The sequence below is a fragment of the Triticum urartu genome, chromosome 3 (assembly GCF_003073215.2).
Source record: "Triticum urartu cultivar G1812 chromosome 3, Tu2.1, whole genome shotgun sequence".
In the NCBI taxonomy this organism is placed as follows: domain Eukaryota; kingdom Viridiplantae; phylum Streptophyta; class Magnoliopsida; order Poales; family Poaceae; genus Triticum; species Triticum urartu.
Window position 1 is genome coordinate 46,759,714 of NC_053024.1, and position 72,089 is coordinate 46,831,802.

Here is a 72,089-nt window from a genome sequence, read left to right on the forward strand (position 1 = left end):
TGAGGTACATGTATGCATCCACTTCATCGGATGATCCAACGCAAAAAGTATGATATTTCTATTCTCTAGCGCTCGTCATATAAAAAAGGTATCTAGCTCATCCCTCTAGCGCTCGTAAAAGAAATCCTTCTTGTCCGAGAAGGCAACAACCATTTCATTTCTTTAACCCGGATTGCATTATTGAATTGATTTACTACGTCGTGTACTACGTATTGGTTCGCGAATGCGTTGCTTGAAGGAAGGAAGCAACTTTAGAGGAGGGATGCCGTCAAAGGGGTATGCTGGATTTTTTATATGCTAAAGATACCGGTTCAATATGTCATTTCCGAAATCGAGGACCACACCGCTGGGAGGAAAACTCAAGCACCAAAGACAAAGGTATCACTCGTAAAAGTGATTTTCATCGTAGTACTCGCTCTTGCATTAGGTGAAATCCAGCGTTAGGTAGGATAGGCAGGTATTCTAGGGATATGCTCATCTGCTGCCCGCGTAAGGTTCATATCTGTCCAAGGACAATGGTATAAGGTTCGCATCTTCCCAAAGTCGAAGAACTTCTTTGAACTACAGCCAAGGCAAATCTCTAGTATTGGTATCGGGGGCCAGTGTCTAGGGATAGGAGCCGTCAAAAGGAAAGGCGAGAAGCCCTGGCTTTGATGACATCCCGACCTATCTATATGTGAGAAGCTCACCGCTAGAATCTTCGTAGTCAACTAATAGATAGAAAATCACAGTAACCTTTTTCCAACAGTTTCACCATGATAAGAACAACCTTGTCATACATGATAATTATGGGCTTTCTTCCTCCTTCTTTATAGTCTGCAGTTCAATCTGCCAAGTCCGATTCATCATAGCAGCGTGCCTTTGGCTCGCAGTATTGGAAAAAGATAAGAAGCATGGTAGTCGATCGAAGAATAGGTTCCTATCTTGGCACTCTCGCTCAGAGAATCTTTCCTTCTTTTTCCCTTGGTCGATACAAGGCCAATAGAGGATGATGGCGAACTACGCCCATCGAGCGCTTCAAAACCGATTGACACTGGTGATTCAGTAAGTTGACTACTTTGTTCGCACTTTCTATTTGCGTAATAAAAGTATGCTCCTTTCCCTCCTCCAACTGCCAGAGTTCACTAGCGTGAAAGAAAAATAGATGGATTGAGCGACGGGACATTAACCTGGATTTAGCCCTCCTCTCTACTATCTACTGGCTAGACCTCAGTTTAGAGCAAAGCGTGAACTCTACTTCTAACCATCAATAAGATTGACTCGAACAAGACTGGGTTCCTTATGAAAGTGAAAGGCAGGAGCTCTTGTATAAAGAAAACATCCTTTTCTTTGGGTATCTCGAATGCCGGTTCGAGGGTGTGCTTTTAGGTCTTGATCGAGAGTGCTTCCTTTCGTGCCTTGGTTAACTGGAACTAGAAATGTCGGGACTATGGGGAAGGGTCCCTCGGGCGAGATGGCTAAGCGTGTACGACGAATTCTATCTATCTGAAGATCTGAGAAAGGCGCTAATTACAGCTCTGTCCTTGGATGGACCATAGGCCTGATGCTAGGAGAGTGTAGTTCGAGCATTCTATTGTGTGCTCGATCCGTGATACGCAAAGCAATCTCCTGTTTACTATTGATCTAATGACAGTTGATTGAGACTTGCCATTGTCGTCTTTCGAAAGTGAACTCTTATCTGGTTGCACTTGGGTTCTCCTGTCGACTTGTTTTTCAATAGTAAATCACAGGCAGTATGCCCTATTTGAAAACATGCAATGAGGGTATGAGCAACACTCCCCAAACTTGGCATGACTCATCGCCATCTTGTATTCATGATCTTACCTCTATTGGTCACAAATGCATAGCATAGGATCGAGTGGATCGGCACCTAATAGGCCAGATTTTCCTATCTTTGATGTTAGAAGTGATTCCAATCTATTTTCTATAGTGATAGTTCACACATTAGCAATTAGCACTACCTCAAAGCAAACATAGGAACTAGGGAGTTCATCGAGAGAAAGTCCCTTTAGTTTCGTACTTCCCTGTTTCGGATTTGCATATGTCTTTAATTGCAATAGTTGTAGAGAAATCCCTTAATCACGGGACAATCCTCCAGGGCAAAGGTACTTCCAAAGCTCAGAAGGTTCATCTGTGCATGAAAGGAATGAAACAAATTCCATAGAAAAAATAGGAAAATCCCCACCGAGATCGGTACCTATCTAGATCCCCAGCTTCGACAACAAAACTCCTTCGCATTTTGCGACCATTCCAGCGAGGACTACGATTCGGATTATCTAATGTCATCCCCAAACAGAATTACACCTCTTAAGAGGAAGGGACGGCCCTCTATCCGGTGTGGGTTCCTACGAATTATTGTCTGGTTCCGGATCCAGGTCCCTCTGCCCTTGCTTTTTGTTATTCCATAGGGGTATGGATTGAAGTAATCACTAATCCAGGAAAGATGGATCTTTAGCTAGAAAAACGAAAAGCCAATACGCCATGTATCAAAACAATAGGGATAGGGGTAGTTGTATACCACCTACGAATAGGAAGATCCTGGGTTTTGTAAGAAAACTACGAATAGGAAGATCCTGGGTTTTGTAAGAAATCCAATTTCATCAATTCTAAGCACGGTAACGGCAGTGCTCAAATCCAACGGCCGGGGATCTATTCGATTTCTCAATTTGCTAATGCCGATAAGCTTAGGTTGTTATTTCATCGTCTTGCGCTAAAAAGGCACCCTCCTATTATGCTAACTAAAGGGACGGATAACGGCAAAGCGGAACAGCAATAGCGAATGCAGGTATAGTAACGGCGCAATCCCTAAAAAAGAATCAAAATAGAGAAATTTAGAGCGTTGCGAATTTCCTTCTTTTGATAATGCTACCCACACAGTCACGGCTCCTATCCGGTCACCGGGTTAAACAATTGATTCCTCTCAACGCATCCCCGCGGTAAAGAGCTAGTCGTATTCTTTTGATAATTCTCTAGTTGTATTCAAGCAAGAGTCCTCGGCATCCTACGAAAACAAGCGCTAGGAATATCAATAGCGTTAGCGTTAGCGTCCTGGCCTTTGCTTGGGGATTCCTCTATGGAATTCCAAACATGCCATTGCTTTGCCTTTGCTCGTCCCTTTGATTCAATCCTTCTTCTCCTCGAAAGCTACAACTAGAAATATATTCTTCTTTGCCGGTGCGAACCCTTCTTTTGAATAACAACCATTGGCAAGACCAGCGAAATCCGAATACTAATCCGAGGAAAGCCCATCCCTACTTCCCTTTGCTGTTGTTCCTCGAAATCCTCTACTAGTCATTGGTTTCAAAGCAAAGGTATCCGGTATAGGGGGTCGTGGGCAGGTTAGTGTTTCATTTCGATAGGTGATAGTGGTATACCCAAACCATATGGTATAGGTCTTGGAAAGGAAAGTAAATCAAGTCCATCTTACAGGATTTCTTCACTTGCTTGGGCTTAAGCGGTACCAGTACCCGGAGAATAGTTCAATTCTCTTTCTCCACATGACACCCTTGTGTTGTCAAACTAATGAATCCCTCTCCGCCCCTGCTCCGACAAAGCAATAAGCACTAGGGTATCCACCCACCCGCCAGTTCGAATAGCCGGTTTCCTCCCCTTCCGCTCAAGCTAAAGGTTCTGGGCTACGGCTTCCGGTTCCGTATTCCGATTCGTCTTCGGATAGCATTAGAAAATCCCTTTCATGCCTTGCCAATACAACTATTATTTTTCTTAGCCGAGGAGCCTTTGGAAGTACCGTTGTTGGATCGGATTGAGCCATTATAGGATCGGATAAAGATTCACTCTTTGCCAATGCCTGCTTCCTTGGTTTCCTACTTTCTGCATCGAAAGTGACTTTTTGCTCAGTATCGAGAACCACTTCTTCTCCTTTTCGAGGCGTAGATCGCCCGTCATCTGATTTGCTTCGTCAAAGCGGATAGCATTATGGAATTTATTATATTCGTAGAAAAAGCACCCCTATTTAATAAGTCCTCAGAAATGATCTCATCCAGTACTTCTCTCAGCCTATTTGCCAAGACTTTGGAGCATGCTTGTAAATGACATTGCACAAAGATATCAGCCTATACTGTGAGATTTCTTGGGGGTTCTACTGTCAGCAAGTGCACTATTATTTACTTCACCGCGTACTTAAAGAATTGTTGGTAGCAAAGAACAACACCTGATAGAAAGGATGCTAACCAAGCCTCTTCTGTTTAAGCAAGGCTAAGCCAGAATAAGGGGTACAGTAGGCTCGTGACCCTGATGATAGCACTAAGACCGCCTCGGGAATCTCCTCAATCATTGAAGAATGCCTCAGAATTGAATAAAAGCACTGATATCCATATAATCCTACAATTATGCTCTATTCTCTTGAAGAGAAGACACTTGAACTTCAAAAGTGAAAGAATCCCTCATACCCACTCCTCTTTCCCCACCAAACCAACAAGTAGTAGGTTGGTGGGCCTCGGTATCTCTATTTGCTAAGATGGATACCACACCACTCAATAGTTCCAATTCATAGTTTTTTATCCCATAGGAAAGAAAATGCTTCAAGCAATTTTGTCCTTTCCTCCGGAGTCATACGACGATCTTCACAACCTTCCATCGGAGGCTTGTTTCTTTTTTCTTCTTCAGTGGCCATTGCTTCTTTAATCATATCTTTGATATTCTTTAGGGGCAATTTAAACATGAGCTCTCCAATATCTTTGGATGCAAAGTAGGTTCCATGCCTTTCACTTACCTAGGGTTACCTCTCGGGACAACCAAGCCCTCAGTCCAAGATTTAATGCCGCTTGTTTGCACAATAGAATGACGGATGACAAGCACCCTGGCCTTGATGTCATATGGAGCCAGGCTATCACTACTCAATACCATGATCACATCCCTAGTTATCTTTGCTCTGTGCACTCTCAGACTGCCACCAAAGATACTTGAGCTGCTTGACAAATTGCGAAGGAAGTGCCTCTGGACAAAAAAGACTGAACATGGGGACAAATGCAACTCGCTTGCGGCATGGAGCATGGTGTGTCGACCAAAACAGTGTGGGGGTCTTGGCATAATAATCCTACGCATACAAAGCGACGCCCTCCTTCTCAAATACCTGCATAAATTCTACAACAGACACGATGTGCCTTGGGTGGAGCTCGTATGGTCCACATACTACACAAACAAAATCCCCCATGCCATGGAACCATGCGGATCATTCTGGTGGCGAGATGTTCTCAAGCTCACCCCGATTTACAGAGGTATTTCAAAAGCAATTGTGCATGATGGAGCCACAGTGCTCATGTGGAAAGACCTGTGGCTTGACGCCACTCTCGAAGAAATGTACCAGCGCGCCTTTTCCTTCGCAATAAATGAAGATATTTCGGTCAAAGATTTCCTGGGATCCACGTCACTGCAGGAAACGTTTCACCTCCCACTCTCAGTTCAAGCAATGCAAGAAGTTCGTGATCTACAGCAAAAGGTGAGGCATGTTGGCAAAATTACTGACCCGACCCCCCACGATAACTGGACATATTGTTGGGGTTCAGTGGAATTTAAGGCAATCAGATATTACAAGTTCTATTTTAGAGAGGTGCATGCACATCAATCATACAATTGGCTCTGGGCAGCCAGGTCAACGGTGAAAATTAAGGTGTTTGGGTGGCTTCTTATTTTAGACCGCTTAAACACACGTAACATGCTCAAGAGGAAACACTACAACATTGGAGACAATTACAACTGCCTTCTTTGTGACCAGCGAATTGAAGAGACTGTCGAACACATGATCTTCCAATGCCCTTTTAGCCAACATTGCTTGGTCCATTCTAGGGATAACTTGGCAGCAAACTGGTTCAAGGCTTCGGTGGATCAGCATGGCAGCTCATGATTGGAACAATCCCAGGTTCATGGAGGTCTTCCTTCGGGCGGCTTGGAGCATTTGGAAAGAGAGGAATAATAAACATTTCAGAAGCATCACACCAACTATTCGCTCTTGGCTCGAACGTTTCAAACATGATTTTAGCCTGCTCCAACATAGAACCAGAGAAGATGTGAGAGACTTTATTCTCTCCTTTGTAAATAGCTTAGAACCCCCTTGACTGCATCCCCATAAAAATGTAGTGGCCCCAACCTCCACAAGTGGAGGTCAGGCACCATGTAAATCCTCCTTGTACATTGTATCCTTCTTTTGAGTAATACAAACATAGTGGGAGCCCCTCCAAATGTCTAATTCCTCAAAAAAAAACATGTTCGCATCCCACGGGAAGCAAAAAGCCAGAAATAGAATTTCCTCAGGTTTAAGAACCGAAAGGAGTTTATCCAGATTTGGTACCAAACCCGGGAAAAACCCTAAACGAGCTCTTAAAAAGAGATATAAGCAGGGTCATAGGAATCCTGAGATTCCCCTCCCTCCGCTTTGGAGGAGAAGCTTCTTCTATGGCTATGGCCAAAAGGAGAAATAGTCCTATTCATTATATGGCTATGGCCAAAAGGAGAAAAGGATCCGGTGCGATGAGTCTCATCCGTGTAATATTTTGGAATTCCTCTTCCAACTCGTCCCGGAATGGGCGTTATGGCAAAGAACAAGAAGAAAAAGACAGAAGAAATTTGTCCAATAGTAACAAATGGTGCCTCCACAGGTTGACATCCGATCCAACCTAGTAGTAAGCAATCCGCCAAAAGCAACCAAAATATTCCTTGGTGAATCGGTCGAAAACTTGAACTACGCACATACATTTCTTTAAAAAAAGGTAAAGCCAAGAGAGATATAAAAACTGGTGCTATTGCGGCTACACCTCCCGCTTTGTCAGGTATACTGCGAAGAATGGCATGGATCGGTAGGAAATACCATTCCGGCACAATATGAGGCGGGGTGGGCATCGGATTAGCAGGTATATAATTGTCGGGATGCCCCAAAACATTAGGAGCAAAAAAATCCAAATGGAAAAAAAGATAGCAGAAGCTACCCGACCTACAAGATCCTTTAATCTCTCAGAATGTACACCCAATGGATTATTTGATCCATATTGATGCAATGCGGCCAGATGAAGAAGACTGGCGCCTACTAAAATAAGGGGGAGTAAATGATGGAGACTAAAAAACGATTTAAGGTGGCATTGTCCCCGGAGAAACCACCCCAAAGCCAAGTCACTATGGTATCTCCTACTACTGGTATGGCGCTAGCTAAGCTTGTAATTACTATTGCTCCCCAAAAGCTCATCTGACCCCAAGGTGGTATGTATCCTATAAAAGTTGTCACAATCATTAATAGGAATATGACAACTCCGAGACACCGAACAAATTCCCTAGGACTGCTATAACTCGCATGATATAGACCACGAAAAATATGAAGGTGAACCACAATGAGAAACATACTGCCCCATTAGCATGCATATAACGGAGCAACCAGCCCCCTTCAACATATCTCATAATGTATTCTATGCTGTTGAAAGCTAGATCCACATGAGGTGTGTCATGCATAGCTAAAAAAACGCCAGTCACTATCTGAATGACTAAACAAATACCTGCTAACGAACCGAACCCCCACCAATAACTAAGATTGCTCGGGGTTGGATAATCTATCAAATGATGGTTAAGTGTGGAGTATATAGGTTGTTTAAGAAGAGAGAATCGTTGGTTCCTTATAGTCATTTCTCTTTTCTATCGTTACAACTCCTCTTCCCCCTTATTTACCCCCTTGCCTTGATGGAAATTGGCTTCGCTGCGCCCTGAATAATCAAAAAGCTGCATGAGAAGATTCATCCCATTTTGGCAAGAGGGAGGCAGCGAATCACCTGGGCTACAGATTTGTCGGTTAGTTGATTCTCGAAATAAGGTCATTCGAAAAAAAAACTGCCGCTTTCTCTGCCGGTTTCTTAAGGCTTCAAACGAACGACTAGTCATTAAGAAACCCATGAAATCCAAGTCTATTTTTGACCTTTCATGAAGAAGTTTTGCCTGCGCGCAAACTACCTAGCCCTTTTCAAAAGAACATCGATTTCCATCTCAACAAAGAAAGAACTCAAAATAAATGAAAGCAATATTGTTGTCCTATTACTCTTTTTTCCTTGTGGAGATTTGGAAAGGAGAGAATTTGAATAAAGTAACTCTCGGAAACTCTTATTGGACGAGAGAGAGTCAATATGATATTGGCGTGGGTTCTACCAACTAAACGAATCCGTTTTGGATTGGATAAACAGCGTATAATGATAGACGCTTCTTCGACACACATGGAGACATACCTCCCGTAGCTGACCCTTGAATTCAAGGATACTGCCGGCTTTGTTACTAACTGATAGAAACCCCTTAATACAATGTTCGTTTTTCATAAATGTCATAAGGTAGGTAGACCCGGTCTTGCGCTCGTCCGGTTAAGTGGCACATTGTGCTAAGTGCTCAAACCATTGGCTGATCTCAGCTGTATCACCTCATACAAATTAGTTAATCGAGAAAACAAACAGCTACATAGGAGCTCTATGGTGGACCACCAGCAGGAAGATCGAATGGCTTAGCGCATCCTGCGCCTACTCGACCTGACTTCGTAGGATACTCTGATAGACTAGTCGAATGGCAATGGCCTAGTGGTTGTATCTCCTTGCCGATTCCTATTAAGAATACGAGAGTGACAAATGAGATGGAGATCTTGGCTATCATCAAAACATCCTCCCTCCGCTTATCTCTTTCCTTTCTATATGATAAGTCTACTCGCGCCTCAAGGGCCGGTCATTTACGCTCTCCACTGCATGAACAACATTCCCAACTAGATCTGTACGGCTTCCGTTGTCTCCTTTTTGATTCCCGACTCTAGCTCACAGGCATAGTTTAAAAAACCGAACCGGAAATCGAACCGGAAAGGTTGTCGGTTCAGGTTTTTACCGGTCGGACCGCCGGTTCACCGGTTCGGTTGTCGGTTTTTTAAGAAATAAAATAATATATGTTGATTAATATATGTGCTAATATAGTGTGAAACAATGGTCAAATAAAAATGTATCCATGTAGTGGACAACAAAGTAGCACAGCCAAGTTGGTTATTGGGCCATGGGCAGGCCCTGCGTACTGCTCACACGACCTTGGATCGAATCCCAATTTCCCAATTTCTATTAAAACTTTTTTCCTGGTTTTTCCCGGTCCAATGGCCCGGTTTTTTCACCGGTTTTCCAGAAAACTGGCCGGTTCGATCAGTTTTCTCCAGTCTGATTGCAGAACGGTCTTATTAGCTTAAAAAATCAATGAGGTTGCCGGTTCTGGTTTTTTCCGGTTCGACCGCCGGTCCGGTTCGGTTTTTTAAACTATGCTCACAGGTATCCACAAGAGCGACCAACCCTGAATGCTTAAACCTATCAATCCTCTCCTAAATTTCTTTCTTTTTGTCGTTGGGCAAGGAGCAGTCCATTCAGCACTTTCCGATGGGGACCAAAAGCCACTGGGCTACCAAGAAGTCGGATTCAGTTCAGTCCCGTTTCCAAGATCCGGTTTAGTGTTTGGGGATGGCTTGGTCCAAGCCCACATCCATAGTAGATGGACTTGAGCAGGCAAGTATGCCACCTACTGATATGATTGATTATGACAATTATGATATGGACTGGACGGTTGTGCAACCGATTGTACTGACTCGCTTACCCCCGAGAACACCTAAGACATGGGGGTTATTTACGCGAGTAAGCCTAGCAAGGACCAAGATCTCGATCTAGCCTAGTTGGGGCTTTAGAGTCACATGACACAGTACCAAGAACGGGAGAACCAGTAACAATTGATATGGATTTCCAACCAACGGATCTTCTTACCTTTGGACCGGAACCTTTAGTTGTTTCCTACTCGGTCTACAGCTTGGTTTGAAATGAGGGAGCCATACCGTGTGGTTGAACCATAGTACCGTTTTGTAGTGGATAGGGCACTATCTCTATTCATAGCAGAATTGTGTATTGCTCTCACTAGGAAAGGGGGACATAACCCCTACTATAGAGCATGAATGGAAGGGAATGAGCTCGGCTGCTTCTCCCCCACACTTCTTTATTTCTCCGTGCCCCTATTTAGTTAGTACTTTCGAGTTAAGAGCGAGAAAACGAACTATTTCATTTAATGAAAAAAGTGCAACGGCTGTAGGGTGAAAAGGCCATGAGGATGGCTACAGCTTTGAAGCTCCTTTATCTAGCATAGATAGAATGGAAGAGTTTTTTCTCACTGTTGTTTCTGATGTAGGAGTTGGGGATGGAATGATTGATTCAAGCTCTGGTGGTACTAATCATGTCTCTGGGAGTAAACCAACTGGAGCGGCAAGGGAACATGCAGTACTGGAGAGGGGATCTCATAGCAATACTGATTCAAGTAATTTTAGAGTTACCAGAGATGCAATTGGTTTATAAATATGTACTAGAAAATGGTAAACTAATACTGACTATTCTCTGTGGATATCTGGTTGGACACCAAGCATTTTGACCCCTATTTTAATGCAGAGTCAGAGTATAGATAGCTAAACAATGTTGTAATATATTTCTCTACCAAATTAGAGTGCACAGTCATTTTTCTATTGATGTTCCCAGAAATTCAGTTCACTAGGGAACACCTTACAGGTTGGTCATGGGTATGGGTATGCGCCATACCCCTCAGTATGGAGTACATTGGGTCAGGATTGGATAGCAAGAGTTGTCGGTAGCCGGCATTAGGTAAAAGGAAAAGCTCTATAAAAGCGAAGAAATGAAATCGAAGGCCGATGGTAAAGCTGGGGCGGATTTTGAGTTGACCAGTTCGCTGAGGGCAAGATTGGAAAGAGTGGTAGATGATATCAGGTACTCCGTATGAAGCGAGGCGTGCGAAAAGAAATAGCAACGGGAAGAAGATGATTTTAATGGTAAGGTATCTTTATCTCGAGACGAATCGCGCGAGATTCCAGATGATGCGGAGCAAAGCGGAACCAATTGTATGGGCACAAGAGGAAAATAACTAGTTCTCTGAATTTTGCTCATGCGAACAAGAAGAGAATTGCGGAGGAGAATAGAGCTCAGCAGAATAAGGTGAGGGAAAAAATTATGATGGACTCTCAAATTGTGGTGACTACACTCAGGTAGGCCACGTCGCCTCAATACTGCTGCCCGTTGGATGCATCAAATTGGTTTCGCAGATCTCGCCTCGCACTCGCTTAGAGGTCGTGTCCTTTCTCTTCTCTTGCTCTTGCGGCGGACACAGTGATTCTTCGTTCTCTGGTTGATGGCTTTCAAAAGTCAACTCCTGAAAGAGCCATTTGATCCCCATCAAAGTCTGCATTGAAATCCTTACACACTAATATACTTGATACTCGATCTATTTCACCGTACTTCTACTTCCTGACATTAAGAAAGTTTAAAACAAGATCCTTCAAGAAGAAAGGAAGCACATGCTTGAGACCATTACGATTCCTGTTAGTGATGGTGCACTTGCTGCTAATGTTAGCTGTATTCAGTCTCTGAGTGGTCTACTTGTTGCTGCATCATAACCGGCTGACTCCTCTATTGGTTGCTGCTGGTTTATACCTGCATTCCAATCCGGTTTGATTTAGAGAGAAATCTCAATCCAGTCTCAATATTTTGGATTGATCAGACCGCCTATTGTAGAAGAGATTGCTTGCTAAAAATAGTACCGCATTTGTGCTTAAGAAAAGGCTTTCTTGTCCGGGGTCTATATCCACTTTTAATACACCACGCACCCCACTACCAAAAACTTCTCTTTCAATTCTAAACAAAGAGAAAGCTCAGGTGGCTGCTCAACGAGGAGGTTCATGCTCGTTAACTTACACTTACTTTTAGCACTTCTCTACTAGTTCTCTCTCATTGTGGGCCAAGCAGTTCTATCTCATAGATAAGAATATCCTGCTCTTAGCACCGGTTTTCACTTCGTGTAGCAGCTTCTTCTTCTTTTCTCTACTCAAACACTTCATCCATGAGAACCAAGTTTTGATCAATGATATATTCAAAAAGTAAGAGCTACTCTATTAATCTACATACCTTGTCTCCGGCCACCATGTTTTCTCCGAAGGGTGAAGGCGGATTCTCTGAACTTAAAATAAGGGCGAAGGATACATACAATATGCCGGGTCTAAAGTGAAGTAGTACAAACACAGGAAATCAGAGAAAAACTTAGAGAGTCTCCATAATCTAGACTTCTCGGTTTCTTAATCGGTGTCTATTACTAAGATACTTGTGCAGCTTAAGGTGGTGGTGCTCCACCCCGCTCTAAGAAGTATGACTGTGATTTTCCAATACCCAAATGGGTAGTGTACTGCTCACTCCCCTTCTTCTTAATTCAGACTTGTTTGCGCACACAACCTTCCTATAACTTTCTGACCTGGATCCAACCAAAGAATGAAGATGTATGGCCTCCCTCGAACAAAATAAGGAAGTATGGGAGTTTACCGGTAGGCAATGACCACAGCTGACGTAAAGTGCTCAGCTCAAAGAAAGAAGGTGGTGGGGGCTTCGAAGAGTGAATAAGTTCGTTCGCAGTGATGTGTAATCTCTTCAAATCAAGAGAAGAGGTGTAAAAAAGAAATGCTTTTAGGCAGGCTTACTTGCTTAGTATGTATTTTTTATACAATCAAAGACCAAGGTCGTACGGATAGCAATTCTGGACCATAGGCATAGCAGCACATAGGTATTCTCTCTTCTTTCTCAATTCAGGGAGGACACTATCTTAATTCTTGTGAAAAGGCAGAAGCAAGTGAAAGGGCAGCAGTATTATATGAGTTCTAAAAATAAGGGCAAAAAAAAGTCATGTATGATAGTGGTCAAAAGCCTTCCATAGAAGGGAATAGCAACCTGACTAGAAATTCATAGCTGACTAGCGTACGAACGAGTTGGTCAGGCTATGAATGAAGGCTACTACTCTTTAGGAAGAAGGTACTAATAGCTCGCTCAGAGGTTCAGTCAAGCTCCTCACTCTTGGTCTGGCGGGGCATATTAGATATAGTAGTGGTGTTTTGAAAGCTTCTTATTTTTTCTAATACTATAGTAGGAGTAGGTCAGGTACAACTTCTTATACTAGGGATGCTTTTTTGAATCATTGAAAAAGCTTTCAATAGTCTTAGTAAGTTTCAGAAAGGAGAATACCAAGGTTGAATCGAAGATAAAAGTCAAGCAGGTCACACCGCCGATGAGTTGTGTAGGAAGGATTGCTTTTCAAGCTCTTGCGGAATTTGGACTTATTATTTGGACTTATGGCTCTGAGAAAAACCTTCTAGATTAGGCTTTTAGATCTACGAATTACGAGAGAGATCTCTGAAAGTATAAGCAAGATGCTCTTACACCAGAAAGATTGTATAAGCTAGTTCTCACTAGCCGGGCCCTTACTCCTACTACTCACCAGCCGAGCCCTTACTCCCATCTACTACTTCTTATTAAAGCTGCAAGTGCAGAGGGGAATTTCGCAAGCTAGGAGGAATAGAAAATCCTAACTAAGAAACAATCAATCGGTCCACTAAGTCTGTTAAGTAAGAGTTATACGAAATACTCTGATTCAATGTATGAGTGACTCAATCCCAAAGGTCAATCCAGCCAGCCGATTTTCAACAACAAGGGATTTCATCATGGAAAGATAAAGTCTAATGATAGACACTGGTAATTCTCTCACTGGGCCAGCCACTAGAATCAGTCAGTGAAAAAGCAAGCAAGGAGATGTCCTCACTGGACATTTATCCTATTTGTGAAATCCTTTCTATGTTTCTGAGACCCGGAAACCTGTCAAGTAAGTAGGGATTTCTTTCTCCCCATCCATGGTTTCTTTTACTTTTTTATAGGCGTCCGGCGCATGCATACAACCATTCCTTCTTCTCCTCGGAACGTCAGGTCGGTCGGAAAGAAAGCGCGGTGTAGCTGGCATCAGCATCTCTTGTTAGGTTCGCACGCACAAGGGTGGTGGGTAGGTCTCTTTACGTGTCCCGCGAGGCTTTGATCTTTCCATGTATTGGCGCATAGAGATTTGACTGAGCAGTTGTATTTCTTTTATGCACATTTACTTATGTTGATAGAGGGAGTGGGATGAAAAACGCATAGTAGGAGATTGCCTACCTACCACGTCTCGTATGAGACCCAAACCTCACATACGGGTGGACCGAGTCGGGTGAGTAGGCTGGATTGCTAAGTTCTACCTCAGTTTGATCCTCTACCGGCTCTAGTGGTCAAATAAAGGAACACAAGCGGGTAACCACTTAGGGAACTTGGACCCGGTATCTGTTGATTCCACTGGAGTGACTTACTCTCGGAGGGAGCACCCGTTCTTGAATCCGTTAGTAGTACACGTAGGCGCGCGAGCACTACGATATCAGAACTTACTTTCTTATTCCATTTTCGTGCTTAAACAACGATTCGCCCGTGGGATGATCAGTGGGGTTGATGCCCTGTAATCATACATAGTTGGACTTGTGCGTGCCTTGCTTGTACAATCAGAAGCTGCAGGAGGAACCTTCCATGGAGGACAGGCGGTGAGCTCTGGATCCTAGGACTGTGACACGATGCAACACTTCCCATTTTAGGCGGAGCTTGCTTTGGGACTGTGGATACACGACCTTTTTGAGGACAATGTCGCCTTGGAGAATACTCACTCTTTAACTCAGAGTCGTAGAAGCTAGTGTTGTCTTGCTTGCTCGAAACGTGCTTGAGGAGTGATGTGTCTCGTATTCAAGCGAAGTTGCTTCAGAGAGCGACCACCAAGGAGCATCTTGAAGTGGAGTACGACGACTTCTGCTCCAAGGGAGAAAGGTATGCGCTTGTGAGGCGGCTTTTGCTTGCAGAGTTGCTTTTGAAGATGATCCACCCCATTTTCTCAGAAGAGAAGTCCGAACATGTGTTTTTCATGACCCGGACAATAGAGAGCACTTTCCAATAAGCATTACAGACTGATCACATGGTACTCTCTCTACGCCCAATGGACCTTCCTCTACTGCGCGAGGAAGAAAAGCTGGATCGACGTGTTATAAGCCGTCACCGTAGCGGAGAGAAGCTAGATGGCTTATCGATTGCTAGCTGTCAACATAGGTAGTATTTTGGTACCAACATGCCAAGCTAGCGGAATTCTTCACAGGGAAACAATATCTTGAACTTGGAAATGATCATTTCAACGAAAACTGTCTATTTATGAGAAATGCTGTGTTATGTTTTTTCCGCCCGGTGAGTATATACGAATCGAGGTATTGATCTATTTTGCTACCAGGAGGGGGGTTCGGGTACACGCCAGCTCTTTCTCGTATAGCTAAAAAAACAAGTGATTTTGTCTTGTCAAAGTAAAATACTCGGGGCAATCTACTCATATCAAGCGGGTCTTAGCGGAGTCCAATTTATCAAAGTTTCATTGTGACCTTTATTCTGGTTAGGGGCAAGCAAGAAAGGGCGAATACGGGAGTTTTATTGTCTTTCTGGGCAACTTTCCCAAGTCGTTCCACAAGAGATAAAAATGATATAATGGTGATGAAGACAAAGCGCATAGAGCGCATATAGTTACCTTTTCATTTAATGAGTTTCGTATAGAGAAGCAAGTTCTCATATCGGATCTGGAGTTGCTTTCTTGTTGGTTAGTGGTCCAACCGTATCGATCCTTCTATTGAGAAGCACCATCCGGAAAATGAAATACCCGCAGCTCGAGCAGAACTACTCCGAAAGTCATCTTAAGTAACTTAGGTCACCTAAAGTCACACTAGTGCCTCCATCTCAAGGAATCTATAAAATATACCAGAAAGCCCCAAGAAGATATGGATGCGATAAACTCTCTGAGCCGAGAGGTGAAAGTTCCGATGGTGATGGTGGGCGGGCCAGTCGATCCGTACCGATGCTTACGTTCGGCTTTTCTCCTATCTTAGCAATCCAAACTTACTATTCAAGATGGGCTCCTGGCAGGCTGGAGCCACCTACTCAATGCGATCTTCCGAATGGAATGTATCAAGAGCGTTCTTCCTTTGGTCACTCAGGTTAAGGAAACTATTCCTACTATACTCGAGTCGAAAGCTGTTAGCGCTGCATGCGCAAGGTTCCCGTTCACTTCGTATTACTTCCGGGCTGGCCAAGCTATCGCCGGGTGGAACTTTCCTTCAGATGGCCCCATTAAACTATATTGTCAATAGATCGGCTTATAACTCTTACGACTTGTCGGCGGCGACTGACAGGATGCCCCTGCGAGTGCTATTCCATGTGCTGGAAAACCTCTTTGGCACATCTTTCGCGATCTAGTTAACAGCACTTTAGTGACTCATGTCTTCTCTTCCATGGCTTAAACCTGCTTATTATACTAGAAACAATGGAATACCTCAAGTTGGATATAGGTGAGGTGGGACTTAAGAATGCCTTGTCTGGAACATCTCTTCAAAGCAAGAATTAGCGTATAGAAAGGAAGCAGCATTTCCTTTCAGCTGCTTTTAAAAAGTCCCCGGGGATATAGCCCACTTCTCATTTCTCAACACCTGCTTCTCTTCTCTTTTCTATCGTAAGTAGTAGAGGGATAGGTACTTATTCCCGGGCAGCGGTATCATTGCTGCTCCCCGCCTAATGCGGATCATTGTGCAATGCTTATGTGAAATCTCAATCCAAAACGGATTCGTTTCATTGGAAAAACCAACGCCGATCTAAAACTAAGTCTCCCTTTCTCTTTAGTTTGGGAGCAGAGCTGAAAAAGATGGGGAATCACGATGGATCCTTTTTTTCTGGATTCAATGGACGGAATGCTTGTGGAATTTGACCCAGCATCGTCATACCCAAATTCTGTCAATGGGCCGGCTATGAGCGTAGAAAGTGTGAGTTCTAATTTAATGGAGTTGGAAGAAGAAATAAATTCCCCTCCTCCCCCTAATCCAAACCCTTATTCTCAGATTCCTTATTTCGTTGCTGCTAATGCAAATATAGATTACTTTTCTCAAATGCAGATGTATTATCAAATGCAGATGTATTTTTTATTTCATTTAACTTATTTTAGCGTCCAGCCGCTTTTGCCTTTTCCACGGGTACCGATGTATGTGCATTTTTTGATGTCTTTTTATATGCGATTTTGGAATTTTCCTTTCTAAGAAAACTATTTTGCGCCATTTGATCTTTAATTGAACTAGACTAGTATAGGCTCCGTATTGTATTTATAAACTATTTAAGGCTCCGTATTGTATTTATAAACTATTTAAGGCTCCGTATTGTATTGAAAAACTATTTAAGGCTCCGTATTGAATTGAAAAACTATTTAAGGCTCCGTATTGAAAACTCTAATTGGATTTTGTGTCGGCTGGCCGGCAGGACCGCCAGCCCGCAGATGTAGGGAGGTCTCCTCTTGAACTGCGAAATCAAAGTCGCGATCTGATAGGTATCTATACGGACCATGCATCTGGAAAGCACCGGTTCGATTCCGGCTCGTGACATGAAGAAGAAGTCCCAAACAGGGATCAGATGAGTTTGCACAGCGTTACTTTGTTGACGGAAAATCAAATTGTTCTTCCGGTTCAATGAAGACTATGCTTACTTTCCTTTCTCTTACCGGTCTGTGTTCTATCATGGACCTGTATTCCGTTCCTCGAATCGAGACTTTCTTTTGGTATGATTTTGATACGGGTTTTCTAACAAAACTCTATGCCATCAATCACTATCCCCGTTTCTGCCCGGACGATTCCATAAAATAAATAAAAAAGAAAAGTGAAGAGGAAAACGCATAACCAGAAGAAAAAGATATCGTGATGTAAAATGATCATGGGGACACATTGTTTTTAGGACCGACAATTTCCTGCACTGCTTAAACCAAGAAAAAGATACATAGTAGTTTTCATAGGTAGGCCTCTCTCTCCTACAGAATAGGTTTTTCCAAAAACTACCCATGGGATTTCTTTGTCTTTTCCTTATCTATTGTCCGGTGAAGAATCTCCTGCTGCAGAGATAAGATGAATGGCTTCGAGATACCATCACTCGTCATTGCCAAGGAAATGAATTGGAAATTGGCTACTTATAGTCTACACTTCCCCTGATTCTCCACGATGACCGAGAATAAGCTGAAGATAGATCCATTGCGATATTGGTTTGGAAGAGAAGCCGTGGAGACAGCTCATTGTTCCTATGTCCGGAATTGTTAAAGAATGAAGGTACCCCGTTGACTATGTCGGGTAACGCCGACTTAGGTTATCCCTAAAAGCACTATCAACCACATCATAATTGTTTGCTTCCGCTTTCCTCGCAGAGTTGGTCCTAGCTTTCACCGAAGGATCTCGATCGATGCTCGCCATCAAAAGATATGGGTCTAGCTGCTGCCCTAGCCAGAAAGAATGGGAGAGTGAGCCATTCATACTGAAAAGAGTGATTCGTTTTTGAAGTATATCAAATTCAGAGGAAAAAGCTGGAAGAAGACGACGGGATTGCTAATAGATCCCCTCTACATCCTAACCAAGAGGACCAAGTGCAAACCTCTGTCTCTTTTTCTCGCCGGGTGGGAAGGTTATTCTTTGCCAGTAGTGCCCTCTGTAGGAAGAATCGTAAATGCCGGAGGACGCGTTCAACATGAATTGTCACTGTGGAATGAAATCACCTCTTGAATCGAGCAAGAAATTACTATTTATTTGATAATAGCGACTTATCACAAAAACAACCAAGGGTCCATCAACCCGATTGAAACTGTCTTCACTGCGTTGAATCGAAGGGAACTACTATAGAGAGTGGAATAAGCTACAAGGCATAACACTATGAGCTTTTATTTAGATAACCTTAATCACACCAGCTTTTCCTCATGGGAGGGTAAAGGAGATAGGAATGTATGAAATCTATCCCAATAAGAAATGCAGAAGGTTGTCAACTAGAAACCTGTTATCACTCTCTTCTTCCGATCGTCCCATCAGTTTCTTGTAAGCCTGCTTCCTCCGATGATCGGTTGCGGCTAACTTCTCTCTCTTCATCTCTCTGAGTTCGCTTCTTGGTAGTAGTTACCCCTGTCAGAACCTTTGTCTACTCTTTCGTATAAATACGCTGATCTGCCAGCCAGCCAAAAGTAGAGAACCACATTGTATGATCTAGGGCAACTCTCTATTATAGTAGCGATTTCTTATTCATTCAGGGTGCCCGTTCATGTGTTTTTAAAGAAAGGATACCTTGTGATTCCAGATTTCAATAGAGATTCGATTCCTCACATCTAAGGGAAGACAGACACAAATGCACAGACACATTATCCGGGGGTGTCACCGTTTGCATCGTATCAGTATCATAAGAAAAGATTGATTGTTGTGAGTGATTTTACTACCCTTCCAGACTTAGCAAGTAATGAAGCTGCTGACGAGGGAGGAAATGTCCGTTGAAAATAAAGCGAACCAGTGGGTCTTAAAGTCACTCTTTGAATAGTTTTTCAGACCGTTAAGTTGTCAATCTTTCCAATGATGAGGCTCCAAAGTTTATTACATTTCCTGGTCTGCCGAGGACAGCACTAGATTGATTGCTTACCGACTTTCATTCATATACCAACCCATCTTTTTATCAAAAGCATGGAAACTATCTAATCGAAGATAGAATTCACGCCTGTGAAAAGTAAGCAATTTCATCATTTTCCTTCGCAACACAGCTCACTCAATTGTAGAGATACCGAACAGTTTGAGTGATCGATCGACCTTGTCGCACGATGAGCCCATTCTCTCTCTTCCATCCCGCCTTCTGAACCGAACCCTGGAGAAAGACTTCTTGAACAGAACAGAGCAACAATTCTAGAAACTTCCATTTTCCATTGATCTGAGCGTTGCTATTAAAAGTGGGTCTACCCGCCCCGGCGTGACTCACACTTGACCAACCACTTCTATCTAAGAAAATACTTAGGTAGGGTCAATCTCCCTTCGGGGTTTACGCGTCCTAGTCCGAACCATTGGATCGATCAGAAGAAGAAAGGCAAAGGAATTGAAAGGTAGAGTAAGAAGCATCGCCCAGCAGAGTGATTGAGGGAGTCTTCCCCAGCCCAATGGTCTTCTTTTTGTTTTTCACTCTCCTATTTTGATTTTGGAACAGTTCTACTACTGTTTCAGTAGTTCTAAGACCCTTCCTTCCCTTTTCAAGTGCTTGCTACCCCCCTTGCTCTACCCGTCCAGAGGGAGCCCTAGTTTCAGCATAATAGCCTCGTTTTGAAGCGCTCGCTTCATATGGACGTACGTCGAACAAAGGAATCTTATCGGCATACCCACCTGCTGGGCGTGGCTCACTTGACCGACCAACCGACCCAATAGTAGGAGTAGGCGGCTGGCTTCTTATGTGAAGAGAACGGATGGAGAAACAGATGCGCGAAAGAACTAGTCCCTTGGAAAGCTTCGTTTTCCTAACCCAACCTAAGCATAATGAGCTGGTTATTTGAGTATCGAAGTTGTCGAGTGTTCCATTCTTTTGTATGTAGACCCCAGCGAAGAAGGAAAATCAGAACTCGTCGAACAGAAGAACCGAGTACTATAGAATCTGAAACACACATATGCAAGCTATTAAACATACCATTCCTATTTCTAAATAACAACATATTACCGCGGTGCTAAGAAAAGGGTTTGAAAGCTCTAAGTGGTACAATAAGCGGAATGAATCAAACGAAGTGCATCATGAGGGTTGGGGATTTAGCATACGCTCTACTATCAATTATAGGTTCGCCTATGCCCCAAGAAAGAGGTGCAGAAGTGGAATTCAATAGATTTAAGCAACTTCAGTATGCGGGTAGCGATGCTTTTTGGAATCCAAGAGAACTTTGAATCGGAGGAACGACCAACACAGCTGGCATGGCTTTGTTGAATCAGGATTTGATGACAGGAACGTTGTTGAAATAACTTCTTTACCCCCCGTAAAATCATTTACGCCTGATTTCAGTACTAACAATAAATGGCTAAAAACATCCTATTTTTATGGTAAAATATGGAAAATCATATGGGAAACGAATAACGAATAGAAGTAGCCTAGCCTTTTCTTTCAGTCTCGGTCTCTAGATTCCCTTGTTCTTACTGTAGCTAGCACTTGTTATTGCAGTCAAGGAGCCAGGAGCCTTCAATCATATTTGAGCTTTACGCTCTTCTCCTTCTTGGGGGTCGGCCTGTAGTAGCAGGCGAGGAGGAGGACGAACAGCGCACCGAGGCCATTGGGGATCTGCAGTGCACGAACGAAGACAAGAGCCGGCACGGTTAGAGAGACACTCTCAAGTTATATAAGATTTGGTTGGAACCTGAAGATGGAGATATTACTGACCGTGACGTAGAGGTCGAATTTGATGAGAGCGTAGGATGTCCAGCAGACGCCGTTGAGGAAGCTCACCAGCGACAGGAAGAAGGGCATGTACTCGACGCTCTTGGTCTTGATCACTTTACCCTGCACGCAACCCACAATATCACTAACATCTACCAATATAGATCTAAAAAGACATCTATGCACATGGATCAAGAGCAGGATCGATGGGTACGTACCATGATGGTGAGCGGGGAGGCGTACATTGCCGAGCCAAATATGACGCAGAGGATGCCGTAGAACACCCAGAGCATGCAGTTGAGCAGCGTAGCTAGGTACGGGTCCGACTTGAACTCCTCCATGTCCTTGTTCTTGATGATCCGCCAGAACGCCGGCCTGCACATGTACAAGCAAAAAGCAAGCGCCCCCTCATCAGAATCAAACCCTAATTACCAACCACCTTCCATAGAGAGTAGACTAGACAAGCGGACGAGGGGGATGGCGGCGGCGGCTTACACAGGGGAGAGGAAGAGGCCGAAGGAGATGACATTGCCGACGATGTTGCGGGCCGCGTCCGGGGAAATCATCTTACTTTGCTCGCCGCGAGCGGGTGGGGACATGGGATTGGTTTGGATTGGACGACACACGCGGCGAAAGGGAGGGAGAGAGAGAGCCAAAGCAATTGAGATTTGGGAGTCGGTTGAGGTCGAGGGATTAGCTTATATAGATAGACGCGGCGGGGCGCGGTGTTTATCCGGTCTCGTGTTAGATCCTATGATTTGGTTAGTTAGCCTACAAGAACAAGTCACAAGTTTTTTGTTTTACTATGCATCCAGTTCGTTGCTATCTCTATCTTTATCTACATGGATATTAACACGCACTATTCTTGAGAGTCAAGACACCGTTTTGCTTTAAAGAGCAAAATAAATCCCAGATAATTACTAATGCACCGTTGAGTACACAGATTCTTTTCCTGTTCGTACTGGAGTATAGTAAGGAAAAACTGCTTGACCGAATCAAGGTCAAGATAACTAGTGTGATTCCTACACTGAGAGAATCGTGGATATGTAGGGAATAGAGAAATTCCACCCGCCTAAGTAAAGAACTGTTACAAATAAAGAGGAAACTAATAAGGATAAGTAAGAAACAAGATAAAATAAACCATATTTGATACTGAAATATTCGGTTTGATAACCTGCAACTAATTCCCCCTCTGGGTAATCTTTCACATTCGGCCAAAGAAGAAATTCTAAAAACTAGAAAGCCTATAGGCTGACGCCAAAGATTCCATAAAAAAACCATATTTTGGCTGTGCTTCAACTATCTCAACTGTACTTGAACTGTTAGATAATCATAGTCGATAATAACATCACAGCTCCCACCGCTATTGCAAAACCGTACATGAAACCTCTTCTTCATACGGCTCCTCTATGATCAGAAAAAAAAGGACTATTTCAGTATTATCCCCCTGGTTTATCAGTTGCAGGTGAATCCTGTGAAACATCTCTCTCGAGGCTAGTAACAACACTTGGAAATGAAAAATGAGCTTAGCGGCTGTACCGGGTCAGGACCATAAACACCACGAGCCGGTTAAGCAACAGAAGCTGTGGGCGAAAGCACACTCGTCATTCTCAGACCTGCGGTCGAGGTACATGCGAACAAGTTCCCATTCTCTATGTTTCATGGCCTATCAATGAAGGTCGGTATCAGGCTGGTTCGCTTGGCGGGTCGTCTCCTTATATACCTAAATCCTCGTTTCACTCATCTGTAAAGGTCTACCCTTTGAAAGGTAGGTTGAGTTCCCCTGTATGTAGCCAGCCACACTCTACTCGCAGGTAAAATATTGGCGTAGACAACAGAGAATGTGCTAGGTAGGAAACCGAAGGAACTCTTACTATACGAGAATTTGCAATTCAATATGACAACCGATCAGAAGGGATTGGACGATCCCAATGTGTTGCCCTCCTTCGCAATACCGGAACTATCTGACCGAGCTCCATCAGCACAGAAAGCGGAAGGGATAGCAGATACGGTTAGACTGGATCCGGAAAGGGATTTCATCCAGTCCTTGCCTATTGTTGGGCTGGTTGTTTTGTCACGGTCCGATTAGTAGAAGGTGAGTAAGTAAGACGAGGCCCCCGAAGCGTAATGTAGAGCTATACTGCTCTTGTTTTTCCTTCCGCCCTGCTTAGCAGAACTTTGTCTAGAACCCACTTTAGCTAGCTTTCAAGGATACCATTACAGATGAGTGAAGCGAGTATACCGTTTCCGGAGCTCCCGAGGTAGCGCGGTAGCGGAAGCCCTTTCTAGTTCAAGCAGTTCCAATTCATATTCTGCTTCACCGCTTACACCACACTCTATTGGTTCGCCTTGTGGTGCCTTTCGATCAAGGTCTACTTTGGTTGATCCACTTTCTTCTACAGCGCGTTATCCGCATCGAAGTTAGCCAGGTTCCTACCGCTTCTTGATATTATGGATATTGCAATCCCTGAACGCCAGTGCTTCTACAACCAACGGATACTATTTAACATAAATAACAAGTAGAAATGGACAAACGAGTGTGGCTACACAGAGTGAGGAAAAAAACATGGTGGTACCAGCATTGCGTATCACTCACTATGCTTTATGTAATATGGCTTAAGCAATGGTAAAATGGGAGTCCTGAGCAAAGCACATCTGATCGATATGAATGAAAGATACATCCGTCTTTTCTTCTCCTTTGAAGGTTAGGTATCCGCTCGGTAGTTCAGCGCCGCATAAATACTGACTTTAAAAGGGGCGACTCCTGCTTGTGCTTAAGTTGTTTCAAGCTTGTAAAGACTCGCGATTGGAAGATTGACCTGGTTTTCTTTCAGCTGAAACTCTACCTAATGGTTCAGATTCCCCGGGTCCATGGGTCCATGGCCGCTTAGCTTAGACAGCCTTGTTAGAGACATGAATGTGGGGTTCGGTTTCCAATTGATTTGTATTCACCGGGACCTCCCCTTATTGGATTTTCTCCACTTTTCTAGTTGCTGTGGAAAGAATGTTGAGAAAATGAGTTTAAGGGATGGTTTTCTGTTTACTTTTTTTCAGCCTACGTCGTCTCTCTTCCAGAACCTCACAATCATCAGTGTTTGAAGTTTCATGATGAATATTGGTTTCACATTTTATTGCTTACGTGAGGAAATATCAATTTGGAACTCGAATTTGTATTTGAGTTATGATGAGGAGTGAGGTAGATTCGCATTGTTGAACAAAGCGAAGAAAAAGGATGCTGCTATGGCTTGCTTGTGGCTCTTTCTTCTATTGGCTAGTCTCAGGCATGATAGTTTCAATTTCTTTTGGAAAGCAAGTGCGGCTCAGTCATAAGTGTTAGTAATAGCATGAAGTAAGTTGTCGGTAGCCGGCATTAGGTAAAAGGAAAAGCTTCTCAAAAGCATCCAGAAATATCATAGAATGGTGATCGAGATCACCTTCACGGGAATCATCCTTTGCAAATTGGGGGAAGGGAACCAATCAAGTCACCAAGAAGTTCCCGAAACTTGGTTTAGTATTAAGGTTCTTCTCTTCCAGCGTTTAGTATTCAAGTTCTTCTCTTCCAGCCCCCCGGCCCCTCTTTGATAAGGAAAGTTTTCATTTCTCAAATCAAAAATGACAAATATGGTTCGATGGCTCTTCTCTACTAACCACAAGGATATTGGGACTCTCTATTTCATCTTCGGTGCCATTGCAGGAGTGATGGGCACATGCTTCTCCGTACTGATTCGTATGGAATTAGCCCGACCCGGCGATCAAATTCTTGGTGGGAATCATCAACTTTATAATGTTTTAATAACGGCTCATGCTTTTTTAATGATCTTTTTTATGGTTATGCCGGCGATGATAGGTGGATTTGGTAATTGGTTTGTTCCGATTCTGATAGGTGCACCTGACATGGCATTTCCACGATTAAATAATATATCATTCTGGTTGTTGCCACCAAGTCTCTTGCTCCTATTAAGCTCAGCCTTAGTAGAAGTGGGCAGCGGCACTGGGTGGACAGTCTATCCGCCCTTAAGTGGTATTACCAGCCATTCTGGAGGAGCAGTTGATTTAGCAATTTTTAGTCTTCATCTATCAGGTATTTCATCAATTTTAGGTTCTATCAATTTTATAACAACTATCTTCAACATGCGTGGACCTGGAATGACTATGCATAGATTACCACTTTTTGTGTGGTCCGTTCTAGTGACAGCATTCCTACTTTTATTATCACTTCCGGTACTGGCGGGGGCAATTACAATGTTATTAACCGATCGAAACTTTAATACAACCTTTTTTGATCCTGCAGGAGGGGGAGACCCAATATTATACCAGCATCTCTTTTGGTTCTTCGGTCATCCAGAGGTGTATATTCTCATTCTGCCTGGATTTGGTATTATTAGTCATATCGTATCGACCTTTTCAAGAAAACCGGTCTTCGGGTATCTAGGCATGGTTTATGCCATGATAAGTATAGGTGTTCTTGGATTTCTAGTTTGGGCTCATCATATGTTTACTGTGGGCTTAGACGTTGATACGCGTGCCTACTTCACCGCAGCTACCATGATCATAGCTGTGCCCACAGGAATCAAAATCTTTAGTTGGATCGCTACCATGTGGGGAGGTTCGATACAATACAAAACACCCATGTTATTTGCTGTAGGGTTCATCTTTTTGTTCACCATAGGAGGGCTCACTGGAATAGTTCTAGCAAACTCTGGGCTAGACATTGCTCTACATGATACTTATTATGTGGTTGCACATTTCCATTATGTACTTTCTATGGGAGCCGTTTTTGCTTTATTTGCTGGATTTTACTATTGGGTGGGTAAAATCTTTGGTCGGACATATCCTGAAACTTTAGGCCAAATCCATTTTTGGATCACTTTTTTCGGGGTTAATCTGACCTTCTTTCCCATGCATTTCTTAGGGCTTTCTGGTATGCCATGTCGCATTCCAGATTATCCAGATGCTTACGCCGGATTGAATGCTCTGAGCAGTTTCGGTTCTTATATATCTGTAGTTGGGATTCGTCGTTTCTTCGTAGTTTTCGCAATCACTTCAAGTAGTGGAAAGAACCAAAAATGTGCGGAAAGTCCTTGGGCTGTTGAACAGAATCCAACCACACTAGAATGGTTGGTACAAAGCCCTCCGGCCTTTCATACTTTTGGAGAACTTCCTGCGATAAAAGAGACAAAAAGCTAGGCGCATATGCGTCCTAACTATTGCCTCTTTCTGGCTCCATATTGAAAACTCGAATTGGTAGGTTTCTCGAAGTAGTTTTAGTAGATTTATCAGGAAATAGAGATGCCGAGGCCCCTACTTACCTACCGGGTAGGTGGGGGGAAGAAGAGTGGGAACGAGGGCTTCTTTCACTTGTTTGTTTTCCTACAACGGTATCTCCGAACTCAACGGCTCCCACGATTTGGAGCGATAGCGAATTCATACGAGGACTACGAAGCGAATAATTGCATTCCTTCCAGGAGGTCGAGCGCACACTTTCCTCAGTTTTGAATCAAGGGACAAAGATAGATCCTCGGTAACGGCAAAGGGGATAGCCTTGCGTTTGAACATTCATGTGCATATATTTTCATTAGATGTGCAATCGAAATCAGCAGGAGAGAAACTTTCATCCTATATTTCCACTGAAATGGAATTAGCGATACCTTTGCTTTTAGTTTGAATTCATGAATCCTGTTTCTAGTGACGAGTAACTACTACGGAAGGTATGGAAAACGGGAAAGGCAAAGCATAGGAAAGAAGAATATATTCAATAATGTCATCCTTGTTTCGGTACCGGATTCAACTTGTCGAGGCTTCTGCTCGTAATGTCACTCACTGGATCAAATCAAAGGGCTCGGTTTCTGCTCCTCGGCAAAGGCAAAGTCAATTCAATAGGAATCCAAATCCTAAAAGGCAAGACCCAAACCACAGGTCGATCAACAGTTCTTCTTTCACTTCCATCTCTTGATACCTGTTTTCTTGCTTTTCTTACCACTGCTATAGTGAACCGCATCTCTAAGCACCGGGAGTCGTGAACCGTGCACAAGGTCCTTCTTAAACTAGAAATAAGTGAAATAATTGTTCTATAATTGTTCTAGGTCACCTTGGCTTTTGTGTTCAATAGTTAGTAGGGGAAGTGCATGGCTTGGTATCTCTCTTCCCTGTAGAAAACCAATCACAAGTCCCTCCTTATTTTCACTCCAAAAGGCTGGAAAAAATAGCAAATCTCAGATAGCCTAACTTATTTTTTTTGCCCTGGAAAAGGCAGCTACTATCCCTGCTGGATTTCCAGAAAACGGAATGTACCTAGGGAACCCTATTGATCAGATCAGAGACTGAACCTAGTGATCTTTCTCCTGCTGGCAAAGCATCGATACCTGTCTCCTAATGAATTGATCTTCTCTTGGGCTCTGATTCATACAATCGGAAAGCCCTTGCGATGTGGGTCACCCTTTTCCTCTATACATCTGTTCAGCAAAGGGGGCTTGCTATTCTTTGCAATTGAAGGTTGGGCCTACATATCTCTTATTTGTGTGGATCAACCATCCAACAGTGCTCAGGTAGTTTGGCCTATAGTAGGGCAAGAAATATTGAATGGTGATGTAGGCGGGGGTTTCCGAGGAATCCAAATAACCTCTGGTTTTTTTCAGCTTTGGCGAGCATCTGGAATAACTAGTGAATTACAACTCTATTGTACTGCAATTGGTGCATTGATTTTTGCAGCGTTAATGCTTTTTGCTGGTTGGTTCCATTATCACAAAGCCGCTCCCAAATTGGCCTGGTTCCAAGATGTAGAATCCATGTTGAATCACCACTTAGCGGGATTATTAGGACTTGGGTCTCTTTCTTGGGCGGGGCACCAAATTCATGTATCTTTACCAATTAACCAATTTCTTGACGCTGGGGTGGATCCTAAAGAGATACCACTTCCTCATGAATTTATCTTGAATCGGGACCTTTTGGCTCAACTTTATCCTAGTTTTGCCGAAGGAGCAACCCCTTTTTTCACTTTAAATTGGTCCAAATACGCAGAATTTCTGACTTTTCGCGGAGGACTAGATCCAGTAACCGGTGGTCTCTGGCTGACCGATATTGCGCACCATCATTTAGCTATTGCTATTCTTTTCCTAATCGCAGGTCATATGTATAGGACCAATTGGGGTATTGGCCATGGACTTAAAGATATTTTGGAGGCTCACAAGGGCCCATTTACAGGACAAGGCCATAAGGGTCTTTATGAAATCTTAACAACGTCATGGCATGCTCAATTATCTCTTAACCTAGCTATGCTAGGCTCTACAACCATTGTTGTAGCTCATCATATGTATTCTATGCCTCCCTATCCATACCTAGCTACTGACTATGGTACACAACTTTCCTTGTTCACACACCACATGTGGAATTGGCGGATTTCTAATAGTCGGTGCTGCTGCACATGCAGCAATTTTTATGGTAAGAAGACTATAATCCAACTACTCGATACAACGATCTATTAGATCGCGTCCTTAGACACCGCGATGCAATCATATCCCACCTTAACTGGGTATGTATATTTCTAGGTTTTCACAGTTTTGGCTTGTACATTCATAATGATACCATGAGTGCTTTAGGCCGTCCACAAGATATGTTTTCGGATACTGCCATACAATTACAACCTATCTTTGCTCAATGGGTACAAAATATCCATGCTACTGCGCCTGGCGTAACAGCTCCTGGTGCAACAACAAGTACTAGCTTAACGTGGGGAGGCGGCGAGTTAGTAGCAGTAGGTGGCAAAGTGGCTTTGTTACCTATTCCATTAGGAACCGCAGATTTTTTAGTCCATCACATTCATGCATTTACCATACATGTGACTGTATTAATACTTTTGAAAGGTGTTTTATTTGCTCGGAGTTCCCGTTTGATACCCGATAAAGCAAATCTAGGTTTTCGCTTTCCTTGCGATGGGCCTGGCCGAGGGGGAACATGTCAAGTATCCGCCTGGGATCATGTTTTCTTAGGTTTATTCTGGATGTACAATGCAATTTCGGTAGTCATTTTCCATTTTCAGTTGGAAAATGCAGTCGATGTTTGGGGTACTATAAGTAATCAAGGGGTGGTAACTCATATTACAGGGGGAAACTTTGCATAGAATTAAATTACGATTAATGGGTGGCTTCGAGATTACTTGTGGGCACAGGCATCACAAGTCATTCAATCTTATGGTTCTTCATTATTTGCATATGGTCTTTTTTTTCTTAGGTGCTCATTTTGTCTGGGCCTTTAGTTCAATGTTTTTATTCATCGGCCGTGGTTATTGGCAAGAACTCATTCAATCTATCATTTGGGCTCATAACAAATTAATAGTTGCTCCTGCTACTTAGCCTAGAGCCTCGAGCATTATACAAGGACGCGTTGTAGGAGTAACCCATTACCTTTTGGGTGGGAATTGCCACGACATGGGCATTCTTCTTAGCAAGAATTATTGCAGTAGGATAGTGGCTAGGAGGATTTGAAAGGCATTATGGAATTAAGATTTCCCAGGTTTAGCCAAGGCTTAGCTCAGGACCCCACTACTCGTCGTATTTGGTTTGGTATTGCTACCGCACATGATTTTGAAAGTCATGATGATATTACTGAGGAACGTCTTTATCAGAACATTTTTGCTTCTCACTTTGGGCAGTTAGCAATAATCTTTCTAGGGACGTCCGGAAATCTGTTTCATGTAGCTTGGCAAGGCTGGATATAGGATCCTTTACACGTAAGACCTATTGCTCATGCCATCTGGGATCCTCATTTTGGTCAACCCACCGTGGAAGCCTTTACTCGATGAGTTGGTTGCCTGCCATAATCTTGTTGTCTTCTTCTTTCCCTAACCTTATCTTAGCCTTAGGCGCCTCTCGGAAACTTCATAATCTGAATCACTTTCCTCCCCGGGTAGTAACCATAACTTTAACTAGGAACTACCCAGTATAACATCATTGCTTTCCAATTTTAGTAGCTTGAAGGTTTCTTGAAATGTGTGCCCTTTAATAAGTAGTATCTGCAGTGTAAGCTCCAGTAGTTAATTGACCTCCTCCAGCCACTTTGACAGTAAACAAATGTTTCTGACTCTCATATCAGTGAAGCCCACACCACCATAATCTTTAGGGGTGCATAGGTGTTCCCATCTGACAATGTGAAATTTCTTCTTCTTACTCCCAGTAGAAGTGATTTCTTATTTTATCAACTTTTTCTGTATTTTGACAGGCAAAGTGTAGCAACCCAGAAGGTACATAGGGACATTTGATAAACATGCATTGATCAATATATCTCTTCCTCCATAAGAGAAATGTCTGCATTGCCAAGAGTCCAACTTCTTTTCTACCTTTTAATGAAAACAAATCATTAGAAGAGATCTTGTCTTTGCTGATTGGTAATCCCAGATATTATATTTTATTGGAAATTTGCCTATCTCACAGTTATATCAGCTACCCTCTGCTCCTCCTCTACACTCAACCCTACTGTGAAAATATCACTCTTCAAGTAATTGACTTTCATGCCAGACATTTCCTCTAAACAGTAGAGAAGGAATTAGAATCCAGTAATAGACTCCATGTCATTATGCAAAAAAAAGCAAAGTATCAGAAGCATATTGCAAATGACTAATCCCCCCTGGTATCAGATGTGGTACCAAACCTCTAATCACACATGCTTCCTTAGCTCTATCCAGAATTGCAGATAGTGCATCACCTACTAGGTGAAAAAGCAAAGGAGAAAGAGGATCTCCTTGCCTCAAACCTCTGAAAGTAGAGAAATATTCTCGCCAATCTCCATTCATATTCACACACACTTTGCCTCCTTCCACTGCTTGTCTAATCCAATCTATCCACCTGTCAGGGAAGTTTTTCCTATGCATTACCTCTGCCAAGAAAGGCCACTGAACTCTATCGTAAGCTTTTTCAAAGTCCAACTAAAGCAAAATTCCTTCAGAGTGAGAGGTTTTTAACTCATGCAAAACTTCATGAAGAATTACACATCCATCCAAAATGTACCTCCCAGGAATAAATCCAGTCTGAAGAGAGCTGATTACTTGTCGAGCCAGAGGAGTAAATCTAAGTGTCAGAGCTTTGGTAATAGCTTTAAACATAACATTTAGAACACATATGGGTCTATACTGTAGGATACTATTAGCATCCTTAATCTTTGGCAGTAGAGAAATGACACCATAGTTTAGTCTGGACAAGTTCAACCTGCCATGATACAGCTCCTGAAGCATTTATATTAGTATATCTCTCAACTGGGGCCAAAAGGCTCTAAAAAGCTAACAGAGAAGCCATCTAGACCTGGAGCAGTATTTGGTTTCATGCTTTTCACCACCTTGTCTATCTCTTCACTCATGAAGTTAATACAAGTGAGGACTGATTTCTGTCATTCATATAATTCAGAAGAGGAAGGCCGGTTGAGTGCTTTCCACGTAAGACTATTGAGTTTCTAGCTGATTGCCCATATTTTCCAGGATAGGATTTGTCCACTTGATTGAATTCATGTCATTGAAGCAATGAACTTGCTAGCCGGCGTGCCAAAAAGGTTGCTGACTTTGGGTACACAGAGTAGTGGCGAGAAAAGGGCTTGCGCCTCAGCCGTTTCGCTTGATTCGGACCTTGTGGTTGTAGTCACAGGGTACAAAGATAACCCCACAACCATTTGTTGTATTCTTTAAGTCAATCGCTCGTAGTATGTGCTAGAATGAGATGAGATCCAGCTCAAAGGTGAAGACCTCATTCTTTGAACCCTCCCGGGCAGTTCCTGTTCTAGCTTCTCTATCTCTAGCAAGTGATACGAACAACACAACATCTTCTCCGGTCGTAGGTCGGTAGGGCTTGCCCTGGCTAAGAAATGGAATAAAAAATTCCCAGTTTCTTGACTGTTTCTAAGATTATTTACCTTTATTTACATGAAGATGCACGGTCTCTTACACTTTTCCTAGCTTAAGTTGGCGGATTGGTAAACAAACGGCTCTGCATCTCCGTTCGCTTCGGCACCACTCCCTTGCTTCTTATCGAGGTCGGTGCCAACAAACAAGTCCCATTCGAGCAATGGAATCTACATAAGAATGTAATCACTGTTAAGTATTCCACTCACTGATGCCCAGGAAAATGGGCCTCTGAAGAAAGCAAAGACGTGGCCCAGACCGAAAAAGGAACTTGATCACCGAGAAGATTTCTTTTCTTTGCTGATTCCTCTCAATGAAATTTGCCATGTTGCACTAAGTTACTTACGGATGTATGCATGCAGTCCGGGAACACTTTGGGGTGAACACCCATCCGAACAAGTAGGGTCAATAGTTCAGCATTTAGGCCGTAACATTTAGCAAAAAATGAATCTGAAACCCAACAAGTGCTCTCCGAACCAAGCTAGATAGTCTCCTATCACTAGGCTCACCAACCAACCTGGACTTTGATTCTTTCTTATTATTCTAACGGGATATAAAAACCATAAGGATTGTTTCTAGCCGAGAGTTCCCATATGACATAAGCGCTCTTGGGTGGGGTGGGCCCTCATTCGCCAGGTCTTTGAGTGCCCGTCGTACCACGTGGTTGGTACACTAGGCTGATAGATACTTTACTTTAAGGATCTGGCACCTTCGCTAGACGGAGAGTAAGCGACTTCTATTAGCACCGGACCGTCGAGTCGAATTTCTCGTGTCATGTGCAATGTCCATCAATGGTGCTTCATTAATGTCCATAGATTTAGACTCCTTCCCCCTTCCCTTATACGCAAAAGATCGAGAGGGGCCCGAACCCAAACCGAGAACGTAAACAGAATTCGACTCACTCTCGTATGGCTCGCCCTCGAGCCCTGGGCGAGTCGGCCGGGTCTTTCCCTCTTGTTCTGTTTCCGCCACGATAAAGACGCACGGAAGAACTATGGTATGCCCAGCGCGTGGAGGATCCGTTGAGAGTGTCCCTTGTCTCGGTAGGGAACAGTACCTATTGTCTTGCAAAAAAACGTCAGTGCTACGGTCCCCTATTGTTTGATCCAATATTGACCGGTGCGGATCACGTTCTACTACCTCCGGTCCGTGGTTCGACCTCCCGTAGTGGTCCTTGCTTTTCTTTTTGAAAGCTCCGCAGGGCCATTTTGCGTACTTGCTCAGCGTGCCCCCCTTTCGTCGAGTGCCCCGCCCGGTTCACAGGGCTATTGGCCTACCAAGCAAGCACTTGCCCACTGCTCCTGCCGCCTGCCAAGTGGGCTCCGCGCTCGTTATCCTGACTGTTCTCTCTGCTGGGCCCTTTCCTATTGCTCTAACCATAAGCTATGGCAATTCCAGCTCGGACCCACTCTGGCCCACCCAGCAGGGCCTGAGTGAGCTCAGTGGTCAGCCCCTGACGTTAGGGGTCTTTCGCTTTTGCCAGATCTATAGAGATATTACGAGTCCTCCGTCCCAGATTCCCTCGCCGCGGCCATCTGGTTCACCGGTACTACCAAAAAGTCTCATGCTTACGTTACTGTGACTGATATATAAGTTATGATCTCGGACTACAAAGACCCAGTCGTGCTTCTGGTTTCCATTCTCATCATCATATTGAAGGAAACTCCTCGTGCTCTGCCATAAGAACTTGGAGTCCGTATCATGGTGAAGGTAAGGTAACGCTGTGATTCTTGCTCAAAAAACTGACCGAACACGTTCGAGTTATTGGCTCGTCCGACCCGGCAGCATTCATGAGTCGCTCGTTCAACTGTCCCTCGGAGACACGGTCGAGAAGTGCCATGCATGGTCGCCCCCCCCGTCCTTTCTTTCTCTCGGTCCCACCAGGGTGGGCCCCTCTGGGGTAATAAAGAAATGGATAAAAAAAGGGGACTTCTGCTACGGGCTATGCCACCCATTACTTATGAGGGAAGTCGCATCCGTCCCATCGCAAGCACCTACAATGTCATGATCACATTGGTTTACCCTTTTTTGGTAGTTCAACGGACGGTCGCCCCTCCAACAAGAAAAGGTAGAAATATGGAAACTTCTCTGCCATTGAGATCAGAGGATTTATAGAGGAAATCGGGTTTTAAATTTCCAGAAACCACACGATTATATAGCCAAAGGGAATACGCCGCGCCTAAAATCATCCCAAGCGCAGCTAATGTGGCTACTAAGCTATTTCTTTCTTTTAAATTTCCAGAAACCACACGATTATGTAGCCAAAGGGAATACGCCGCGCCTAAAATCATCCCAAGCGCAGCTAATGTGGCTACTAAGCTATTTCTTTGGAAAGCTCCTACTAAGATTAGAAATTCCCCGATAAAGCTGCTAGTGCCGGGTAAACTCATATTGGCTAAAGTGAAAAAGAAGAAAATGGTAGAGAAATTCGGCATGGTGCTCACTAAACCTCCATAATATCTAACAAGTCGAGTCTTATGTCGGTCATATAGAACACCAACACATAGAAAAAGGGCTGAAGAAACCAGTCCATGACTTAACATAAGTAAAATGCTACCTCCAATTCCCTGTATGTTCGATAGAGCCTAATATTCCCCCAGAGTACGCCGCTTACCCCCCGAACCGTACAAGATAGTTACCACCTATCATACGGCTTTCTAACTCCACTTCTTTTTCTGGTCGTTCCGCTCTGTCGGATCGATGGTAGTCTCAGAGATCTGGTAACCTCCGACATTTTTGACAACACGCTTCCTGCTTCCGTTTTGAGTTGCGCATCTTTCTCCCCGGGGCATACTATAGTATCACATCGTAGACCCCCACCCCAACTCTATCTTCCTTATCAGTGAACCGGAACATAGTGCATAGGTACTCTTCGATGCTGCGAGGACGAGACGAGGTGACATACTACGATCACGCACTGAAGTTCTGCCCTTCAGCTCGGCATATGGAACCTCTCAGCTGCTCCCTCAGGATAGGTAGGCCCACCCCCCTTTCCTGAGAGGCGGCCGGGCTGTGTTTCCCCTGCGGCCACCCAATGGCGGCAGAAAACAAAAAAGGGTGGGCTCCGCGCGGTTCGCGTTTTATTGTAAAAAGAGAGCTCTTCATTCTCTTATAGAAGCCCGCGCCCACGCGGGTAAAGCCCAGCGAAGCTGCAGGGAGCACTGAGCAATGGGGGGATGAGGGCGACTCCGCCCACGGGTTGGACCACACCACAGGCAAAAGTCCTTCCACGGCAAGAGAAGGGTGACCGGAACAAGAAAAGGGAGCTAGTCGTTGGAGGGAAGACAAGGCTCGTTCCGTGCGACTCCACAGAAGAGTACGCGCGCTAGAAAAGGCAGCCAGCTTAAAAACGCTAGCTAGCTACTTTTGTAGCCTTATTTAGTTTGGTTGCCTTCGCTTGCTCTCCGGCGTGTTACGGCAACACCCCCTGCTTGCTTCTTTCTGTTCGACGCGGAGCTCGCAGCCTCCCCACCCTTGCTTAGCGTTCCACTTGTGATCCTGGAGGATTTGGAGAAATGCGCCCGACCATGAAGAATGGATTTTGTATTTTCTTTCATGTGAACGGCCCTATCTTGTAAAGAATGGTTTTTCGTGCTATAGACCACGTTGAGAAAGACCAACCAACAACACAAATAAAGACCGTTCCATTTGGGTACCTCGAAAGGGAGGTGCTCCTTATGATGCTACGGACGGCTGTCCGAAGTGCATGCAATGACGGGCTCGGATAGGATAGGATTGTGCGCGCCGGGCCCTTCGGGTGTCCATATTTTGGCCGACCTTAGCGTATATACTATGTTATGCGGCCGTAATATTTTGATACCTTCCACCGCTGTTACGCCAGAAATCCAAGGTTCCACACGAGCTCCTGTTCTGCGGCGTGGTGGCAGGACCGCTAGGGGATTGGCTCCGGGTGTAGGTAGGGTCAAATCCGCAGGGGTCATGCAAATACATAGGCCCCTTCCCTTCTGCCGAGTTGTTTAGAAGGCACTTTTTGTTCTACGGTCCCTCGGAGCGAAGGGTTAGGCAGGTAATACGGGCCCTCTGACTTCCAGCTATGTGTTGTGTGCGACTCCCGTGAAGCGAATGAAGGGAAGCTCTTCGAGCTTTCTCCGCCAGTGGCTTATGTAGTGGTCGGCATTCCTACGTGCTCTGGCTGATCCCCACTCGAGATTATATGAGGGGTCTTGGAAACTGTCGTGACGCTTTGGTGATGAAGTGGGTGACTATGGGGGTGGAGGGAGGTGGGGAGTGTGGGGAGTAGGGGGATGGGGGAGGTGGGAGGGAGGGCAGGCAGGTCGGGACGACGGCAGAGGAGGGGACGGAGGGTGAGGGGAAGGGGAATGGGGGTGGAGCGGAGAGGGGAGGGGGGCGGGGTGGGGGGAGGGGGGCCGGGGGCTTGTGATGGGCTAAGTTGGGACACCCCTGCAGGGATTTGAACTTTCGAAAGTCGATGCCCGCGGTTATGGGCAGATGGGAATTTGTTAATGTCCGGTTGTAGATAAAACCTGAAGTTACTTAATTAAAATAATCAACCGCGTGTGTAACCGTGATGGTCTCTTCTCGGCGGAGTCCGGGAAGTGAACACGATGTTGGAGTAATCTTGACGTAGGTTGTTCTAGGATCACTTCTTGATCATAGTTTGTATCGTGTCGTGCCTTTCTTCTCTGCTCTCTTGCATGTTAGCCACATATATGCTAGTCGCTTGCTGCAGCTCCACATATACTACCGCCTTTACCTATAAGCTTAAATAGTCTTGATCGCGAGGGTGTGAATTGCAATAAGTAACCCAATACAAAGTATGACTATATAACTGAAAATCCGAAAGAGAGAGAGCGAATGAAGGGAAGCTCTTCGAGCTTTCTCCGCCAGACGTGGCTTATGTAGTGGTCGGCATTCCTACGTGCTCCGACTGATCCCCACTGGAGATTATATGAGGGGTCTTGGAAACTGTCGTGACGCTTTGGTGACGAAGGTCACCGGGGTGACTATGGAAGGATTCCGTGGTAGTCTCTGACTCCCTCCAACTCAATCAATATCAAGAACATGTCGTGAGCATGGGGGTTTGGCCGACTACTAAACTATTGGCTAGGGCTTTTCTAGTTATAGCTTCTATAGTGAGTGGCCCTTCCGCTTTGATCTAGTTTTAGTTTGTATTGTACTAAATTGAACACATATCAAAGAAAGGCGATCAATCAATAAGTAGTTGCCCTTCTCCGGCCTGGGAAAAGCAGCGAACTCGTTAAACAAGGGGCTTTTTTATTCATGGTCGCTACTGTTGTATTGTATATTGTCGGGGGAAGCTACTGCTTCTACGACAGCTCCGCTTCCTCGTCTTGCTTCTACTTTGCTTGTTTGCGCGAAGGCTTAGAGTCCTTTTCGCTAGGTCCAAATTCGTCAAAGCGAAAGATCTGATCCAACGGAAATCCCGCATATTGAGCGCAGCTGATATGTGGCTACTAGGCGCGATCATCCCGCATGCCATAAAAAAATACTTCTTTTTTTTATGGCCCGTCATATAAAGATAGAATAGATATGGATAGAGAGACATTCTATTGATTCGCGAAATGGCTCGTCGATCCAAATGAATCATTCTTCTGGTCTCTCTCTGCCCCCCCGCCCCAAAACTGACCCACGACACAGCGCCCATTCGTTTCGCGCGCGGGAAGGCAACGAAGTTCAGTTCAAAAGACCGCAGCGGAGTGGAGCAGCCGCGACACGAAGTTCCTTACCTTAGCTGGATCTCGCTGGTGCCACCTAAACGGTAGGTATAGGCGGCGGATGTCTGACGTTTGGAGTTGTCGTTCGTGCACCTGTCCCCAATAGAAGAATGAGTGATCCCTTCCCCTGCGGATCATGGCCTTACCACTAGGTCCCCGATGGCCAGCGGGGGATTCGGTATAGCAGCTCACGTTCGTTTGCGCTTCGCGTTCCCGCTGGACTGGACACGTGTTAGCTGTAGGAAGTATGGTTACGAAAGTGACTTCGGTTCGCCAGTTCAGGCTCAACTCCTCGCTTTACGTTAGCGGACTTACAGGTCGGGCCGGGGCTCCACGCTCTTTCTTTCTGTGTGGGACGATGCCGGGGAATGTGTCGAGGCGGCGAACAACAACAAGACAACTAACTACATTTGCTTTTTCCCTCCATGAGATGAGCCAGTGCATTGGACCGATGGATAATAGAACTGAGCTGGCCAAACGCTTGGGCGCTCTACATACGATGTAGAAAAAATCAGATACATATCGATTTCTTTCTGATGGATCCAGAATAGATAGATATCTTGTATCATCAATAGATAGAAAGAGGTCAACCCTTATTATTGATAGAAAACCTTTCGATCTATCAGAACAGATCAGGCCATCTATCAATCGATTTGAATCATCTCGCTTTTCGTTCATTTCAGCCACGCCATAATAGCCGCCACAATAAGAAAGAAGCAAGCGAAACAGCTAGAAGCGCTCGCTTCGCCGCGCCCAACAATTCTTATTCACGGGAAAGCCAACCGAAAGATTCGATTCGGCCTTCGTAGAGCGGTGCTGCTGCTGTCTGCGTAGGGCCGTCCCCTCCCGTCCCGGGGCGCTAAGGGTTTTGGTTTTAGGAACAGACGGCGGTGTTTTGCTGACGCCTCGAATCGACGGCTTTTGTTGCGACATGCTAAAGTTTCTCCCCTATTGCTAGTAGGTTGATGGCCGCACGCCCGGCACACATGTTTTGGCCTCGCTTGTGTGTCCATAACTCAAAATAGGTGACCTAACGGCCGCCCGACTAAACATACCAATAGTCACCAAATTCATATGGGCTACTGAGGAGTAGGCAATGATCTTCTTAAGATCGATCTGTCTTAAGTGGTCAAGGAAGTATATATTATAGCAATCGCGCTTAGAGTATAAATGAAAGGAGTGAAACAAAGTGTCGCTTCGGGAAACATGGGTATTGAAAATCTTAAAAACCCGTAGGTTCCCAATTTTAAAAGAATTCTAGCCAAGATGACGGATCCAGCCGTAGGTGCCTCTACATGGGCTTCAGGTAACCAAATATGAACTAGTACCATAGGCACTTTGACGGTAGAAGAGGCAAAAAAAAGAAATCCATAGAAGGATTTGGCGCTGCTCACTAAATTCAGTGGTTAATAAAATTTGTAAATCGGTGGTTCCTGTTTGGAGAAGAATCAACAGAATAGCTAATAGCATAAAAACGATCCCAGTAAAGTATATAGGAAAACTGATATGCTGCCTTGATCTTTCTTTGTCTCGAACCCCATACCCTATAATGATGGTAGAGTCAGGGTGGCCCAAAGCAGAATTGACCGTGTAGTTGGTCGAAGGCTCCAGTGGGTAGCCTCCCTTCTCAGGGAACCGTACGTGAGACTTCCGCATCATACGGCTCCGTCCCGAGCTTCCGTCGTTCGGCCCTTGTCATTAGACCACTATGCTTGTCTTTTCCGCCTTGACTCTCGAATCTTTTGCTTCTCGGGTGGTGGCGAACAATGCTGCTTGCGTAGCGGGAGATGCCCGCCCGTCGTTTAGGCCTGCTTCCTGCCCGAAAGAAGGCTAGCCGGACTAGTGGTAGGGGACCCGCGTCAAAAACCCTACCCTATTCTCGAACCCCTGCCGAGCTCTACCCTGCCCGCATTTATTTGGAAGGGCAAAGAAATGTCTCCACCTGCTGCCAACAGTCTTTCTTCGGAATTCTACTGAACGGGTCGATCCTCCCCTCCGTTTGTTTTAGCAACTTATCCTAAGGTCTCTTCGCCAAGAACTCTCCGGCAACGACAGAGGAACTAACCTGCCTGCAGTGGCGGGGCGGCTTTTTTTTTAAATAAGACCTGGACGGATTATCCCTACCCTCGGTAGCTTACGAGTTTACGTCCATCCCTGGTCGGGTACAGTTTCCTTTATTTTTATCCCTTGTAGCCGTTACCCGAATTCGCGCAGTGTGTCCACACCCCCCCTGACTTGACGAGGAATTCATTCTCGCGAACAAACACACCCCCTACACACACCTAGGAGCACCCCTTCCTGCATATCCATACAAGACCTGAGTAGGCGGGTCGAGGTCCTACGAGGTACCACTACTCGAGTACCTCCCACCAAAAAAGATGTGTGGGTTGGTGGTTCGACAGAAATGCTATGCTTACGCACAAGACTAACCCTCTTTTCCCGAAAGCTTCGCGGGGACCTTTACTCTTTACGACGACGGGGGACCGCCCGTAGGGGGTTTTACTGAACAAGGCCTGCAGAGGAAAAAGCTTGATCCAGCGAAATAGAAGATGTCCAGCTCGCACAACATAGGGATTGGCACGCTTTCGGAAGAACAATAGATAGTAGAGGATCCAGCATGCAAGGACACGGCGGATCATTAAGAAATTCACGATTAGAAATGCTGTAATATACTCTTTCCAACTTCTCATACCAGACCAACCCACTGAAATGCAAATAGGGATCAGAAATGTGGTCAATATCACGAAGAATAATGAAAGACCATCTATACCCATATACAAATGGATGTTTTCATAAGGAAGCCATTGAAGGCTTTCCACAAATTGAGATTTGGCCGTAGAAGGATCGAATTGTATCCGAGGAACAGGGGGATACAAAAAAGTAATAAGAGAAACGCACAGACCAATCAATCGTATCGGTCTTATTGAAGAATTTGGAATGAAAAGAGGAGTAATGCTTCCTAGCACGGGACAGAGAATAGGACCACTTAGATCGAAATAGCATTCACAGAAATGTTCTAACATAGAGTAGAATTGAACATTGAAAAGATTAGTTGACAACAGTCAATCAAAAGATGGGGCGCCAAATTACTAAACAATAGGGGTCTTTCTGTGCAAGTCAGCTGAACACCGTAATTGATGAGTGAGTAGGTGGGTTAGGTGCACCCCTCGCCCAGTGGGAAGTCATGAGGCTAGCCCCCCCCCCTGAATGAAGAAGTAGTGGGGCCCCCTGCCCGCCCACGTATGCGCCTTTATTTAGATTATAACTAAATATTATACTGAACTTTATCCGGGAATCTTTCTAAAGAATCCATCTGGCAAAACGCAATTTGTCGATTTCAATCTAAGGTGCACCTTGCCTTTTTCAGGTAGCTTTGTTACGCCTATTCAGCTAGGTGGGGCATTGGTCATAGCCGAAGTCGAAGGGAAAAAATAAGGTAATGAGATGATGGTGCCATCAAGAAGTTTTCGACGAACGTAGTAGCGGCCAAAAATGAAACTCTTGCATGAAAGACCGGATTTGACGCAAGATGAATGGCGTTGGGGTTTTTCAAATGAAACCCGCGATCAGAAAGTCACCAACGGAGCCATACAATCTATCTAGTAGTGTGCCATGGCACGGTACTCCGCTTCGGCAGTGGAAGGAGCAACTGTCTATTGCTTTTATCTCATCCAAGATAGTGTCTCGTCTCCCCATAAAATAGATAAGCCTGTAGTTGAGCACCTATTTGAAGGCCCAATCGGCATCAGTAGTTGCACGCAACTATAAAGAAGACGATGACGGAAAAAAGGACGGCTCGAGAAAAGGTACCTCGAGTATATCTAAGAATCCGATGAACTGCTGCAAAGTGAACTGACCGGGGGGCAGCCATGAAAGGCTGAATTTCTTAGGAAAAGCCATCTGGGCAAGAGATCGTCAGATAAACCAAACTGCCGACCTATTGTCTGTACTGCGTCGGATCAGATAATGGTGAGCCATCAGTCGGACGGAGTTTAACGTAAAGCTCCAAGGGAGTGTCAACAGTCTTCCCATCATTGAGTTGAGCTCGAGTGGTCAAGTCATGACGTTATTTGATCTGAGATACCAAATATCCACGAGGAGAATGTGCGACCTCCAAGCCAAGAAAAGGCTTAGGGCGCGTCAGCACCTTCATAGCAAATAATTGATGAAGGCGACACTTGATCAGCGATATGGTAATGGAGTAATCACTAGTCAGTTTGATATCATCAACATACAACAACAGAATAGCACGTCCTCGAGGATAAACTGATACGAACATGGCCGAATCATGATCACTCCGAGCAAACCCTGCCTGGATAACATAACCACTGTGCTGAACTTCAAAAACCGACGCTATCGGGGCTTTTTGAGACCATAGATCGCTTTGCGTAAAGGACAGACAAGAGAAGAAGTCAGAAGGGCAGGTTCTCTTTCATCCGTCTTTTCTAGGTGCGCATCTCCATCTACTAAAAGTAGGGGTGGTTGCCATAGATAGATTGGGTCATTCGTAACCTGAGCAATAACCGATGCTACTACATCAATAACGGAAATAACTGATGCTACAGCAGAAACTACAGCTATACGTGGCGGCCCCACACGCAGCTTTGTTTAACAAGCATCACCCTTCCTTTCTTTTCAAATGCTTCCTCAGTCAATCAGTAGCTTATTCGATTCCTATTCTTATTAAACATCTGATATAGATGGTGGGAACAATGAAGCAGATTCTTCATCTGTAGGTTGCAATCCGTATGATTTCTTTTCTCGATCTCCTGCTTGTGTTTCACCTTGCACCTAAGCATCACGTTCCTAGGGACAGAGACATCTGCGCTCTATGGCAATCATAGTACTACCAGCATGGTTACATCGTTCTGCGGGCAAGCTTCAACTTCAAAGTCACCTGATTTGGCACCAGCCAAAGGAGTAGGAACAGCAGCTGGGGAAGCACCATTACCATCCATGGGATGCTTTATGAACAGCCCCCTCTGTTCAATACCGATACCTGTCGGATTCCATAGCTGATGAATCTCTTTCTTTTTCCACTCTTTCCCCGTCACGCAAGACGCTTTTCTGGCACAAACCTAGTAGTTATTTGTCCTGCTGATCTTGGGTGAACTGATGACACTGATGCTCCAAGACCAAGAGTTTTCACAGCCAAAGCTATTGAAGTTGCTCCCTCCCATGAATCACAGCTTTCTGGACGCACTACTTGAACACCATGGAGCAAGATAGAGAAAAAACTCCTATCCAAGTTGATCGAGCTAAACCCACCCACCGCCGGGCAGGTGCATCAGCCTCTTCTTTCTATTTTCCGACAGGGCTACCCGCACTAGCCTCTGACCTCTACTCCAAAACCTGAACTTCACAGATCCGAAGCCTAAAACTTCACTAATTCCATCACTTCACAGAGCAGGTCTTGTTTTCAAACTTGCTTTCGGGTTAAGTGCAGAAAATCAATTCAATATTCCTGTCATTGAGGATCTATTAGATGAGCTACATGGTGCACAACTGTTTTCCAAACTTGATTTGAGATCAGGTTATCATCAGATAAGAATGAGAAGAGAAGACATTCATAAATTTTAGGACATATTTTTGTCATTATGAATACTTAGTGATGTCATTTGGACTCACTAATGCACCTGCTACCTTCCAATCTTCAATGAATCATGTTTTTGCTCCGGAAATACCTTTTGGTATTCTTTGATGATATTCTGATATATAGCAAGACCAAACAAGCTCATCTCAAGCATCTAAAGTTAGAAGGTCATAAAAACTATATGCTAAGATTAGCAAATGCAGTTTTCCTGTCCCTCAAGTGGAGTATTTAGGGCATGTTATCTAAGGATAGGGTCTATCTACAGACCCCCACAAAATAGTTGCCATCAAAGAATGGCCAGCACCTAAGACTATCACTCAGTTGAGGAGTTTTCTTGGTATGGCTGCAGAAAACGAAGATTTATCAAGAATTATGGGATCAATTCTAGGCCACTTCATGATTGTCTAAAAAAAGATTCATTCCAGTGGTCAGATGCTCAAATTGAGGCCTTCACAACATTGAAGAATTGTCTGGTCACTGCCATTACCTACTTCTGCTTGGACTGACATCTCCCTGGATTTCTTTGAGGGTCTTACCAAATCATTGGGCAAAGAAGTCATATTGTTGGTGGTGGACAGGTTCACTAAATATTCTCATTTCATTCCCCTTGCTCACCCTTATACAGTACAATCAGTCTCTCATGCTTTCATGGATAATGTTTTTAAGTGGAATGGATTGCCAAAGTCAATAGTCTCTGATAGAAACCGGATATTCACAAGTAACATGTGGCAGGCCTTCTTCAAAGCACTGCAAGTGAAATTGAGGTTTAGCTCTGCCTATCACCCACAATCAGATGGCCAGACAGAACTTGTGAATCAGTGTGTGGAAAATTACTTGCGTAGCATGGTTTTTCCGCAACCAAGGAAGTGGGCTAGTTTGGATCAAGCAAATGCCACTTGGGAGGATGCCGACTTCATCAAAGGTCTCTTTCCGGAGTTCTATACAGCTCCTATTCGTGGTTGGTGCCCTAATTCCAATACTTGACAATGCTTTGGGGAGGTATTGTCATATCTGAAGATTACTGTACCTAACTCTCGATTGAATTCAGAGTGCTGCCTTTACTTCATCTGCCGTGAACGGAGCCAAGAGGCTTGCGTTCATTTCTTCAGTTACTCGCCTTTTTACTTTCCCCAGTAGCCCAGGGTCGGGAGCTAGGACTTCTGAGGTGAACAGTCCCTCAAAGTAACCCTGTATCAGAGATGCTAACTGGTCATTACCTTTGATCCTATTGCCGTTTGAGTCATTCAGAAACTTTATTATGTTCTTCTTTTTTCTCCGTTGCAAAATGATGTGATGAAAGAAGCTCGTATTTCGGTCTCCATGGCGGAGCCAATTAGCCCTTCCTCTTTGCAGCCATTAATCCGAGTGCAAGCTCTCTCAATTAAGTGTTGGAAGCAGTCGCTCCTATCCACTCCTACCAGGGAGGGGAGCCCCAAGTATTTGTCAGTGAGCGATTCGGTGACAATATTCAGCAGGTTGCATACCTCTTGTCTGTCCCCCCCTATCTGTCTAAGGGTCCTTGGTAAAACTCTCTTCATTGAAGGCAGTACGTGGGTATCCATCTTATCTACGGTCTGCGGGTCATCCACATGACCAAAACAAAGGGTACGAAAGCAGTGAAACCGATATATCTGTTGAAGGCGATCCCACCGGTCCTATTTATTAAGTTGCAATGGCGAGTATCTTTGGACCCCAAAGAGTTGTATAAGTTGGAAAATGGAGATTTGCCTGTGGCATTGGCCGTTGGGCAGCTAGCTATTGCATTTGAAGGCTCCACAGAAAGAACCCGCAGGTACTATTACGACAGGTGGCTTCGAATCCAGTTTGTTAGTCGTTTGCATCTCGGTTAACAAAAATAAGCTTGAATCCCTCCATTCGTAGATCAATCAGCTAAAGTTGTTAAAACAATGCCCCGGTAAAAAGGTAGCAGAAGGTCGTTCTTTCTTACTCGAAGTTGCACTCAGGTGCTGCCGTTTTAGAGCTAGGCGATATTCTCTGTGTAAACCAGTATCGTATCTGTTCGATATGGACCATTCTATAAGTATAGTCATTTCAGTCTTCCTCAAAGGATCTCCGATCTATTGTGCAACCTTCCCTTCGAAACCCACCCCACACGAATACTTCTACCCCTTATCACAGCTCCAATGCCCACAGGCATCTGTCTCTAGCACAAATCTTTTACTGAAATCAGGGAGAACCAACACAGGGGCCTCAATTAAAGCTTGCTTGAGAACATCAAAGGATTGCTTTGGCTTGTCCACACAAATGGTACTCCTTTCTTTAACAAGTTCGTGAGAGGTCTCCTAATTATGTATATACAGGATGAGTCACATCTTGACCGGAGCCATGCGGAGCACAAAAAGTGAAGAGAAAGGATTTGTTCACCACTTTAAGCCAAAAGATAGAAATGAAAGCTATTCCCATAGAATGATATTAGATTCCGCAAGTGAGCTATTTATACCGAAGCTTACAAGAAGGAAAGTTGAAACGGGAGCTTTCCCACCACGGCATCCAACTCTTCTCTTCCGTAAGCAAAGGGGCTTTCAACGAGATAGGGAGCTGTACAATTTCACCCGTGGGTGGGGCTGGCTACGCTTGCTAGATTGGATCAAATATACGTGTCCTACGCTAGGCGGAATCGTTGTTTCACTCCTCCAAGCGTTCCTTGCCAATGGGTAAAGCCTTTATCTATCACTTCGGCCGGAGACATATTAATTACCTTTTTAATCCTGGGACCCTTGAAAGATCGCTTCCCTCCTGAACTGAGGGAAACCGGTGCCCGAGAGATCCGTTATCTGCAGTCTCTGAGCTTGATTGCACATCTTTTCCTGCTCATACATGTGTTTTTGCATGCTTGAGACCTCCTCTTTCGCTTGGCTATCCGAGGAAAGATGTCTGACGAGGTGGGTTGGACAATGTACGTAGTGAGCCTACTGCTATCAGTGTGAAGATGAGCATCTATCTTTCTTTTCAGGATTTTGTGTCTGTGTGTGCTTGTTCTTAAGGGAACGTGCAAATCACCCAATCATATCAGGATGGATCCAATGGGTGTGATTTTTTTATGTATTGATCACTTACCCACGCTATAAGAAGGGCGTCATGGAAGAGTTTGGGGTCCAAAGCCACACCTTCTTCCCCCCATAGGAACAGAGGTCAGGAGCTGCCGGCGGGGCGCTGCATTCAATCTGACTGATGGCTCAAGATAAGTACGAGACGTACTTGAGATAGATAATTTATGCATTTCGCTATTTCGAATACCTAAACTACTGCTAACAAGAATAAGTACGGAGAGATTGGATCTCCCTGGCGTAGTCCCTGAGAAGGTTTGAATTCCTCAAGACGCTCCCCATTGAAAAGAACCAAGAAGGTAACTGAAGTCACTAACCTCATCACCATAGAAATCCCACCTTCGCTGAAAAAAGTGGGCTGGATGGCCGTCCGGGCCAGGGGCCTTTCAGGGTACATCTTAAAAAGGTCACACTTCAGAACCAGTAAAGGGCGCAGTCAATTGCTCATTCATTGCCTGAGATACTTTCCGAGGAACTGTCGACAGAACGAACATCCTCCATTCTTTCAGTACCTTCAGCAGTATAGAGATGTTTAAAGAACTCATTCGTCATCCCACTCATCTCCTCTGAAGGGACACCGAAGGATTGTCTGAAGTAGGACCTATTCGTAGCTCATTTCAAATGGGCCAAAGAAAGTAGGGCCACAAAACCCTATTTTAAGAAATAAGTCATTAGATCCCGTATCAGCTATAGCAGTGAAGTTCTCATAAGCTTTCATCATGTCGAGCTTTAGTGCACACACTTGATCATCTCGTGCCTCTTATATAGTTTCTAGTTTAGGAGTCCGAGCTGGAGGAACAAAAGGTGGAGCTCCGCCCTAGTGTTACCCTTTGCCTCGCTCTTTAGAGGCATGAGTGGTCACAACTCGACGTAGTCTAGCAGTTCTATTTGGCGCACGAATTGCGTATAGCAAAGTTGAAGAAGGCATTCTAGGAGCTAAAGGCGTCTCACTCGTCTCTCATTCGCTCGATGCTTAAGTACCGGTTTGCTTCTACGTCTACGGTTGAACTTGAAGGCCTCGGATTCCGAAACCTGTAGAGCTTGCACGGTGAAGAACAAGTACGTACTTCATACGAAAAAATGGTAGTCAGACTCCTCTGGTTTTCTCCACAGTAGGAGTAAGCATAATCCTAAAGCCGGCCCAATGGGCTATATTTCTTTAGAGTACTCAAAAAGTATGCTTTTATCGGAGGGAGATTGCCGGGTCTATGTAGAATAGAGAAGCAGCCAAAGAAAATAAATTGAGTAGCCAAAGGCCTCGTGCACAGTATGGAAGGAAGAGAAAAAATGCACGGTACGCAATGTATGATGATGAACGTATGGAGTTAGTTCGGTGGGTTGGTTGGGGAGTAGGGCCGGGGGGAGAAACTTGTCCCTTCTTGATGGCGAGTATATGCTTCGATCGATTCTTGTGCTCCCTATGCGCGTGTTCTTGATCACCGAACAAGTTACAAAATAAGTTTATGCGCTCCTATCCTTGTTCTTGTGAGTCCTTGTGAAGCTACATTGGTGATGGTTGGTGGTAGATGCGGATTACCAGCGAGCTCTGGATGCTACTCTATATTAGGAATATTATTACTGTGTTTTTTTGCTATGGTTAGTCATGATTACTGATCAGTTGAGCAGTTCTTTTAAATGTACCAATTTTATTTTCCTCCCGACCCAACCGGCGACGATCTCGTCTCTCCGCCCCCAACCGGCGCCGCCGCCGCCACTTTGCCCTCAACCGGAGACGCGGCCGCCGCCCCGCCCCCAACCGGAGACGCCGCCGCGGCCGTTGCCCCGGCCACCAACCGCGCCGCCTCCGCGTCCTCCCTCCCCCTGCTTCAACCGCAGCAGCGGCCTCCCTTCCCCTTGCTTCCACGACGGCGGCGGCTCTTCATCCCCGACCGGCGCGGCGACGGCTGTCCCCATCCCACCCCGTGAGATCCGCAGCAGATGCCCCCATCCACCCCGCGGGATCCGCCGCGGTCGGAGCCGCGTGCGCCCTCCGCCCTGCCACGAGTTGTAGCCCCCCGCTCCGGTGCGTCGCTGCCTTGAACAGCTCCGGCGAAGGGCTTGGCCATGTCACCGATCTCTACACGGGGACCTCTGCCGACGGGTACGTGGGATGCCCGGACGGTGGGATGCAGTAGTTCAATGCAGCCCCTCCACGCCGTTCAACTCCTGCAGCCAGCTCGCTCAAAGCCGACAGCTCCATCGAACTGTCGCATGCGCTCCCTTCTCTCCTCTGCTTCCATCACCCCTGCTCCAAGCAGGTCTCCGCCTCCCGCCGCCAACCATGGTCCGACTCCTTCCCTCACTGCCCTTAATCTGTTGCATCACCGACGAATAACCGACGGGAGGGTCGCCGCGCCATCCTCGCCCCAGTTTGCTCGGGGATCCCCGACTCCATCGTCTCAACTGATGAGAAGTTCAAAGACAGGGTCGCGTGCAGGAATTGCTCATCACCGGCGACGCTTTCCGGGGCACACTGCCCAGACGCCGCCAGCTGCTGCACCAACAGCCTAGTGCGCCGCCCACTGCTGCGCCAATAGCCGCCCCTACCCCTGCAATCTCTCACTCATCGATGTTCCAAAGTGCCGGTGACGCTTTCTATCATCCAGTTCGTTTTTTTCAGTCGACAAGTGCTGGCCCGTTAGTCTGATGAATTCCTAAACTGTTGTAGTTTCTGGAATCTGGATGGTATTGATCAAGTGTGCAGTTTGTCGGGTGTAGATGGTAGTCAGATGCGCTCCGTGTAGCTACATGGAATGATTTGTCAGTGTATTCTCTGCATTTGCTATCTCGCTGCCTGCTAAAACTGATGCAGGTGATGAGTAAAATGACAGCGTTTTGTGTGCCTGTGCAAATCTATGTGTTCGTCCCTTGCTGGCCACGGGTACTGTGTTGGAATCAACCACGTAGTAGAAGTCCTGTCCGGTATGGACTAGGAACAGTCACCGACTCGGTTTGGGTTAGCTAGCTTTGTACTAGTATAAATATAGCTGTACCCCTACGTTGTAATATTAGATCAATCAAAGCAATAAAAGTACAAAGGCTCGACACGAGCCTGTTGCTATAACTCGGCGACTCCGCGTATTGTGTTCCGACGACTTGTCTACGCTAGCTAGCTAGACACGAGAATCCATCAAGCTGTGTTCTTGCCTGCTTGGCTCCAAGACGTGTGCGTTGCCTGTTTGTACCTTCGCGTACAAGCTGCCGTGGCCAAAGCATCGGTCAGTAAAGTTTGTCGAGACAGTACTTCGACGACTAGCGGCAGCCGGGATCATCGCCAACAATTGGTATCAGAGCAAGGTTGATCTTCTAGTAACGGAGGATCATGGCGGACGACGAGAGGAACAAGCAACTGGCGGAGTACTCCGGTGCGGCTAAAGTATTTGCTGCTCCGGCGAGTTCCTCGTACCCACGATTTGATCGCGAGAACTTTGGGGTCTGGAAGGCCCTCATGGAGTGTGGTCTCCGCGCCAACGAGCTATGGGATGCGGTCGACCCAGGAGGCGACGCGTTCAAGAAGGAGGGAGCCGAGCACCGGAAGGATCGGCAGGCGGCGTCGGCGATTTATTCGGTGATGCCGATGGATGTCCTCCAGCACCTAATCGCCAAAGAAACGGCGAAGGAGGCGTGGGATACTTTGAAGCTCATGTTCGAGGGACACACCCGCGTCAAGCAAGCCAATCTCCAAACTCTCCTAAGGAACTACGAGACTTTGGTCATGGGCGACAATGAGTCCGTGGATGCGTTCGCTTCACGGGTGGCTACTCTCGTCAATCGAATCCGCGCGCTTGGAGAAAACCTCACGGAGACCTTGGTTGTTCGGCGGTTCTTGCGCGCGGCTCCTCCCCGGTACCTGCAAATTGTCACGGCAATCGAGCAGTGCGTCGATCTCGAGACTCTCTCCATCGACGATCTCGTCGGGCGCTACAAGGCTCACGACGAGCGTATGCGGTACAGTCTTGGGGATGGGAGGAACGATGAAAATGTCATGCTCACACGGGCTCAGTGGATGGCGCTGGACTCAAGGAGAGGAGGCGAGGGCTCTAGCAGCAACACTCGCCAAGATCGTGCGCCAAAAGAACAAAGTAAGAAGAACGCCGGCGACGGCGCTCCGAAGAAGAAGAAGAAGTTCGACAAGCGCAAGATCAAGTGTCACAACTGTGGCATCATGGGGCACTTCAAGTCGGAGTGCAAGAAACCACCGAAGGAGAAAGCTCTCCTGGCCAAAGGAGGCGATGATGGAGACATGATGCTCATGGTCGAAGTATGCGAGCTAATGGACGAGGATAGTCCAGCTCCGAAGGCGCCGGCTACAGAGGTTGTCACGCTCATAGAGGAGGCAGTTTATCTTCACGATAAGAAGAGGATGAACACGTCGAGGCACGTGTGGTACCTCGACACGGGCGCTAGCAACCACATGACCGGCGACAAGGACCAGTTTTCTGAGCTCAGTGTTTCGGTGGGAGGCACGGTTCGGTTCGGCGACGGACGGACGGACCGTTGACATCGCAGAGCGAGGTACTGTCCTGTTTGAGTTGAAGAGCGGCGGTCACAAGGTACTCACAGATGTGTACTATATTCCCAAGCTAAAGAGCAGCATCATAAGTCTTGGTCAGCTCGAGGAGCGTGGTTGCAAGATTGTGCTCGAAGATGGCTATCTATGGGGGTATGATCGTCAGAGGATGCTAATTATGAAGGTGCAGAGGTCACCTAACAGGCTTTACATCCTCAACTTGGATCGTGTGGATCCAGTATGTCTCTTGTCAAGCATGGACGACTCGGCATGGAAGTGGCACGCGCGCTACGGTCATCTAAATTTCCAGGCTCTTCGGCAACTTGGACAAAAGGAGATGGTACGTGGTCTACCGTGCATCAATCATGTCGACCAAGTGTGCGACGGTTGTCTCATTGGGAAACAAAGGCGAGCCCCGTTCCCAAGAGAGGGAAACTTTAGAGCGAGTAAAGCTCTTGAGTTGGTCCATGGAGACTTGTGCGGACCGATTACACCGGCCACCCCTACCGGAAATAGATACTTCTTGCTCGTCGTCGACGACTTCAGCAGATTCATGTGGATCGTGTTGTTGAAGACGAAGGACCAAGCTTTGCAAGCCTTCAGGATAATAAAGATGGCGGCTGAAGTAGAATCTGAAGCCAAGCTGAAGGCCCTCCGTACCGATCGGGGGGGTGAGTTCAAGTCCCGTGCATTCACGGATTTTTGCGAAGCTCAAGGGATCAAGCGGTATCTTACGGCACCATATTCACCGCAGCAAAACGGTGTTGTGGAACGGAGGAATCAAACCGTGGTGGCGATGGCACGAAGCATGTTGAAAAGTAAAGGCATGCCGGGCAAGTTTTGGGGTGAGGCGGTTAATACGGCCGTTTATTTGCTGAACCGGGCTCCAACCAAGAGTGTGGTTGGGATGACGCCGTACGAAGCATGGTACGGACACAAGCCCACAGTTGATCATCTTCGCACTTTCGGGTGCGTGGCGCATGTGAAGACAGTGACCGGGCATACTAGCAAATTGACGGATCGAAGTACTCCAATGGTGTTGGTTGGCTATGAAAAAGGTACGAAGGCATACCGTGCGTGCAACCCCTCTACCAACAAGGTGGTTGTGACGCGCGACGTGGTCTTCGAAGAAGCAAGGTCATGGAATTGGAACTCCGCCGAGCCGGTATACCCATCTTCCGATGAAATTTTCAACGTTGTTTACGATGATTACGAGCATGCAGACATTGGTGATCAACCGGAGACGTCGGCCGCGACAAACGGCGCGGACGGCGCGGCAGAAAATGGAGACGCGCCAGCTACTCCCGCTGCGTCACACGCGCACGCGGGAGAAGGAACGGTTGGTGCGCCCGATGACACGCCAGGCAGTGCGGGCTGCGCTCGATCTGGTGGGTCAGGTACGCGTGGAGGCTCTTCCCCTCAAAGCCCAGGTGGCTCGGCTACTAGGCTGGGAAGCCCACGTGGTGTGGAGGTTGGCCCACAAAGCCAACCACGTGATGGTGAAGAAACACCAGTTGTGGCTGGTTCGCCCACTGTACGTGCAGGAAAAGCACGGCCAGCTACGTCTAGTTCGTCCAGTGGACACGCGGCCAGCTCGGAAGAACCTCAGTCGCCAGAAATCGGAAGTGAGGCAGCTTCAGAGGATAGTTCTTCGTCTTCGAATGAACAGGAGACGAGGGAACGTCCGCCGACACCAGTACGTCTTCGACCAGTGGTGGATTTATATCCAAAGGAAGCACTTCCAAAAGTAAATCCTGTGAAAATTAAAAGAAGAGGACGGCAGTGTCTGCTTAGCGTCGAGGAACCGACGAAATTTGAAGATGCAAATACGGAGGAGTGTTGGCGTCGTGCTATGGATGAGGAGTTGGGATCGATCCGAGACAACAATACATGGGAGCTTGTGGATCCACCCAACGACCATAAAATCATAGGGCTCAAGTGGGTGTACAAGGTCAAGAAAGATGCCGAAGGAAACTTGGTGAAGCATAAGGCAAGGCTCGTAGCCAAAGGATACGTGCAAGAGCAAGGTGTAGACTTCGAGGAAGTGTTCGCTCCTGTCACAAGGATGGAATCGGTGAGGCTAGTTATAGCTCTCGCGGCTCAAGAATCTTGGAGGCTACATCACATGGATGTAAAATCCGCTTTTTTGAACGGGGAGTTAAAAGAAGAAGTGTATGTGAAGCAACCACCGGGTTACATCAAAAAGGGAGAGGAACACAAGGTGTTGAAACTACACAAGGCATTGTACGGGCTATGCCAAGCTCCTCGGGCGTGGAACATCAAGCTTGATCGTACACTAGTTTCTCTTGGTTTTGAGAAAAGTCCACTGGAGCATGCTATGTACAAGCGAGGTAAAGGCAAGGATCGTCTCCTAGTGGGCATCTATGTTGATGATCTCTTGATAACTGGAGCAGATGAGGAGGAGATTGCTAGATTCAAGCTACAAATGAAGGAGCTTTTCAAGATGAGTGATCTAGGGCTCTTGACTTACTATCTCGGGATCGAGGTACATCAAAAGCCGGAGGGAATCACACTATGCCAGGAGGCATATGCAAAGAAAATTCTTGAAAGCTGTAGCATGGAGGACTGCAATCCAAGTCATGTCCCAATGGAGCCTCGACTTAAACTTAGCAAGAGGAGCCAAGCATCCGCGGTTGATGCAACGGAGTATAGAAGTGTGGTCGGAAGCCTAAGGTATCTTGTGAATACAAGACCAGACTTGGCCTATTCTGTTGGCGTAGTGAGTCGCTTCATGGAAGCACCCACGACAGAACATTGGGCAGCTGTGAAACAAATACTCAGGTACATCAAAGGGACAACTAACTACGGTTGTGTCTATTTGAGAGAAAAGCGGAAGGAGATGGTGGAGCTAGTTGGCTACAGTGATAGCGACTTGGCAGGAGATATTGACGACCATAAAAGTACCTCGGGCGTGGCATATTTCTTGGGAAGAAGCATTGTGAGTTGGCTATCACAAAAGCAGAAGGTGGTCGCATTATCATCCTGTGAAGCGGAGTATATTGCAGCTGCAACCGCAGCAGGTCAAGGTGTGTGGCTAGAAAGGCTACTCGGTGACCTCACTGACAAGGAACCGGAAGGAGTGGTGCTCAATGTTGACAACAAGTCCACGATTGCTCTATGTAAAAATCCAGTGCATCATGATAGAAGTAAGCACATTGATATAAGGTATCATTACATACGGGATTGCGTGGAAGAAGGCAAGATTGAAGTCAACTACACTTGCACCGACGATCAGCTTGCAGATATCCTGACCAAATCTTTGGGACGACAGAAGTTCACGGAGATGCGGGGAAGGATCGGCGTCCAAGCTGTGAAGTGAGGACATCGTGGTTGGGGGGGTGATTGTTGGAATCAACCACGTAGTAGAAGTCCTGTCCGGTATGGACTAGGAACAGTCACCGACTCGGTTTGGGTTAGCTAGCTTTGTACTAGTATAAATATAGCTGTACCCCTACGTTGTAATATTAGATCAATCAAAGCAATAAAAGTACAAAGGCTCGACACGAGCCTGTTGCTATAACTCGGCGACTCCGCGTATTGTGTTCCGACGACTTGTCTACGCTAGCTAGCTAGACACGAGAATCCATCAAGCTGTGTTCTTGCCTGCTTGGCTCCAAGACGTGTGCGTTGCCTGTTTGTACCTTCGCGTACAAGCTGCCGTGGCCAAAGCATCGGTCAGTAAAGTTTGTCGAGACAGTACTTCGACGACTAGCGGCAGCCGGGATCATCGCCAACATACTGGAGCATGGTAGCGGGTGGTGGTGAGGCGTGCAGGAGCTTCCACGGCGCTGGCCTACGCTAGCTGCTTCCTCTCCATTGCTGTTGCTCCCGAAGATATGAAGTGCAAGCTGCCTCCTCCTCGTGACCAAGGAAGGAGTACTTCCTTTCCGCTTGCAAGTTGTTCCATCTTAACCAAGTGAAGCTAGAGCTTCCGTTATGGGCCCACCAAAAAAACAAAGAAAATGGCAACATAGAGAATAGTAGGCAGTATAGCTCGGTTCTGATGGGATAAGGATGTGTGGTGGTGAGTGGATGGAAAACAGGCATGCATATTATACTATTAAAAAACCAGCTTGTGGTGAAATTCTTGTTTCCTTATATGTTTAAAACCTGTAATTTCTATGGTGTCCACCGTTCTATATAGAAAAAGTAGGAAAACACAAATAGTCTAGTTTAAAAACTTTAGAAACTCTATAGTTTTTTACTTTTATTAGTGAACTTCTAAAGTTTTTTTCCACCCGCAAAAAAGTAATACAAACTTTAGAATTCACTGTTAAAAGTCCACTCCACCCAAAACTAATAACATAAGAAGTTTGCTAACAGAAAGTTAAATAGAATATGATGGATGTATTTGCTTATGTATTTTTATGGATCGATTTCTTCCTTACGCAATTTTCTCTCAACAAAAATCAGTTGCTGACATATGTGTACGGATAGCGTGCGAAATTATTTATATAATGATTTTTTTTCTAGTTAATAAAATATAATATTCTAAATAAATAGAAAAATCAATTCCGAAAAAATTGGAGCAGTTCAAATTAAAATGACACGCCAGATGGGTGTTTATAAAAATAAGATTCTTTTCCCTAGTTTCTAGAAAAAGAAAACCAGAAGTTCAAATGAAAAATTAAAAAGAGATGTTCACTGTTTATAACAAAAAAATCATAATTTTTTAATTTTCTAAAAAAATAACCAAGAAGTTCAAATTAGGAGAGCAATTTGATGTTCACAACAAAAAGGAGTTTTTGCGTTTCTAAAAAGATAAAATCAAGAAGTTGAAATTAAAATTTCAGAGTAGTTCAAAAACAATTATAATTAGGAATTTTCCGTTAAAAAAACCCTAGAGGTCAAATTTAAATAACAGAGATGTCCAATGTTTATTAGAAAACCAACAAGGTCAAACTAAAAAAAACTGCGCAGTCCAAAAAAAGTTTATAAAAAATGGGTTTCCCGTTTCTAAAGAAAATAGAAGTACAAATTTTAATAACAGAGCGGTGCCATGTTTATTACAAAACTAGGATTTCCCACTTTACTAATGAATAACCCAAGAAATTCAAATCAAAAAATAGAGTAGTTCAAAATTTTAAAAATATATTATTCCCGTATCAAAAAACTAGAGGTTCAAATTTAAATAACGAAGAAGTTCAATATTTATTACAAAACCAAGAACGTCAAAAAAATAAATAAATAAAGTGTTGTTCAACAAATTTTTATTAATAATTCTTACAAACAATTTGATGCTTATTTTAAAACCATAGTTTTCTAGCAATAAAACAAAGAAGTTCGCATTAAAATAACGCAGAAGTTTGAAGGTTATAGAGAACTCAAATTTTTCTCGCTACTAAAGAAATAAATAGGAGAAGTTCAAATTAACAAAAAGGAACAACTAAAAAACATTTAAAATAGAATTCTCCAATTTTCTTTTATAAAAAACTAGAAGGTCAAACTAAAAATAACGAAGTGGTTCGATGTGTAGTAAAACATTAGGATTTTACCGTTATTAAAAAACTCAGATATTCCTTGTTATTAAAGAATCAACCATGAAGTTTAAATTGAAGAGACACTCAAATTTGATGTTTATTCAAAAATAAAAAATAATTCTTTACTCAATATATAAATAAATGTGAAGTTCAAATTAGAATAACAACAGAAGCTCAAAGTTTATTAAAACCTAGGATTTACATGTCCAAAAAAGTCATTTTGGCATTTTAAAAATAACTCATAAACGGCAATGAATTTTGAAAAAAAGTTCCTATTCACAAGCTTTCCAACGGCGCGAATATGAAAAAAAACAATCAACACAGGAAAGTTGTGTGTTTTCAATAGCTTTCCATCGGTATATTATTTGTTTAATTCCAGTGAGTGGTTTGGCAGTTATGGGCTAAAACAACACACGAAAAACAGAGTGAAATTCAAACAATCATGCCGCAAAAATTTAACTTCTTCATGCAGTGCGTTTTCGAAGACTCAATTTTCCCCGTTTCTAAATGACTAGAAGTTCTAACTTAAAAAAAGGAGCGGTTCAATGTTGATTACGAAACTCAAAATTCGCGTTAATAAAGAATAAACCAAGAAGTTCAAATTAAAATAACGGAGTAATGTGATGTTGATATAGTACGAAGAAAACAAAAGTGTCACCTACAAAAAATGATAACTCTCAAAGTTCAAATTTAATAAATTGAAGGGTTCAAAGAAATTGTTATGAGCGTACACAAAAAAGTGCCCAAGAAGTTCAAATAAAAAATTATTTCAAAATATTTATAAAAATGGATTTTCCCATTTGTAAAAAAAATCAGAGAAGTTGAATTTACAAAGAGGAACATTCCAAAAGAGTTTATAAAAAATGGTTTTTCCCGTTCTTAAAAAATTAGAAGTTTGAATTAAAATAAAGGCGCGCTTTAATCTTTATAAACACAAGATTTTGCCTGTTACTAACAAATAAAACTAAGAAATTCAAATAAAAAATGGTGAAGTTCGATGTCTATTAAAAATTTGGATTTTTCTCATTATTAAAAGAATAAAACCAAGAAGTTAAAAAAAGAATAAAGATGTTCAAGTTTTTTAACAAGAAAAAATTGCATAATTTCAATAGCTTTTCAAAGGTGTATCATTTGTGCGTTTCAATGTTTATAAGCAACTCAGTTTTTCCTCGTTACTAAAGAATAAAACTAAAAAATTCAAATTAAAATAACGGAGCTGCTCGATGTATAAAAAAAACTCAGATTCTTCTCGTTTCTCGAAAAGAAGTATTTAATACAGTTACAAAAAAAGTTGTTCGATGTTTACTTAAAAAGGTATTTTTTTTCTAAATATAAAACTAAGAAGTTAAAATTAAAACAAGAGAGAACTTTGAGTTTATAAAAACCTAAAATTTACAAATTAGAATATCGTTGCCATTTTTGGCATTTGAAAAACTACTCAAAATGGCAATGAATTTCAAATTTTTGTCTACATGAGAAAATTGCTTCTAAAACATAATATTTCCAACGGTATATCATACGTGTTATTCCCGGAATATAATTGAAATGTCTTGTGTATATCATTTGAAACAGGTTTTAGCGTGTTTAAAAGATGCTCTTAAACCGTCATGATTTTGTAAAAATGTTTTCCAATAGCTTTGTAATGGTATCATTTGCTCAATTTCGATGAGTTCTTTAGGAGTTTTCCCGATAAAAAAATTGCCAGAAGTTCATGTACTGCATTGTGTGTGTTTTCATATGGGAAAAAGGAATAAAAAGGCAAAGTATAAAATTTTGTTGCTAGAAGTTCGGGTGCTCGGCATGGGAAAGTTCAAAACTTCTTTTGATAGTGGTTCACTGTGTATTACATGTTCAAAATCACAGAAAAAAATTGTTCTTGGTCTTCTAAAATAATTCTCTCAATCCATTACAAATTTGAAACAAAATGCTCTACATTAAAAATTGGTGTATGTTGCCCATTAACCGTATTAGAAAAAATTGCGTCTTTTCAACAGGTTTCTAAAGGTATATCATGTGTGCAACTCTGACGAACGGGTGAGGAATTACAAAAAAAAATGCATAACATAAGTTCAAAGTGAAAACAACGAGCAGTGTAAGTACTACACGGAATGCTTTTCGAATGAGAATAAAAAAATAAAAAAATAAAAGCCTAATAGGTTTCTACAAGAAGTTCATGTCCTCTTCCCTACACGGTTTAAAATTTATAGTGTGAGACATCGGTAGTTCATTTACATGTTAAAAAAATGCAAACAATGTTTTTTTTGCCATTTTTAAAACTGCTCGAAAATGGCAATGAATTTGTAACAACTATTTACATAAAAAAGTTGCTCCTATTCATAAGCTTTCCAACGGTATATTATATGCTAAATTTTGATAAACAATTTAAAAGTTTCGTGTATAACATTAATAACAATTTTGATAAACTTTCTAGATGGAAAAGAAGCGCATTTCTATAAGCTTTCCAACGCCATATCATTTGCATCAAACGGATTAGCCGTTTTTAAATTCTGCCAACAATACGAGCTCGACTGTTCGGTTTGAAAAATTCTAGCATTTTTAAATTACTCTTTAACCGTATGGAATTTGGGAAAACTTTCTATATGTAGAATGAGTGAATTTGCAGAAGCTGTTCAACGCCATATCATTTGCCTTATACTGACAAACCGTTTAGAAATGGGCTCACAAATACTATTCATGTTTTTGCCGTATGTAGAAAACGGCTTTCAAAACCGCTCTTAAACCGTGTAGTTTTTGACAAAAATTTAACTTAGTTGTGATCCACGTGTCCACATCTTTCCAACGGTATATCGCAAGCCCTATTTGGACAATGTTTGCGGAAGTTCAAACTGTCTCTAGGTGAAGTTCAACTATTATTACTGGGACGGGTCGACTAGTTATCCGAATTTTACGTAGTGAATCGGTATGAATGTGACTATTTTCATATTGATTCACTGCGTAAAATTTGGCATAAGAAAAAAAAAGGTCATAAGACCAGGAAATTTGCATTTTATGTACATTTTACACTATGTTTTTACATTTGCAATTTTACGTAACATAAAATATTTTTTACGGTGATTATATATTTTTCTTACGTTCTCTTTTTACATCTGAAATAAGACAAAATTTACATAAAGTAAAATTAAAGTGCATTGATGTTAAAATAGAGGGGATGAAGAATAACTATTCCTCACCCAGGGTGACGAACAGTCAATATGAATGTTGTAAACCATTAAAAAGAAACAAACTTACAGTTGTAAACCGTTAAATGATCACCTTAATTACTCTTCCATCTCAAGCTGATGACAAGAATTTAGCTCACAATACAAAAAGAACAATAAAACAAGTAGGCTAACATACTTGGTGTAACTTCTAACAAGGATTGTGGTTTCAAGAACAAGCTGGTATTCGCATTTGTAATCATAGTTGCACATCTTTTATCATCATGCCTATGACATATAATAAGAGCAATATATAGGAAAGAACCAGGAACTAAGAACAGCCGAATAACTCACCTTATATATCTTGCTATCCACACCAAGAAAATGATTCGGGTTAAATGGTTCGACAGAAATGATGCTATCTAACCAACCGGCTTAACCCCCTTTCCGTTAATTTCTTAACAAAAATAAAAAAAAAGTTCATTACAGGAGACATGCAAGAAGGAGAGCAAGTTGGCACACTAATTGGAAACCAGCTGGAGATTCTCACACTCAAAACATATCTTAGCCCCTATTAGCACTACTTCAACAGCATCTGAAGAGAGCTACCAGTACAGGAACAAGCAGCAGCATAGGACGGGCCAGCACTCAGGCTCCCTTAATCAGGTATTGTCATTCGTTTCCTGTTCTGTTTTGATCCTTGGCTGAAGCAATTTCGTTTTTCTTGTGGTTGCCATTTAAAGGTAGACCATTTGACCTAAATCATGTGTGTTAAGTGCTCTGATCCTTGATCGAACAATTTTCCTAAATCATCTCTGTCATGTGCTTGTTGATTTTGTACTGTGCAGGTTTGCAGAGAGAGGAGGACAAAGCTGCTTTGAAGGATGGTGGTTCCAAGCTGATGCAGAACGAAGCCCTGTGTTGATGCATTGTGAGGCAGGTAGATCTTCTGCTGACAATCAAGCATAGCCTGTTGGAGGTGAATCTGCACGTTCCCTGATAAGAACAACACACCAGAAGGATTATGTGTACAATTCATGACACAAAACATGTCCAGTTATGCACTTAGTGTTACCTACCTCTTTTTACTCTCCGGTGCTGAAGTGGAACTACCCTGCCCGCTCGTTCCAGTGCCTCCCTCACCCCTTGAAAGATAAATCTGCAAACATATAATAAATCCAAGTGAAGCTTTACTGCCATTTCTTTTAGCATAACAAAAAAAAACAGAATAATAAAGTATCACCTGCTCATCCTTATCCTTTAAAAACTTTTCCAGCTTATCCAGAAAAAAATGGTTTTAATTGCAAATTTCAGATTATACGAATCCGGATCAGCACAATCGATTGTACCAATAACCAAACCACTCATGTCAAACACGGGCGCTCCAATCAATTGCATAATCTCCTTGGTTTCTTCAACCTTTTCCTTATCGTTTGGAACCAAACTTCGTCCTGACATGGGGCAACTCACAGCAAATGTACTCTCGCTTCGATAAATATGATTCCTTGCCCTATCAACAGCTCTGCAGTTCGGATTGCTATAAAAGGAGATGTCAGCAAACAAGTGAACTGTAAGGCGGTCAGTAGAAAAGTAAGTATGCAATATACGCACCCGACAGTTCCAGTCATCAAACCAAGTGTCTCATCCTCTTCCACCACACCAAGCATGAAAATATCTTGCCTCGTGGTTGGAGACACATTGAACCTGACAGGAGGAGGGCGAGCAGTGGAATACACTAGTAGAACCGCGTGCTTTTGTGTTGTCTTTTTCAAAAAGACACTCGCAACGCTTTGTGTACTGTCATGGAACCGAACTGTAATAGTCTCGCCATCCTTGATTTGAGATTTATCTACGCCAATCAATGCTCTACTTTCATCCGAAAAAAGGACAATTCCGGTGCCAAAATCAACGGAGTCACCATCTTTGGACCGAAGAAGTAGAACGACAGATCCAGCTACTTGGTTATACAGCCTATCTAACTCTTCCTTGTCTGCCGCAATCTGAGAATTCAGAAGAAAAGGAAAAAGAACGAGCTTCAAGGCCTCTACATTCAATACGGAAGCGGAAATATCAGAACATATGATACATAATATGCTCGGTTTCCACAAGTTATGAAGATAAACTGCCCATACAGAAAATGGTTTGAAAGATGATATATTGTGTGTGAGGTGGACTGTGTACAGCGGGTGGAGCGAGATTGCTTACGGAGGCATTCAAAGACTGGAAACCGATGCTAAAAATTCCTGACTCTCGACCGAAAATCTCGGAAGAAAAAGAGTAGACTGCCTAAATCGATAGCTTGCTTAGCTCAAGATTGTAGCAAGAAAGCACAACAAAGAGAGTGAGGCTAACATAGGATGCTTACCGGAGGCATCCCTGATCTCTTAAGAGGTCAGAAGGTCTTTCCTCCTTTCCTCAAAATGGTGTTCGATGAGTGATGACTAGGAGGCTCGAATCTGCACAGAAGTACAATGTAGCTTTAGCTATGAGCGAATCACCAGCTTGATTACAAGAAGATGTAGAGGAGTGAAGGAAGCATAAATGCACTAAACATATCAATGCCTCTAACCTCGCTCGCAACGAGATGCTGGTCACAGGAACCTCCTTATCTTTTTCTTGAGGTTTATTTTTCAAAACAATCAGCCCATATAACTGCATGACAAAACACTAATATAAGTAATTCAGAAAATAATGACATTCGTTGTCATGCCAGCATTCACAGCGATAACACAGAGCATCAACATCAAGTGGACACTGCAGAAAATAGATAGGGTGCAAGATCAGGAATACACTGTCCCTGCCCACACCAGTCTTTCCAGAACAAAATGAGTGCACCGTTCCTAATCTCAATTTCAACCACCATGGAAAAGAAGACACGAATGCGTGCGCTCATCCATATGTTGAGTGACTAAATTAGAGGTTTGAGAAGCTGCTGTGAAACAGCAACAGAACTGACCAACATATCCATTTAAGAGTCAAAAAACTACTATGTACTGATTCTACGTATCACTGGGCATAATTGGTTTTATCATAACATGTAACAGGTGAGTAGCAAGAAGTACGGGAAGAACTCCATGAATCCATACACATAAGTATATCTTTACCTCATTTTCTAAAAAGAAAAAGTATATCTTTACCAAATTCACAGCCGCAGCCAACAAGATCCAAGGGAGGGCTGGCCAACAGACAATCAATGCTAACAAAGGACCCCCAAATGAACATCAAAATCCATGCTTTCCGAGACAGAACAATTACCAAATTGAACCTATCTACACTCTCCCTCCCTCTCTCTCTCCCCCCTACGAGTTTGAAGACCGCTTTGCCTAGAAAATACTACTAGCAGATATTGCCAAAGAACACACGCACTATATATTGGACCCTGGACACTGGGCCACAGCCAACAAGATCGATGGAAGGCTGGCCGATTCCAAGGCTACACGGGTTCGCTAAGGCAAGCTTTGGGGGAAAGGGAGGCGGCCGGCGCTGCGGCGGACGTACCTGCGCAGTGGAGGGGAGGCCCGGCGGGGTGGACCGGAGTTCCGATTGTAGGAAGAGGTGGCGGCGATTTTGGGCTCCGATTGTTGTGAGTCCTGGGGAAGAGGACGCCTCCGAAGTTGAGGGCCGGACTCGGGTTTATCGAGGGGTTTGGGGGTATCGGAGAAGGGGTTGGAGGGGGCAAGCGGCGGGGGTGGGACTTGGATTCGCCCGGCGGGGGCGGGACTTGGGTTCGCCCGGCGGGGGCGGGGCGGGGGCGGGGGCGGGGGCGGTGGCGGGCTTGGGCGATGTGGGAGGCGGAGGCGGCGGCCGCTGTGGCGGAGACTCGAAGAAGGCACCTGCCGTGCGGGGGAGGGGCGGCGGGAGAACGAAATGGAAGTTCCGATTTTTCTTTTTTAGGGTGAGAATTTCCGATGTTAGGGCAAAATTATCGCAGCCACTTATCTCCCTTGCCATATGGGCCACGGGGTTGGCCTGGCCCTGTGAGCCCGTGATGGGTGCTCCAACAATGCCTGTCCGTCCAAGCGCTAAAATTCCTTCGTCATATCCCGTCTTTTCACGCAGATTTAAGTTTTAACGGTCAAATAAAAAGGTCAAATTAAAGCACTTGCGAAGAGAAGCATAGCTATATTTTGCTTTGATTATAAAAAAACATCGTACTAGGTCGATGAATCCCTTTCTTCAATGTAATCTCATAAATAACGCAAGGGAGCCATGATGGAAATCCCACTCCAATACTGCAACAGCAAAGAACGGAAATTGATCTTAATCAAATAAAAAAAGGCACAGGACAAAAATAGATCCTATCAACCTAGCCGAGTGCCAAGGGTATTGCCATGGAACAACAAAAAATATGGTAATTAAATAATTATTTTAATTGAGAAATGTGCATCGAACCTGACAACATGTGGTTCAATTCCTATAACAACAAACCGTTTTTTCTCTATCCAAATAATGTGTTTCGAGCCCGGGGCCATGAGCCCTTTTTCCATTTCAAAGAAATGAATTTTTACAGCTAATTTTTTTCCTTGCACACAAATAGAAGTGTAGTATATTCGTACGGATTTGTATAAAATCCATTTTTGTATGTGAGAGATAAAAAGATACACCTGCAAAAATCAGCTTGTTATTTTCCTTTTTTTGCCGGATTTCTGTCTTTTTTGCAGCGCATTATATAACATATGTTTGAACGAAATTTGATTGTCACTTAGAGCATATGCATATGTTTGTGTGTGAATTTTATTGTAAATTTTTAGTGCCACTTTACCGCCTTTCAAAATAACGTGCTCAGAGATGTGAGCCAAAAATCTGGTTATGCTCTATCTCGCTTCTTCCTTCATAGGCAATCTTCATCTCTCTTTAACCACTCTCTCCTTGCAAAAAGATAAAGTTACATATTTCTCGTTGACATTTCCTTTCCTTGACTGTGTGAGCCCTCTTTTCAAAAACCTTTTACTTTATATCTTACAGATTTTTATCAATTCAAATATTCTTTTGATCTCTTTTTTGGCAATCAATTAGTTAAAAGAAAAGTTAAGCAGTACCGCTCACAACTAACTAAAGTGAAACATAAACTCTATGAAGGTGCAAAATCTTGTATATAAACAAAAGAATGAAAAAAAATCTCCGAAAAGATAGACCTCTTAATTTACACCCCGCAAAAAAAAACCCATCTAAATAGCATATGCTACTTCCTGACCCATGTTAGAAATGCTCCGTCCATTTCATATTAATTGTTGTTGATTCAACAAAAAATCTCGAGATGTTTTTTTGTTGAATCAACAACAATTAATATGATTCCCCGCAATCTCGATTCCCCGCAAAAAAACAATTAATATGATGGTCAGATGTAACAAAACTATCGCCCGACAGCTCCGCCTCCAAATCCCCACCTCTTACCCACGTCCAGCGACGTACCTGTGCCCGGCAGGTGTCCGCCCGACCGGAGCCGCGGCATGGCGCCACCACGCGGCCAACCAGCGCACACCGGCCGTTGAAGCCCTCCGTCGTCTCTCCCTCCCCGTGACTGCATCCTCCTCCTCGAGTCACCGCGCTAACACACCCTGCCACCACCTCATGCATGCCTACTTCACTGACCAACAATGGCCATGGACGAGGTCGGCAGCTGCCGTGGCCTCAACCACCGCCCCATGCGCTGCTCTCCCCGCAAAGGTGTAGCAACTCGGGCGTTCTACTTATGGCTGAAATCAATTATCTTTGATTTTTTTATTTTGATCAGATTGAAATTAAGTGTATGCAATGAAAAAAGAAATTGAATTAGACTACTTCACTTTTTCATACCACTAATATATTCTATGTAGATTCAAAGATAATATAATAGAAAGACAAAAAAGTGACAATGCGTTCGGCCAAAAAAATCTAGTGCCAAGCGTACCAAATTCTTTGAAAACACACATCAGAGAAACTTAGATACCTTTGAACTCCAAATGCCCGAACAATGAATCAAAATTGCAGAATCTGTAGAAGCACGAGCTCAAAAACAAAATTTATGGAGCCCAGGAAAGGTTTCATGGAGTACAAATATTCTATTCTATATAGTGTATCACAGATTTTCACTTGGCCTCCTGAGAGCCCACCTCCCTCCCCCTCTCCCGTGTCCCCCCCCCCCCCCCCCCCCCCCGCGGCGATCCGGGGGCTCAACCCTAGCCGCCGGAACCCGCCCCCTCTTCTCTAGCCCTCCCCTCCCCTGCCGCCAGCAGGCGTCGCCGGGCTAAGCCCGCGTGGCGCTGGCAGCGGCAGGCTCTTCTCTCCCCTTTGCTTGGTCTGGCGGCATGGGCGCAGCGAGATCCGGCGGAGGCCTGGCCGGCGTGGCGCGCAGTGACAATGGGGCGGCGTGGTGGCGGATCTGGCGAGTGCGGTGGCTCGCGTGCCGCCTGGGGGCTCCTCCCCTCTCCGCAGGCGTGTGGGGTGGGCGCGGGGGCCGCGCGTGGTGGGCGCGGATATGAGGCGGCGGCCTCTTCCGGTGAGCGTGCCTCCCTTCCGGCGGCGAGTGGCTGGCGCGGATGCTGCGGGGCGCCCTCCTTAGCTTCTCGGGCAGCAAAGGTGCGGCGAACATGGGGATCGAGGCTGGGGTTGCCCCGCTGGTCCCATGCATCGAGCTGAAGACGACGTCCTCCTCTGCTCCTGGTACACCTCACCCCGCTAGCCCACTGTTGGGTGGGGCGACGGGGGCGTGGGCTCTGGATCGGGGGAAGCTCCTGGTCGACATAGGCGGCCACGATGTCGGCAATGTTCCGGGGATTGCTACCCTTCCTGAAGGCGACGTCGTGATCTTTTCCCTCGCCCTCCACTTCCGTGACCCGAGTGAAAGCCCAAAATCTCCTGGATTGGGCGGCGGCGATGCTCCGGCGCCGTTTTCTTTCTGAAGACGCCGCCTTGAGTCGGTGGAGGTGGTGGTGTGAGCTTCTGAGCGAGTGGGTCGTCGATAATCTTCAGTGGTGTCCCCGTTCGATGGCTTGCAGTAGGCACCACGCTCCTTGCCGGAGATGATGTGTTGGTGGAGGGATTGCTCTACTTGGTCGGGTCGCCGTCTTGTCGTCTTTCCCGGCCACTGTCTGGGCCGGCTATGCATGCTCGGGGGTGAGAATCTCTGCCTACCAATGGCGTGGCGTCCGACAGTCCAGGACGAGACGACCGGGGGGGGGGGGCTCTTTGGTGGCGGAGGTGGATGGCGGCTTTGCAGTGGTGGTTCATGGAATGTGACGGTGTGGTCGTCCTCCGCGGTGAGTAGTCTCCTTGCCTTCACCTTCTCAATGGCAGGGTGTGCAGCTCGCTGAGGGCTTCGATGCTCAAGCCTTTGCTTGGTGCATTTGAATCCCGTTACACTACTAGGGAAGAGCCTAGCAGTAGCGCGGGTATTAGGTTTATCAGTAGCGCGGGCTCCCGCGCTACTGATATGTCGCCACAACTAACTTTTAGCAGTAGCGCGTGTTGGCCCACACTACTGCTATACACGGGTAGCAGTAGCGAGCTTTACGGCAGCGCGCTACTGCTAATAGCTGCAACGCCTTTTGTTAAGCCGCGCTACTGGTAAGAGCACGCTGCTGCTAACTTTGTTCCCCTCGCTATTGCTAGTTTTATTAGTTTCCGATTTTTTCCTGCATATTTGTTTTGTATTTGAATAGGCTTTATACAATAATCTCTAGCATATCATACACATACAAATGTAATCATAGCATATACATACAAATAGTCTCATCAAATCATGTCATCATCATAATCATCATCCAACACAAAGTGGTCTCTCATCATCATCTCGAAAATAGCGATACAAGTCTCGAATACTTGCAACTACATGCATCGTCATCCATCTAAACAATGATATACGCGAGAAGAGCTATCACTATGAGTGAGAGCGGAACTATGCAGTACATGAGGCGGCAGTTATGAGTCCTCTCTCGTGCTAGCGTGAACCTCAAGTAACTAGCTTCTGCTTCTTGTCTGCTTTTGAAGCCTTTATGGCTGGCGCCCGAGACCCGATCCACTTGCGCCTAACACTCAGGCCACTCGTCGTACACTCCCGGAACCTTCCCTTTGTACACGACATAGCTTTGCTTCTTCGCCATCAAGAATCTAGGTCCCTGTTAGATATGCATCTTCATGAAGAGAATGTACAAATCATATGCAACAAAATATACTTGAGCAACACGAAAAAAAGGGTTAGCAACTAGATGCAACATATAGTAAACACATAAATAATCAACGCAGTTTCATCGTACGCAGACTAATTAACTAGAGGTACGCAGGTCATTGTACCCAAACTAACAAAGTAGCATTACGCAAGTTCTGCAGGGACCGTGGACATCACAAAGTTTCATCGCTACAGAAAGTATACAAGTTCAACTGACACATATCATCATCATCGGCATCGTAAATCAATAGAACTTCCATCCTTCCGTATCATCGAGGATGCACCCTAGCTTCTTGAACAGTGTGAGGTCCTGACGTTGCATGCCTATGCGAGTTCGGACGTCAGCTTGCGATATAGGGCCGTGGTGGAACACCCCCTTCTCTTCGACGACTTCTTTCATGATGATCGTCGCAATGTCCCTCTGGATGAGAAAGAAGTCATCTCTAAGTTTATAATCCGCTTCTCCTTGAGATTCTACCCACTTGCGGATATGATCATCGCTTCTGGTTGTCATGCGAAGCTGTTGGTGATCCCTTCTGAACTCCATCATGAGATGGAGGAGGTAGAATCCATCATTCCTGCTTGGTTTTGGGACATGGATGCAGCAGAAGTTAGTTTTATGCGAAAAACCCGGCTTGCGGTTCCTTTGTTTCCTGATCTGCAGGTGGCCACCCCTTAAGCTGAAGCCGTGGAGAGCATCATCTAGAATATTCATTACGTGGGTGTAGAACTTATTCTCGTAGTTTCTGGTAGGGTTGAAATACACGGCGTGGGAGACTCGCGGGTAAAGAACGATAAGGATGGCGCGCCCATTGCTGCGGGAAAAGAACACCTCAAATTATTCTCCATATGAGCGAGAATGAATGATTGAAATGTACGAAAGGGTAGTCTGGCACTGACTTACTTTGGATGATAAGACAGGAGGACAATTTCCTGGTCCTTATTCTGTACCATGAAGTTTTCGAGGTACTCCCTAGCAGTTTTACGCTCAAAGTCGCGGAGACTCAAGAAGGACTCGTGCATGTACTATGGATCCGCCGCACAGATTTGCAAGACTTCTTCTCTCTTCATGACGGAGCTCATATGTAGCGCAAAAAGGTGGACGATTGTAAAATCGAGCCGCCTTGTCAGAAACATCTCGAAGATATGCTCAAACCGCAGGAAGAACACCTCCGCTGGCCATGTGTCGACGTAGCACTTCCCCTCAGGCACACGAGCCGCGTATGTTGGATATCCTAGATCCTTTGAGGCTAGTAGGCTTTTCTCAGTCGACAACACATGGTCGTGCAGTCTCCTGAGATCCCCAGATAATGCCTCCAGCGGTTTCGACGGTAGCATAGTCTCGCCCGCGACATGAAACATGGCCGCACCTTTGACGTGTACACGCTCTTCAAAATCCGCCGTCTGGCTGCTATGTGCTCTCGCTTGTGTGTAGGCAGCAGTTCCTTTCGTCGCCAGTCTCTTCCTCTCCTTTTTCTTGGATTGACCTTCCAGACCCTTCCTTAACCCCAGCCCCAGTGTTGTTGGCCTAAGCACTGTACGACCCTCGGCTAGTTGAGCCTGTGTTGATGCGGCATCTTCAGGCGTGTCCTATGAGGATTGCATGAAGAGAGACTTCTTGCAATCAACCCTGCTAGGACGTTCCTTCCCGGGAAGTTCATCCATATCCTCATCAGCATGCTGATAGCCTGAGTCGTCATATGACTGACTCATCATATCTAAGTCGCCGTCATAGGCGCTGATATGTCCATTTTGCATCATGTTTTCTTACTATTATTTATGATGTTTTTATGCATAATAATGCTTTTGGAAGTAATTCTAATGCCTTTTCTCTCATAATTTGCAAGGAACACATAAAGAGGGAGAATTCCGGCAGCTCGAAATCTAGACCTGGAAAAGCTACGTCAGGCCACCTATTCTGCACAACTCCAAACAAGCCGAAACTTCACGGAGAATTTTTATGAAATATTTGAAGAATATTGGAGCAAATAAGTACTAGAGGGGGCCCACCAGGTGGGCACAACCCACCTGGGCGCGCCAGGGAGCCCAGGCGCTCCCTGGTGGGTTGTGTTCACCCAGGCGCACCTCCGGTGCCCATCTTCTGGTATATAAGTCATTTTGACCTAGAAAAAAAAATAAGGAGAGGACTTTCGGGACGGAGCGCCGCCATCTCGAGGTGGAACTTGGGCAGGAGTACTTTTGCCCTCCGACGGAGCGATTCTGCCGGGGGAACTTCCCTCCCGGAGGGGGAAATCATCGTCATCATCATCACCAACAACTCTCCCATCTTGGGGAGGGCAATCTCCATCAACATCTTCAACTGCACCAACTCCTCTCAAACCCTAGTTCATCTCTTGTGTTCAATCTTGTTACCGGAACTATAGATTGGTGCTTGTGGGTGACTAGTAGTGTTGATTACATCTTGTAGTTGATCACTATATGGTTTATTTGGTGGAATATTGTATGTTCAGATCCAATATGCTATTTAATACCCCTCTGATCTTGAGCATGTTTATCACTTGTGAGTAGTTACTTTTGTTCTTGAGGTCACGGGAGAAATCATGTTGCAAGTAATCATGTGAACTTGATATGTGTTTGATATTAGGATAGTATGTATGTTGTGATTCCCTTAGTGGTGTCATGTGAAGGTCGACTACATGACACTTCACCATATTTGGGCCTAAGGGAATGCATTGTGGAGTAGCAATTAGACGATGGGTTGCGAGAGTGACAGAAGCTTAAACCCTAGTTTATGCGCTATTCCGTAAGGGACCGATTGGATCCAAAAATTTAACGCTATGGTTAGAATTTATTCTTAATACTTTTCTCGTAGTTGCGGATGCTTGCTGGAGGGTTAATCATAAGTAGGAGGTTTGTTCAAGTAAGAACAACACCTAAGCACCGGTCCACCCACATATCAAATTATCAAAGTAGCAAACACAAATCAAACCAACATGATGAAAGTGACTAGATGAAATTCCCATGTACCCTCAAGAATGCTTTGGTTACTATAAGAGACCGTTTTGGCCTGTCCTTTGCCTCAAAAGGATCTACCTTGCTGCACTTTTGTTACTACTATCATTACTTGCTCGTTACAAATTATCTGGCTATCAAACTACTCCGTTACTTACAGTTTCAGCACTTGCAGACACTACCTTGCTGAAAACCACTTGCCATTTCCTTCTGCTCCTCGTTGGGTTCGACACTCTTACTTATTGAAAAGAGCTACAACTGATCCCCTATACTTGTGGGTCATCAAGGCTATTTTCTGGCGCCGTTGCCGGGGAGTGAAGCTCCTTTGGTAAGTGGAATTTGGTAAGGAAGCATTTATATAGTGTGCTGAAATTTATTGTCACTTGTTACTATGGAGAACAATCCTTTGAGGGGTTTGTTCGGGGTATCTTCACCTCGATTAGAACCACAATTAGTTACCCCTCAACCTACTGCACCTACTAAAAATATCGAATATGAAATTCCTTCAGGTATGAAGCTGCTAGCTAATCCTTATGCAGGAGACGGAACTGAACATCCTGATATGCATTTGATATATGTGGAACAAATTTGTGGATTGTTTAAGCTTGCATGCCTGCAGGTCGACTCTAGAGGATCCCCGGGTACCGAGCTCGAATTCGCCCTATAGTGAGTCGTATTACAATTCACTGGCCGTCGTTTTACAACGTCGTGACTGGGAAAACCCTTTATCCTATGCATCTAGTTCATCGCGATCGGAATTACATATGTAATTTTTGGCCTCGTGAAGGAGAAAGTATCGCTCTAGCTTGGGGGAGGCTTAAGTCAATGTTATATTCATGCCCCAATCATGAGCTCTCAAGAGAAATTATTGTTCAAAATTTTTATGCTCGGCTTTCTTGTGATGATCAATCCATGCTTGATACTTCTTGTACTGGTTTTTTTATGAAGAAGACTATTGAATTCCGGTGGGATCTTTTGGAAAGAATTAAACGCAACTCTGAAGATTGGGAACTCGACGAAGGTAAAGAGTCAGGTATTAAGCTTAAGTATGATTGTGTTAAATCTTTTATGAATACCGATGCTTTTCAAAAGTTTAGCACTAAATATGGACTTGACTCTGAGATAGTAGCCTCCTTTTGTGAATCATTTGCTACTCATGTTGATCTCCCTAAAGAGAAGTGGTTTAAATATCACCCACCTGTTAAAGAAGAAGTTAAAGAACCGGTTCCAGCTAAAGAGGAAACTATAGTTTATAATGTTGATCCAGTTGTTCCTACTGAAGGAAATATGCCCTAGAGGCAATAATAAAGTTATTATTTATTTCCTTATATCATGATAAATGTTTATTATTCATGCTAGAATTGTATTAACCGGAAACATAATACATGTGTGAATACATAGACAAAC

General features: G+C 44.5%; 1 protein-coding gene, 1 long non-coding RNA gene and 1 pseudogene across 2 annotated transcripts; all 3 read right to left on the reverse strand.

The window, feature by feature from the left end:
- Positions 1–20,942: 20,942 nt before the first annotated feature.
- On the reverse strand, positions 20,943–22,800 carry LOC125547884 (bidirectional sugar transporter SWEET6a-like). Its single transcript, XM_048711628.1, has 4 exons — positions 22,754–22,800; positions 21,356–21,512; positions 21,141–21,260; positions 20,943–21,041 (listed from the first exon to the last, which is right to left on the reverse strand). The coding sequence occupies exons 1-4, from the start codon at positions 22,798–22,800 to the stop codon at positions 20,943–20,945; spliced, it is 423 nt and encodes a 140-aa protein (XP_048567585.1).
- A 9,497-nt stretch (positions 22,801–32,297) lies between these two features.
- Positions 32,298–48,308, reverse strand: LOC125546621 (annotated as a pseudogene).
- Positions 48,309–59,986: 11,678 nt separating this feature from the next.
- On the reverse strand, positions 59,987–63,300 carry LOC125547885. Its single transcript, XR_007300822.1, has 7 exons — positions 63,062–63,300; positions 62,133–62,215; positions 61,929–62,019; positions 61,175–61,563; positions 60,807–61,100; positions 60,643–60,722; positions 59,987–60,559 (listed from the first exon to the last, which is right to left on the reverse strand). It is a non-coding gene; the product is annotated as an uncharacterized LOC125547885 (long non-coding RNA).
- Between the last annotated feature and the right edge of the window lie 8,789 nt (positions 63,301–72,089).

Bases quoted from the DNA above. Each gene is read 5' to 3' on its own strand.
- LOC125547884 (XM_048711628.1), bottom strand. From the start codon at position 22,800: ATGAAACATAGAGAATGGGAACTTGTTCGCATGTACCTCGACCGCAG. The intron at 21,261-21,355 runs GTACGTACCCAT...GGTTGCGTGCAG, and splicing joins CCTCCCCGCTCACCATCATG to GGTAAAGTGATCAAGACCAA. The intron at 21,042-21,140 runs GTCAGTAATATC...CGTGCACTGCAG, and splicing joins AATTCGACCTCTACGTCACG to ATCCCCAATGGCCTCGGTGC.